General features: G+C 37.3%; 2 protein-coding genes across 2 annotated transcripts in view; one reads left to right on the plus strand and one right to left on the minus strand.

Annotated features, from left to right (window-relative positions):
* Positions 1-17,857: 17,857 nt before the first annotated feature.
* Positions 17,858-49,085, minus strand: LOC105443038 (calponin homology domain-containing protein DDB_G0272472-like). The gene is made up of 6 exons (XM_030993151.1): positions 49,043-49,085; positions 45,838-46,032; positions 44,630-45,771; positions 37,132-37,197; positions 19,360-19,476; positions 17,858-17,935 (listed from the first exon to the last, which is right to left on the minus strand). The coding sequence occupies exons 1-6, from the start codon at positions 49,083-49,085 to the stop codon at positions 17,858-17,860; spliced, it is 1,641 nt and encodes a 546-aa protein (XP_030849011.1).
* Positions 49,086-69,983: 20,898 nt separating this feature from the next.
* LOC105443037 (pneumococcal serine-rich repeat protein-like) overlaps positions 69,984-72,089 on the plus strand; it is a 3,603-nt gene continuing 1,497 nt past the window's right edge. Inside the window, exons 1-3 of the mRNA XM_030992616.1 lie at positions 69,984-70,209; positions 71,112-71,262; positions 71,583-71,704. Coding sequence (XP_030848476.1) covers positions 70,075-70,209; positions 71,112-71,262; positions 71,583-71,704 — 408 coding nt within the window. The 5' untranslated portion in view covers positions 69,984-70,074. The remainder of the gene's footprint in view (positions 70,210-71,111; positions 71,263-71,582; positions 71,705-72,089) is intronic.

The following is a 72,089-nucleotide window of genomic DNA, read 5'->3' on the forward strand; positions in this document are numbered from 1 at the left end:
ACTTAGGTTCGCTGATACAAGAACAAAAAAATCATCACTTATGTAAACCTCATAGGTTAAGTTTTGAAACACGACAATAAGGTGCAGTTTGCCTGTCATTCGCGTTCGTAATGCAATGACAATCTATATAATTATTTCCTTAGTTTTTCATCAACTGAACTCAAAATAAGATCGAAGATGGGGGCCGGACATTCCGAGTTCGATGAAATTGAAGATATGATTAGACAGGTGCTTCACGATCGGAGTGCAGCACGGGAATTAAGTGTTGAGTTGGAGTCACAACTTAAGAAGGACGAACGCGAATATCAAGGAAATCTTGAACAGCTATCGTCCAAAGTAGAAGAACAAGTACAGAAGTTAAAGCAGTTAACAGAAGAAGTAGAAGCTGCCAAGAAAAAAGCAAAAGAGGCTGCTGCGATACTTCATATTGAGTTAAATCAAACTTTATCGGCTTTACGAGAACAAATACAACTATATCACGGAGGTAATAGTGGAAATGAATGTCCACCACATTTCAATGTAGGATTATTTGGTAACACGGGAGTCGGGAAAACATCTCTGTTAAATTCCATGAAGTTTGCAGTGAGAGGAAAACTTGACGAAATAATGAAAGAACAGGTTGCCCCGGCGGATTACCATGGAGGTCATACTACACTACGGCTGCCTGTCGGAATTACTCAATTTGTTACCTTCATTGACAACCGTGGTATTGGGCCTGAGGATCTTGAAACAGAGGGTGCTATTGAGGAATTAATGCGACAGTTAGGTAAATACATTTCATTTTGTTATCAACACATAATGAAACTATTTTATCAATTTCTGAGAGACAATGTGAGAGACATGACAAAGGCACAGAAAACAATAATTTTCCAGAGTTGTGTATCCTGAAGTTCTGAATGATGCGAGGTTCCGTCAACAGAACAAATATATTTGACGAGTTTGTAGGCTGGTAGTGTATACCCTATATATATAAGTGTGTACGTTTTGGAATAATAATAACCAAAGTAACAATGGGGTGTCTTGCCCTTCTAATATATCTTTTTAAACTACATGTTTATATACAGAAGGAAAAGCGTCCTTTACCAAACCTGTTGACTGGCGTACACCAAATCAACAGGCTGCTAATAAGCCAGCAAATACCAGCAAAAGAATCTTCTGCTCCATCCTAGTGATAGAGTAAGTACGCATCACTGAATATTTTGAGCTAACATGAGACTTGTTTTGTTGGCCTATCTTAATGTAAAATGACTCTCATTTATTCCGAAAATTACCAATAACCGTCATTGAAGAAATTACTTTTTCAAGACAATAATAAGTTTGCTTAATTGATTGATTCGTGTAGATAATTGCAAAACATGAAGTAGTCATAATAAATTAATACCCGGATAAGACGGAAGATAGGGAAACAAAATCAAACGTGATTGACATATATATAATAAGTAAGATATATACAAATAAATATATTTAATTGATAAAACGCTCTTAGTCGGGTGAATTTATGGGGGAAAATACCACAACACCAACAAATTTGCGGTTTAAATTTGACCTAAAACACAACAAGCTAAAAGTGTCAGAAAATCGGACCCCGGAAAGTAGTTAGTTTTAAAACGGCGTCCATATGGTATTTCGCCTAAGATTAGCAACCAGTATAATAATGATGATGATGACGACGATGATGATGATAACAATGATGGGTTCTTGTTTATAATGTAATGTGCGGTTATTATTTTGCCCCTACCTTTTTTATTTCAGCAATCCCTAAATGTGTGATGATTTTTATTTACCTCGTTCCATTGTTGACATTAGAACATGCATCAAAATGTCACATCCCAAAAATTATGTGCTTATGGTGGAATTCATTACATGATGGAAATGAATCCCCATTAGTTTAAATGCAGTGGAAGACAAAGCATCAATCGTTAAAACACTGTGTACTGATATTTGTGTAAATGTAGGCAATTATGAGTTTCACAATAATGTTTATGTCACTCAATAAAATAGAGTGTATTTTTTCTTTTTCTTTGATAACTTCGTCAAATAGCAATGAAAGATGTTTCTCAAATAAAGTTCAATTATACGCGTGACTTCTTGCCCCTACACACAAACCAATAAACTTTTTTTTAATTCTATATATGATTATTACCTACATTTGAATACTTTTATTCATATACGTGTAAATTCTAAGCAAATTTAAAGAAAAATTAACACTATAGTAATTGCATATAACACACATATCCAAAACACTTTGAATATTTGTTTATGGGAATTATAAAATTAATTTTAAATATTAATGTATTATAAACGAAATGCTGAATCGCACCAAAATAAAATTGAATTCGCAAATGGCAGTATTACGTGATCACGCGATCTTGTCAAGCTAAATGAAATTAACGCTTGACGAAAAGCGCGAAGTTTAATGAAAAACACTCTACCTTGACTGTTTTAAATGCGATATTGATTTATTTTTTCGAGATTGTAAATTTGATAGAGATGTTTGTGTTTCATCATGCTTTTTTTTGTATTAGACTTATGCAAAATCGAAAAACTCGACTTTTATAACAAAAAAAAAGGGACTCAGAGGAAATTAATGGCATTATTATTACGTTTTGTCTGTTTCAGTGCGAGGACTGTGGAGACCATCGGACCTCATGGAGAGAGTTTCTTGCAATGTCTGCTAAGGTGGCATGGTATGATTTATTATTATATTTAATTACCTTTTAATTTCTGTATGATTCAACTACTGCATATTTTATAGTCTGCTGTTATGTCATATTTATAATCCCAGCAATCTCTTTATCTGTTTTTTTCAAAAAGGTCGTCATCAATATTCCCTGTCTTACGAAGTTAGAATTTAAACGTTATGTTGTCCTATTTTGGTACGACCAAAGTGGTTCACGAAATTGCTACATAGGGTTGGTGTGCGGAAGGGGGCATAACCGTAACATGAATTTGCGGGGCACATCCCTGTATTTCGTTCTAAAATATCATTTTGGTATTAATCTTTGGTAAATTATCCTGCACATTCAACTGATACTAAATTGGTCTGCACCTTTTTCATAATAACCTCGTCGATGATGTAAAAAATATTTTTTTATGGGATGTATTTACGATATATTTTCAATGCACGAATAATCTATTTGGGTGTTAAAAGAGTTGTTATGAAGCTTATCAAGACCAACATTTTGTAATTTTCCAAAGCCATTGCGTTGCACTAAGCAGTCCTTCAGTCGTGTGGCATACGGGCGACTGTGCAGAGGGGTAAAGAAAGCAAAGAATGTGTTACAAAGTAGTCTGTTTGTGAATGAGTGGATAACAAAGGAGACAAAAGCGTAAGGGAGTTCATTAGCGCAATAGTGAGAATTAGGAAAGAGGAAACCATTTCCGTTTTACCTCTGTGTTTTTTTTCATTGCATAATTGTTTTGTTGGTTTAATTTGCTTGCTTGTTTGTGTTACTTTTTTGACCTGAAACGAATGGTGAAAGATAGCTTGTCGAGAGAGTTGGAGATTTATTCAGATTTATGTTCGATGGATATTTTGAATTAAATTGAATTGATAATGGATTTATTGAGAATAAAAGAAAAACAATGCATCGCGGCCTACAAGGCCGAATCGGGCATTGTTTTACAAATGTAAAATACAAAATATAAAAACATTCATATTAAATGACAAACAATTAATGAACTTAACTTGAATGAGTAAATTGTTAAAAATAATATTTAACTTTAAAATTCTTATTTGTTATTAGTATGTGATCTCCCTAACTCATTTGTATATACAAAGGAGATAAAGAAAAGTGAAGAAGAACATGATGGTGGTGTAGAGTAAAGAAAGCATAAAAAAGAGGATGGTAATATTAAGAAGAGGATGAAGAGGGAGAAGAAGAGAACAAGTAGAAGAGAAGGAGGAAGAAGAAGAATAAGTTTCAAGTGGGGATAGTAAGATGATAGACAGAGGGTAGTGCGAATAGTAACACTATCATAATGTATCGATATCAAGATTCAAGCATTACACATTATCAAACTACCAATGATAGAGGCGAAGTTATGCAGAAAATAAATACTTATATGAAAAATTGTACGAATTAATAATTTACTCTAGGTAATAGCTACTCAAGGAAAAGGTTATAATGTTTCAACCAGACTATAAAAAAGGAGAACAATTAGAGGAAGCAAAAGCAGAAGGAGAAAGAGGGAAAAAAGGATTGAGAAGGAAGGATAAGCGTGAGATGAAGAGAGGAGGTGAAAAAAGTAGAAGTGGTAGAGGAAGAGGAGACAACTGTGACATTGGCCATGGAAGATAATTTCAGCATTTAAACAATTACAAACTACAGATTTTTAACTTCGGTACAGCAAATGTAGTGATTCTATTACACAGATACAAAGATTAGACCCCTGTATAAATATAAAATTGGTATATGTGTATACATATTTAAAAATATCTGCATAAAAAAATTGATTTCATACATTATGTGTATCGGTAATTGAAACAATAGTTTGCCTTCAAGTATTGCACTACGGGATTACATCACAACTATTATATTGGTAGTATTACAAAATAATTAAAAGATTCTTGTTAGCTAGAATTGTAAGTGCCTATAAGTGATGGTATGGGGCTGTTTTTCACTCTGTTTGTTCGGGTAATTTCTTAGTATGTCTAATGACTCTTTTCTGAGTAATCTGGGGTAAGATGTTCTTTAATTGGTTCCTGGAAATACTTTTTTCCAATGAAAGATGTGCACAGCGAATGTCTCCTTTGCTCAAGTGTTTCCATATCAAAGCAGTTAAGAACGTTCTGATAAGTTTAATACCGAGCACCGGCGATGATGCGGAGGGCTCGCTTTTGGATTTTTTTCTAAGCTTTCGCGTTGTTTCTTGGTGGTGCCGCTATTCGAAACCGGTGTTAGAATCCAAAAGCCTACTGTGTAGTAGGTCTAATTTAGGACATATTGTAATGTTATCATGTTATTGTATATATATATATAAACTACTTATTCTTCATTCACACTTTCATTGCTCTTAACTAGGCATGGGAAATCTTGGTTTGTGAATTACAAATTTCGTGTATTTTCGTTTCTTTTAGGGCGTTACCCCATTACTGTCATCACACATGTAGACGTTGCTACTCCCAAAGAATTAGAAGACATACGCCATGCAATTAAATCTACAGGTATAACAGAATTGTATGAAGTGGCGAATATCACCGACGAACGACCAGAACTGGAAGTAGAGTACCAAAGCTCTCTTTTAAGGCTACTTGAAAGATGTATCACCAATTGCCATCACACGCTAGAGTACCGCAATAAACTAGAGAAGTGACAGTTATCAAAATATTTACAACTTCGAATTGTGAAAACCGCTGATTTGACTCTGATATAGTATATCAGTAAAATACTCTTTAGATGCTAAGTTTTCCCACCATAGGCATAAATAGTTTTTGAGATAATTTCCGAAGAAATGATTTGCATCATACAGTTTTACGTGATAGGTATGCTTTAGATTTGTACAGCGATAATAAATACTTTGCATGCATGAATACTTATTATAAATAATATATACCACCGTTTACTACTCAAAAGACTAACATGCTTAACTTTTTTTTCCAAATAGAATGTGGGGGAAAAAGAAATTATGATCTTTGATACCCAAAGGTACCCTATGCCTTTCATTTATCAAAATTGTTGGAATTGATTATTGTAGCTTTGTATTGTCAGAAATAAAAATTGTTTACTTCTTCTAGTTTCAAGGCGGATAAATAATTCATTTACTGAAACAAAAGTACAATTTTTTAAAGATATTATTGAAGTATTATTATAATACCTTTTTTTATACCAGTCTTCATAAAATAACATTTTCTTTTCAAAAACAGTATCCTGATTATACAATAACATATTTTCGTCGACATGTTTCTGTGTCTGACATTCAGCTGATGTGTATTTTTTATGAGGTACCATGCATGTAATATTTCTATGTACAAATGAGGGACATTTCTAAGTTTTCAGACATTTAAAGTATAGTCAGTATAATTGAAATTTAGCAGTAGATGCAGCCCTCCCAAACAGTCAAACTAATGTTTACACATATCTTTCCAATTTAATTTTGCATTATCTAAACACATCCCAATCCACTTCAGCCTAAAAATAAACATTTGCCTTTTAAAATCGATAATTCTTACTTCTCTTTCACAATAATCCTGAGTAACAATACATCGTTTTACCTTTTCAATTATTTTTTTTCCAAAGAAATTTAAATATCAAGCTATTAAGTTTTATCAACAAAATAGAAGGTATTGAATCAACAATCATTAAATGTATAACTTGACTAATTGCAAGTGATTTAATAATAGTCAGTCTTCCAAACAAAGTCAGGTTTCTTTTTCTCCAGTTATCTAACAGTTTTTGTATTTTTTCGAATTTGTTTTGCAATCGATCTTTAAAGCACACTGCAGATCAGGTGCGATATGATGGCCTAAGTATTTTACTGGCTCATCTGTCCAATGTAAGCCAGAACAAGATAACTACCATCGTTGACAGGCTGTTCCAATCCAGATCAAGACAGTCTTTTCTCTATTTAACTTCGGTCCTGCAACATCGCCCAAAACCTCTAATTCGATTAATATATTTTCGAAATAATTAATATCAGATACATAAAATAAGGTGTCATCTGCATATTGCAGGAGTTTCAGATCAATACCTTTATCATCAATATCTAGACCTTTAATTTCCTTATTTTTTCTCACTTGATTTGCCTTTAATTATGCGGCCATTACAAACAATAAGGCCGAGAGGGGACACCCTTGGCGTATTTCTCTCAGATCACTAAAAGTATCAGATAACCAATCATTTACAATTACAGAACTTGCAATATTTGTGTTTAAAATTGTCACCCACTTCTGGAAAACAGGCCCAAAATCAAATTGAATCAGACATTTTTTTTTCATATCAAAGGCTTTAGAAAAATCAACCATCATAAGAACACCGTTTTTACCGCTCCTTGTCATGTATACGATAATATCTTCAGTAAGTCTTACATTGGAAGCCGCCAGACGACCTCTTATGTAACCCGATTGGTTTTCATGAATAAATTTACCAATTACTTTTTGAAAACGTTTAGCAAGCACTGTTGCAATGATTTTATAATCACAATTCAGCAATGTGATCAGTCTCCAATTCTTCAGCTCTCGGCGATCCCCTTTCTTGTATATCAAAGTAATTATTCCTTTCCTCTTGTTAATGAGCGGCAACTAAAATATCACAGATCTCATTCCAGAACACCTGATAGAATTCTGCGGTTATTCCGTCAGAGCCTGGAGTTTTGTTTTTCTTCATTGCGAATACAGCTTGTTTACATTCTCTGTGTGTAAATAAACATTTTCATATTTTATTTTCATCGTCAGAGAGAGATGAAATATTTGGAGAAAAAATATAATCTTCTGCAGTTTTAACATTGATATCTTCTTTACTATACAACTTACTGTTCAAACAAAAACCTTGGATCACGAACAAAGTAAGAGATGCAATGAAACAAACAATTGTTGCATTGTTGGGGTCAAAGGAGAGAAGTTTGATTCCAGTCCTTCTCTGTCACATCCCTGGCCAGTGTATGTATTATGAACTATGTGCAATTATCTCTTAATTTGGGTTTGCCCAAACTGTGGGTTGAGATTCTCCCTGCCCCTGTCTCGGTCCTTCCCTTCCAACTCTCCCTCTCCTTCTATCTCTCTCTTTTTCTTTTCTCTTTTTGTTCTCTCTTTCTCTATCTCTTTTTATTTCTCTCTCATGTATCTTCCTCTTCATATCTCTCTATCTGTGTCTCTCGTTGTTTATCATTGTCTCTCTCTCTCTCTTTATATATATATATATATCTTTGTCCCTCTTTCTCTCTCTCTCTACGTCTCTGTGTCCGACCTGGGATGAGTTTATGGGGGAGGGGGTGCAGGGAACGGGGTACTGTGTACTAACGTTGTTTTGGAAATCTTGGGACCATTTTACAAAGCATATTTTGTGCATTGTGTCGATGTCATGTTATGTTTTTCCAATTTCTCACCGATTTTGAATGTAATTAAATCCTATGTCATGCTTGTGGTGTCTTCTTATACATTATTGTAATGTAAATGCAATATATAAAAACCCTCGATGAATGTTCATGTTAATATTGGACGAAATAAAATTGAATTGAATTGAAATAAATTAGATTATAAATGTGTGCGATTATTTGTATGACATGTTTAAAAGAAATTTGACATCTGGATTTAGAAAAAAAAATATGCACCATAGTGCCTACATGGTGAAACTGTAAGTCACTCGTCTGTTGCTCCCACCGCGTCACGTCGATGTTGCATTCATCATGATTATTTTTTTCATTTGTACCAATGGGAAAATCCACCTTGAAAATAAAATGATTTTAATAACAACAAAGATTTGAGAGAAACTTGTCAGTGAAAGTTTAAAAGCATCCGGTAACTTTGTTTTAGATCCTAAAAAAATATTTGATTTAGCTCATGCTGCAATGATAATTATAAACCTTCAGTTCAGTCAGGAACCCCATTACTTTTACAAGCCGATTGCCTGTCTGATTATTAAGATATTTATGATTAAAAATCGAAATCACATTTTGCGTTTGCCAAACGGTTTTCATAACACTTCAGTCTATTGGGGAAAACGAATTTGGTAAAACCGGTCACTCGAAGGTTTTTAATTTTTAAAAGGCAATTCTTGATTTTTTTTGGGTAAAAATAGTAGGATATGCATTTTTTGAAAGTGCGATCAATTAAACACAATGTGGCATCTCTTAAATGCATCCATTTGAAGTACAACCGGGGAGGGGGTTACCATATGCTGCCTAACAGTGTCTGAAAGGTGAATACTTGACCTCCCAAGCAGCCTTAGGGTTAAGAAATGCTTTGTCTATTCCCAATTGTTTTTGCTGTTGCTCATGCTTACATGCAACCTTGCCTAACCATTGACCCCCCCCCCCCTAAAAAAAGGAACACAAATAAGTTATGATGGACAATTATCAGTGACGAGATTCTTTATTCCCGCGTCACACTGTCCCAAAGTTGACATAAGATGGACACACGATGAAAGAAATGTTCAAATTCGGCTCTTATCGTAAAGACATCGGGCCATTTTGGGCCATTCGTGAGGGCATGTTAAGCCATCGTATGACCGCCGTTGGATTTCCTGGCCTCCAGCAGCAACTTCGTAAGTAATAGCAACATCTTTGGAAAAATGCCCCGAAGACCTTGCGAAGGTTCATTTTCGTGTTGAATTCGTGGGTTTATGTTGCCCTTCGTAAAACAATCATGAAGGCATCTTGTCAAATCGTTTCGTCTTCGTAACTACTTCGTGTGATCATCGATGCCATCGGGCATTTATCGTCTCACGAAGACAATATGAAGGAAACATAAAGCTGCCCGATTGTCTTCGGAAGGAAACACGACTACGTGAAGCCATCGCAATCCCATCGTATTATAGGACGATAACATGGAGAAGGGACCATGGTGCCGTCGAAGACAGCAGAATTTAAGTAGCTGAAGCGTTTCCCATGTGTCATTGTAGCGCGGAAATATAAAGAGCCAGCCTCAGAGCACGAGGCCACGCCTTCCAGGTTTGGTGGGAGGAGGCAAGGGAGCACAGTGCCCCTACTTTTTCAAGTATCCTAAAAGTGCCCCTTTTTACATTTCAACATTTTATTTTGAAAATTGCCCCTATTACACTTCACCTAAGAAATATTGCCCCTTCTTTGACACGTGCTCATTATCCTTCGACAAGCTCCCATTTACCTTTGCAATAAGTGTGTATTTTCCATTATTAAAAGTGCCTTTTGTAATCTCTAGTAACTGCCCCTTTTCACTTTTGATAAGTGCCCCCTTTCAGCCCTGATGAATTCCCTTTTAACAATGGTACGTGTCCGATTTCATTTCTTATAAGGGACCTATCCACTTTTCACAAATGCCCTCTTTTCCCCTCTTATGAATGCCCCTATCAAAATGTGATGGGTGCCCCATTTCCGTCAATAAATGCCCATTTACCATTTTATCAGTGTTTTTTTTATTCATCCCTGGGGAGTCCCTCTTTTTAGGTATAAGAAGTGGCCCATTTTCACATTTGAAAATTACCCTTTGTACTTGACACGTGCTCCTTTTCTTTTATAATAGGTGTCTTGTCCCTTCCGATAAGTATCCCCTTTTCCTCTCATCATTAAACGTGCCCTTAAATCTTAAGCGGGAATTTTCATCAAAGCTCTCTCGCTACACTCAATTGCATTTATAGATGATATATAATTATATGATCAAGAGTTGTATCAGTCTTTCATTATGGGAATGTGCTAATAACCCCATCAGGATTGGGTTTTGTCCTCTCTATAACATGTAATTTTTCGCACTGCGATATCACAAATCTTAAAAGTTTTTGCTCGCACATGAATATATTCAGACCATCACACCCAACTACAAAGTAATGATGCTTAAGCAATTCATTGTATGATCTATAAAGATGAACAAATATTAAAGGCATCACGGATAGTGTAATCACAATGTACGGGTATGTACCAATGTCTAACAAATTGTATGTGTTCGGTTTGAGATTTCCCTTTGGAGGTGCCCTTTTTTCTCTCTAGAAAGTGGCCTTTTTTGTTGGTCCCACCCCCTCCCCACTTTGGAAATTACTCCGACGACCCTGCTCAGAGAATCAATAATATCCGATCAGCAATTGCAATTTCCTACGGTCGGCCGGACGAGGGTGGTCACGTGACCTAGCTCGAACTCTCAATACGACTTCGTGTTGCCATCGTGTAGCCTTCGTGTGGCCTGCGGGTAAACTTTTTTTCATAACATATCACATCTTCATGTTGCCTTCGTATGTGATTTGGGTGCCATCGTGTGACCTTCTGTAGGCATCTTAGTTCATTCGGCTGTTGATTGGATATTGACCAAGTTCGGGGCCATCTTCATGCGAAATTCAAAATTCCATATTCGTCTGTCCATCTGGTGTCAACTTCAGGACAGTGTGCCGCAGGCATTACATAGATCACTTAAAGTCGACTAATTGACATCTAAAGATGAACACTGTCATTTTCTCTGCCTATTTAAACCTATTTAAACAAGAACAACTAGAAAGGATTATTTCACCATTCATAAAGAACTGTTTTTACCTTGATCTCAAAATAGTACTCATAAGTTGCCTATCAAGACTACAATCATTTTATATAACTCTTGCTTGAAATATATGCTATATATTTTATATTGTATTATAAAAAGATGACGTAGATCCTAATCAAATGATTGGTTGAAAGCGTGCACGTGACCATGCATTAATTTTGCCTAACGCAAACTTTGGATAAACTACCGGTCATTATCCAATGGTAATGGCCGGTCATTGGCGATCACGTTCTGCGATCGTAACCATTGAGATTTCATCGTTTTACTTTTACTCGCGAAAATGGCTGCCGATGAATTTAAAACGCCTACGTTTGAAATGCATACGACTGAAGAAATAAGGGTGAATGATGCATGAGGTTGATTTATCAAATAACAAGGATCCACACGTCATAATTTTATAAAACAAATGGTACACAACATTTGTTCGGGCATTAGTAGAATTACACACACTCGGTACCTTTGAAATAGCAAGGAGGGTTTCTCAGTGGACAAGCGTGCGTGAAGGATATTCATATGACGCACACACAACGGAAACATTAATAATGCTATGTCTTTGATTTATGAAAGATAACATTAATGTATGGTATCTTTATTCAATCAATATAATTAGGGTGATCACACTGCCTGTGCACACAGTCTGCCCCGCGAACACACACACACACCAAACAGCAGTCAGTTAGTAGAAATAGCAATTTTGTAAATTTCTTTTAAAAAAAACTAAACAATATTTTTAAAAATGTTATTTCACATATATTTCAAGCATATCTTTAATTCAAATTCTGTGTAGTTTCATTTGTATAGGCATGTGGGAAATATGTTAAATGATTTAATTAGAATATTGTTTTTTCAGCCATTGTGTGACATGGCCCGCTGATCGCCCATTGACTCGAGCTGCTATTCTGCGTGGTGAAAATGCACCTCAATGTATAAAACTCCCCTACAAAAAAATGCAATATCCTGATGTGTTTCACTCATTGAATCAATTTGTTGCTTACACTCAAGGTAGCATCAACTGTACTGGGGTCACCAAAATTTGTTTCACTCTGAAAGTCAGTCCCTGTGGAATGTTATGGCCTGTTGAAAGGCTTCTCTGAAAATCGTCATAAATCCTCAAATCTGACATTTTTTTAAAAGAAAAATATACTGTGATGTAGCTGAAGTCCTGCAAATTCTTATCATTTGATCGGTTTTTCTGAATAATTTGTGAAACACATGAAGAAATGACGGTGATCTAAGTAATTTCCCTTGGCCAAATTGTATTGGCATTGCAACAATATTTTGAATTTAATCTCAATATTTGGTGTAAATATGATCTATAAATACATGATTAAAAAAATGCCAACAAAATGAACAGTTTAACTTTCATATATATATATAAAATCAGCTGAAATGCTCTAATTTGCATATTTGATGAATATTCATGATTTTTTTTCCTTAAAATAACATATATTTCCATACATGTCTGATATGCATAGGTTTCACTTATGTATCATGTTCGGTTTTGATTTGATTACATATGCGCATATTAATTAGGCGGACTTAGTTATTTTCACAACTTGTTCATATCCGCAAATTCGCAAAAATGGCAAAAATTACTTGTTTTCTTGGTTTCTGTTTTTAAAACGGTAATAGATATATGAATTTTCTTGTTTGTATTTTTTTTACCACAAAGATGATATTTTAGTGTCTGATAATTTAATTTATTATTTGTGTCCGAGAAAGTGATGAATTAAGCTGTCAACTTTGACGAATTTTGCCAATTTTGCCAATTTGACCATTTCTGGCAGGTTTTTCGGTAATTTTGCGATTTAAAAAAAAAGGTATAAAATCACAACGCATTGACCGATTTAAGTCTGTTTTATGTTTTTTGAAGCTTTCATCAAGCTTGATCATTTGCCATCATCAAATAACATGTGTTTGTTGTACTAATTTCTGGTGCGATATATCTAATATAATAAAGTGCGTCTCCGAAAAAACGAAGCCGAGATTTATCGATGTTTATCATACCTTTCTTAATCACAATTATAAATAATAAATGACACATATTTGTAAAGCAAAGACTCTCCTGTCTGATGCAACTATTATGATCAGACGCGTACCCAGCGGGGGGGGGGGGGGGGGGTTGAACCCCCTCAATTCATGTTCATGTGTATGATTTTTGCTGAACCCCCCCCCCCCCCCCAATTAAAAAAGAAATGCTCCCCCCTCGCTTATTCAGCGGCTGGCTGAGTCTTTGCAAACTTTTAGGCCCGATTTAGAAATGTTAACCCCCCCCCTTTAATCAAATTATGGAAATGCACGCATTACTTTAAACAAATAGAACTTTTTTTATTCCTGGCTATTTTTTTTCTGAATGAGGTGTCATATGAATGACCATGAATTGAACTTTCTAGAAATGTCATTTTCTCTTTGAAATCGCCCGCCAAATGATTTTTGGTTTCCTTTCTTCAAATTGTTTTAATCACTCATGCGTGAAATATGCATCATAAGAGTTGCATCAAATGAAAGAAGAGGATCTAAGCTTTACAAATATGTGTCATTTATTAATCCTAATTGTGATTAAGTTATGATAACACATCGATAATTGTCAGTTTCGTCTTTTCTGGGACGCACTGTATAACAAATCAATAAAAAGGCATTCAGAAAATTTTCAGATGCTGTCACTGTTCTGGGAATTAAAATTGGTTTTATCGATTGATGTTGAATTCAATACAGGTCATAGCAAAAACTAAAATATGTATCCTCATATTGTTTTTTTAAATTTTTTTTATTCAACGAAACTCAAAGTCATTCATTAAAATTTTAACAATAATAGTTCAATAAGTGTAGTGTTTAATATTAAGGTTTAAGCGCTTTACATTGTAATTACACATACATATCTGGGTTTTTCTGACCACTTTAAACCCTTTAAAAACACTCTAGTAAATCATTTTCGAACGGATTCCAATCAATTTCGTCATTTCGCATCCGATTTTGTCAAAGTCAATGAAGTTCATCCTCCTCGGCTGCCAACGTACAGTTGCATGATCAAAATCATTATTTTGCAATGGATTTCGTCAAAGCATCATTCTCATTCGTCACTCGTTCGCTATAATGTATTGTCTCTTCCACAAATATGGAATCTACATGTAGAAATCTATTAAAATGAAAGTGCACAAAGATGAATTCGAATGATAAAAGTGTTATAATGGACAGGAAATGCTGTATTACGATAATACTTTTGCAAAAAAGACGAGGTTCCTGCCCGACACGTTCTAATGGGGTCCCTCACGTTTCTCACGTTCTGATCAAGGTCATACACGCTTTTCACGTTCTGTCAAGGCTTTCTACGGATGAAACGTGGACGCCGGGCAGCTTTGGAGCACTGTTGTGCCCACCGTATAAAAAGAAGGCCTCCCAAGCAATAAGGCACAGCGTAGGATGATGCTGGAGGAAGTCAATGATGAGCTCCTTCTCATCCTCCGTAAAGGTGGTGACGACCCTGGGGGCTGCCCTCCTCCTAGCTGGTGCGTCTTCCTGAGCCTCCCCAGCCTCTCCAGCCTCAGGTTCAGGTTCAGGTTCAGGTTCCAGTTAAGGGACCGGGTCAGCAGCAGCAGCATGCTCCTCTTCATTTGGCAGAGGTGAACGGCGAGGATTTTCAGGCTGTTCCTGCTCCTCTACTACTGTTGATGGTGGTAGTGCAGGAGGGAGGGCCTTCGAACGTCTTCTTCGGTGGCATAGGTTGGTCTTCTCTCTTCGTATTGTAGATGCAGTAATGTGTCGTCGATTGCTCAGACTCGAATGAAGCTCCTGCCGCGCCCGTCTTTTTATATACTACCTACCGATCGTGTGCGCCGTGTCAGAACGCAACGCGCCGCGCCCGTAGACCGTCAGACGCCGGGATGCGCCGTGATTAAACGCGACAAAATGGCTACCATACATCCTGGCCTGCCGTGAAAACCGGGGCAAACCTTGTAAAAACGTGGCAAAACGGGACAAATGGGCAGCAACCGTGTCAAACGTGCACTAAACGTGGCAGAACGTAACAGAACTTGAAAAGACCGTAAGATGCATGGGAATGTGCGGGCTTCCCGTCCCACTCCGGACCACCTCCAAGTTTTGTTACGGCCTATTAAGGACTGTCACGATGTGTTACGTTCCCCCCTTTTTACTACGGCCTACTATGTTTCTCTTCCACACCGTGACTGCCGTGGCAATTTTTTTTGACAGTTTAAAAATCTGACACGGTATCCACGGCAATTACGGCCTGTCACGTTCACCCGTACGGTCCCCCGCGTTGTGTCACGTCAATCCCGTTTCGTACACGGTGGTCCGAAACGGGGTTGCCGTGGCCGCCGGGAACATAGTGTAAACGTAGCATGAACTGTCAACAAATTTGCCACGGCAGTCACGGTGCGGATGAGTTACCTAGTAGGCCGTAGTAAAACGGGGTGAACGTAACAAAACGTCACAGTCCGTAATAGGCCATAACGAAACTTGGAGGTGGTCCGTAGTGGCATTTTACGGTCTTCTCAAGTTTCTTCACGTTCTGCCACGTTTAATCACGGCGCATCTTGGCGCATCCCGGCGTCTGACGGTTTACAGACGCGCCGCACGCGTTCTGACACGGCGCACGCGGTCGGCAGGCAGTATATAAAAGACGGGCGCGGCAGGAGCTTCATTCGAGTCTGAGCAATCGACGACACATTGGTGCATCTATAATACGAAGAAAGAAGGTCAAGCTATGCCAACGAAGAAGCCAATACGTTCGAAGGCCATCCGTCCAGCACCAGCACCATCACTAGTAATTGAGGAGCAGGAACAGCCTGAAGATCCTCGCTGTTCACCCCCGTCAAATGAAGAGGAGCATGCTGCTGATCGTGACCCGGTCCCTGAACTGGAACCTTAACCTGAGGCTGAGGAGGCTGGGGAGGCTGGGGAAGACGCACCAGCTAGGAGGAGGGCAGCCCCCAGGGTCTTCACCACTTCCACGGAGGATATACCAAAATGTATGATTTATTATTTATGTTGGAAAATAAGTTGCATATTCTGCAATGGAAGCTATTTTAGGTTTCAGTGAGAGTTATTAGGACTTCATTTGATTAAAAGCAGGTTTAATTTATGTATTCAGCCCTAATTTAAGATAAATGCCATCATTTATGTATTATGAAATAATGCATGGGAAGACAAATAAATATGTAGATCACTGAGAAAATCGAAGGTTCATTTATTGATAAACTACAGTACTTTTATATGATTTACACAACAGACAAGAGATGTATTACTGTTCCTTTTGTTTTATATCGGTTTGTTTTTAATATCGTTCTGTGAATAAAGCGGTATCTCAACAAAAGCATTTTCAGACTCTGGTCATGTCATGTCTTCTTCCAAAGAAAAAGGAGAAACTTAACTTCAAGGTGAGCATACATAAAAATACACAACTTATACAAAATGTTTAATATAAATAAAAACATATCAAAATATCAAATGCATACAAATTATATATAAATAAATAATAAATATATATAAAACAAATTACATAGAACATAAGGATAAAGAGAAGAAGACGAAAAGGAAGAAATAGAGAAGAATATAGAATAAGAGGTGTAAAAGAGTATGTAGCCCCGGGATAAAGAAAAAACCGAGCCCCTCCCCTCAACTCACCACCAAGGCTTCACTCTCCTTCAAAGAAGTACGAAGAGACAGAGAGCATGAGGAGTTAAAGTCCCTGTTAAGGTACTCCGGTTGCTGCTAATTCGCGTCTAGAGTGTCTCTATTCCTTCCTTCTGGTGGTGCGTACACGTCCTGCCATTTGACCTCATCTCTCCAGTTGCCTGGGACCAGAATATGTTCCTCATCCTAATGGTTTACCTCGTTCACTGGAACCCTTCTTATCAGGAGGTTGTGAAGCACGGCATCAGCCTCAATGAGGTCTCGCACTGTAATACATCTGAAATTTAACTGTCATTTAACTGTCATTAGTGCTTGTTCCAAAGTCCCAAGGAAGCATCTGATTCGCTTGGCCAGGATCTTGAACACATTCTCCACCACACGTCCTACACGACAGATCCGGTAATTGAAGATGTGTTTTTCTCATGGCATCGCTCTTCTCTCATACGGCTTCATCAGGTAGCTTCTTAAGGCAAATGCGTCGTCTCCCAGGATGAAGTAAGTGAAGTCCTGGTTCTGGCCATCGTTAGACAGAGGGCATGGTGGTGGCAACCCTATCCACCCTTTTTCGAGAAGTTCACTGAGCTCTGAGTCATTATAGATTTGGGCATCAGACATGTGTCCTACTCCACGAAGTTCAATCCATATAAAACGATACTGGGCATCCACCAAGGCGAGGAGAGGGATACTGGAAAAAATGTAGTTGTGGTACAAGGACCCTGTGTTGGGTGGATTGCTGATGGCAATATGCTTCCCGTCCAGAGCTCCCAATGCATGAGGCACAGTCCACTTGTCTTCAAACTCCTGGGCAAGGGCTCTCCACTCATTGGGCGTTACAGAAACAGCGAAAATTCGTCCTTGTAGGCTTCCACGATGGCCTTGCACACTTCTGCACCATATGGCAGATGGCTGCTTTGCTGCACCGGAACGCATAGGTGAGTGACGAGTAATTGTCCCCAGTGGCCAGATGTCTCAGAGTCACTGACAGCTTTAGTCCAGTTTGTAGTGCAGAGCGGAACTTGTGTCTTGTCTCTCGATGGCTCGTTTTACTCATTCCAGGTTCTCATCGAAGAGCTCTGGGGGCATCCTCAGATAGTTCTGGAAGGCGTCGGTATCTTCGGTGAGGAGCTATCTGGTGAGAAAGGTTGAGTAGTGGCCCAGTTGCTGTCATGATTTCGGTTTAATAAATATTGGAGTGGACTGAAACCAAAACAAATATATACACTGTTGGTCATAATGGTGGAATATTTATTTTTACTCCAGTTTAGGGAAGGATTTTAAAAAAATTATTTATTTCTAATAGATCTAGATAATGGCATACATTCTCAGATTTTATTGAATATTAATTTGAGAGTGTTTGTTCTGCGTGATTGCTTAATCATATGTGTGCTACTATGCTAATCAGCTAAGGGACCTACGTCCTTAAGTCATAATTGACAGTAATGAGGATTAATGCCTCACAAAAGGGCACTAATAAAGCTGATCGACACGATTTTTATCCTGGGTCCTCACAGTAACGAGGCCATTGCTTAGCCCCTGAATCGTGACTGTACGCAGTGTTTGCTAGGGTACGCGGCCCCTTCCACAAATCCCCCAAAACGAAGAAAATGCAATAAATTGTCAAAAATTCATTGCATTTCCCCCCGGCCCCCAACAGGAAAAATTCCTCTGTATGGCCACGCATTATGGTTCAAGGCATGGCCACACAGAGAAATTTTTCCTGTTGGGGGCCGGGGGAAAATGCAATGAATTTTTGACAATTTATTGCATTTTCTTCGTTTTGGGGGATTTGTGGGGGAGGCCGCGTACCCTAGCAAACACTGCGTACAGTCATGATTCAGGGGCTAAGCAATGGCCTCGTTACTGTGAGGCCCCAGGATAAAAATCGTGTCGATCAGCTATTTTAGTGCCCTTTTGTGAGGCATTAATCCTCATTACTGTCAATTATAATTTAAAGAAGTAGGTTCCCTAGCTGATTAGCATAGTAGCACACATTTGATTTAGCAGTCACGCAAAACAAACACTCGCAAATTAATATTCAATAAAATCTGAGAATGTATGCCATTATCTAGATCTAATAGAAATAAATATTTTTTTAAAATCCTTCCCTAAACTGGGGTAAAAATAAATATTCCAGCATTATGACCAACAGTGTATATATTATTCTATCATCCGATAGCCTCTTGCGCACCCACATGGATCTTGGTCTTCTCTTCCGCCTTCTTCGACCTCTGCAAATGCCGCTGACGCAACGACTGGGTGTATGGACCCAGCAAATATGCAAACATGCAAAAACAAAATCTTCTTCATCGTTGGCATTCATGATGTTGTCTCGTCAAAATATCATTCTTTCTTAGAATATTTACGCCTGCTTGGGAGGCCTTCTTTTTATACCGTGGTCACAATCGTGCTCCAGAGCTGCACGGGGTCCACGTTTCAACCGTAGACAGCCTTGACAGAACGTGACAAGCGTGTCAGAACTTGATCAGAACGTGAGAAACGTGAGGGACCCCCATCAGAACGTGACGGGCCGGGAGTGAACGTTCTGGCACCCGTGGTAGAACGCGGGCCGAACCGTAGTGTGCCTTAGAGCCTCCGGGACTCAGCATCCCCTTCCCTCCACACCCGTCACGGATACCGTGGTAGACCGTGATAAAACTTGGCAAGAACTAAGAAAAGTTGAATCCAGAGATAAAATTGGTCTAAATCCCACGGCGCACTACGTTTAGGGCTAACAGGGTTGCCGTGGCCGGCGGGAATATAGTGTAAACGTAGCAGTAGCAACAAACAGAGTTGACAAAGACTTAACTCCGTTTCGTTCACGATCAACCATGCATCAAGTCTTTCGTCTTCTTTGTGCATGGCTGATCGTCAACGAAATGAATTTAAGTCTTTTTGTCAACTCCGTTTGTTGATACGGCAGGCAGCCAGTGAAAGTGAAATCGTTTTATCAAATTATGGAAATGCAAGCGTTTCTTAAAACAAATATAACCTTGTTATTCCTGGCTCATTTTTCCTGATTGAGGTGTCATATGAAAGAGAAGAAAAAGAACGTTTTAGAAAAGTGATTTTCGCTTTGAAATTAAGATACCGCTCTAAAATTACTTAGTGGTATTCTCTCTTTAAATTGTTTGTAATCACTCATGCGTGAAATAGGCATCATATGAGTTGCATCAACCGAAGGAAAAGGATCTAAGCTTTACAAATATGTGTCATTTATTAATTCTAATAGTGATTAAGTTATGATAAAACATCGATAATTCTCGTTTTTTTTCCTGGGACGCACTGTATAGACTAGCAAATATCATAGAAGAGGTTTCGTGGTCGAGTGGATACGTCACTGGATTGCGGATCACAAGGTTCGCAGTTTAAGTCCCGCTGCGGCACTAGTGTCATTTGGCAAGATATTGATCTACATTTGTCACACTCAACCGAGGTGATGTAAATGGGTACATGGCAGGAATTCATTCCTTGAAATGCTGAAACTTTCACTAACTATTGTTTCTATATTTCTTCTCAGGGTAGACTTTCCTTTTTTTAAGAGCAGGGGCTATATTTTCCGGGGGAAAGGTAATTATTTAAGGGTAGGGTATCCTTGTTCCTTGGTTGAGGATTAACTTGTGGATGGTTGTCCTTAGGGTGTTATCGTCCACTGGGCTAATTGTCTACATGGGTAATTGTCCTCGGGTGGTAATTGTCATAAATCCAATTTATAGACGTGTTGTGGTCAAGTGGATATGTCATCCGACTGCAGATCACAAGGCATGAAGTTCAAATCCCATCCTGGAACATTAGTGTGATTTTTGGCAGGACGTTAATTTACTTTTCCACTCTCCATTCAGGTGTTGAATGGGTAGCATCTGTAAAACGGTGACTTGATGGAATGCTCCCCAGGGAGTAAAAAATGTACAAGCCTGAACTCGATGACCGGGGTAATAATGTATCTGTAAAACGCAAAGAGAAATCGTCGATGTATTAAGAGCTATATAAAAGCGGAATGTTATTTGTATTACGATGATTGTATGGCATGTTTCTTTTGTGCACCTTCCGATTTCTGATGTCGCAACTTCAAAATACTTAAACTTTTAATGCATATTCGTTTCAATTTCGTTAATATAACCGACAGATAAAATGTGCGCAGTTGATTCATTGTACGCAACGAGCAGTCTACCTACTGCACATAATCGAATTGGCTGGTTGTGCAATTCCATTTCATTTCATTTCATTTCATTTCAATTATTGGTTCAACCATTTTTTAAAACAAAATTCAGAAATACAAGCAATTTTCGAAGGACATATACAAAACTGTTCTAGGACAATTACCCCCTGGGCAATCACCCCCGGAAAGTTACCCCCTGGAAAACTACCCCCGAGGACAATTACCCCCCGCATAATTACCCCCCTGAGAATTACCCCCCGAGGACAATAACACCCTAAGGACAATTACCCCCCGGAAAATAACCCCCCGGAGAATTACCCCCGAGGACAATTACCCCCCAAGGACAATTACCCCCGGATAATTACCCCCCGGATAATTACCCCCCGAGGACAATTACCCCCAAGGACAATTACCCCCCGGAAAATTCCCCCCCCCGGAGAATTACCCCCCGAGGACAACTACCCCCGAGGACAATTACCCCCCCCCCAAGGACAATTACCCCCGGAAAACTACCCCATGAGGAATTACCCCACGAGGACAATTACCCGCCCCCGAGGACAATTCCCCCCCCCCCCCGGGGACAATCAGGATTCAATAGCAAAAGACGATCTGACACGTTGAGAGATGCTGTGAAGGCTACGAGCCCATAAAATCCCGTGCATGAACCCACATTCGTTCAAATACTTGTGCGTGATCTTCCTCATTACTACACATTTTTCTTTAGCTATAATGTATGCAACAACACTGTGGTTACTGTTTTCTACGAAGGATTTCTCTTGTGCAGCGTTATTTCAACTTTTTGTTCGACACGATGCCCTCTTAAGAAATGAAAAGTTTCGCCCAATCTTAAATTCTTCACAAACTATTTATTTTGCATCACTCTGGCACTCGTCAAGTGCTATGTACACACGTATGGGCACATTTGTTTCTTGATTTAGTGAACGAGCAAGAAAAACAAGGACAAGACATTTTCAAAATGGTAAAACATAATATTGTAATCAACACACTAGCACAGATTTAAGGTATGCGGGCGCCTCACCGCCGAATGTACACGAATATAAAGTGAAATATTCGGTCATGACCTTGTTACACGAATATGAGGATATTCGGGCCTCTCGTTGCCTTGATTCATCATGTTTATAATTGTGATGAGTGTGGTAACAATGTAATGTCGAAATAAAAGATATATATTCGCAAAATATTGTCAGCGAGCGAGGAAGAAAAACATTTTATTATTTGTTTACATTTTATTTTCTCATGAAAATAAATACTCTACCCGTTTCTGATATTTGTTTTTTCAAAAAAATCAACGTTTGCCAAAAAAAATTGACATGTAACTAACATTCTCTTGCGGCACCCCAGTTGAAAAAACGCTGCTCTGGAATTACAAAATCATTGAGATGAATGTACCCAAGTGCGGATACTTATTTTCTTTTAATATGGCACCGTACATACCATATATTTAACTTGAAGGCAATTTTTATTTTAAAATAAATTACAGTACAAGAAAACATATTTTAGTTCACCATGACAACAGAAATATATATATATATATATATTACATTACATTTATAAACATGAAGAGAACCTTAATTTTGGAATAGATCATGGATGAGGTCCCATTATACATACAAAGACAAATATACGATCAGCTGATTAGAAAAGTTACAGAGGATGCATAAATAATGATATCTTACATCCTAATTTCTTTGTTGGGCTATTTTTGGGGAGAATAGCTATATTAACGCGGACTCATCTGCGCGCAATTTATTGTTAAATTTCTAAGAAATGTAAATTCTTCTGGCAATTAAATTCGATTTGATACATGCGTCTTCTGGCAATTGGATTTGATTCAATACACGTGGCATATTAAGTCAAACTTCACAAAGGTGGAATGGATACAGAGCGAGAGGGGTGGGTGAAATCTCCTCCTAGGAGGATACATGTACGTCAAGCAAAAAGATTTGGCAGATGGGTACGAGGGCTTTGAATGTGAGCTACGAATATAAATATAATTTATACACAACCCCTGTACGAAACAAATCTATTACGTCACAAATAACTAAGAAAATGAAAGTTCATGACATTTTCTCTAAATAGCAATTTGAAGAGGAGCTCGCATTATACGTCACAGTGTTACAAATTCCCTGGGTGTGATTGTCCTCGGGCCGCTTTAATGGTGTTTCGAGGGGGAGGGGGGTAATTGTCCTCGGGGGGTAGTTGTCCTCGGGTGGTAATTGTCCTCGGGGGTAGTTGTCCGCGGGGGTAATTGTCCTCGGGGGGTAATTGTCCTCGGGGGTAGTTGTCCTCGGGGGGTAATTCTCCGGGGGGTAATTTTCCGGGGGTAATTGTCCTTGGGGGGTAATTGTCCTCGGGGGGTACTTTTCCGGGGGGTAATTGTCCTTGGGGGTAATTGTCCTCGGGGGTAATTCTCCGGGGGGTAAATTTCCGGGGGGGGGGGGGTGATTGCCCAGGGGGTAATTGTCCTGATACGATACAAAACATGTTGGACATGTTGATGTTGGACATACAAAGTAAAAATGGTTAGGGAACCCGAGAGAAGCTTTTTTAGTAAATGGGGTTTCCTGTACAATGAACAAGTACATTTGTATAACAAAAACCTGATAATAAACTAAGACCAACTATACCATAGCACCCGTAAGCATTCACCGGCTTTTGCGTTAGGCAAAACAATAGTCAGGTCAAAATACGGTGAAAAACACCCCAACCTAACAAAATTGCAACAAAAGGTTTTTCAACGGTTTCTAGTAATATTAAACGTCAGGAAAAACATACTAAAAGTGACAAAGACAAAGTAACAACATAATAATAATATCTAGACACACATTCATAATACCTACCATACAATTAAAAAAATTTAAAACCTCGTGCTGTTCATGCCATCTTATTGCGAATACACATGCAGCTCTTCACATTCCTTCATTTTGATGAGGAATGTACTTGAGTAAGGACAAATCATCTTCTGCTTCACTATCAAGTGACTCGTTACATGGATTGCGGCATACTCCAAGTTGACAAGGTCCACACACAAACTGTTACATGTAGTCCGTAACATCTGCAGGTATAGCGGGTGTGCTACAATCAGTACATACACTGTCGCTCATAACGGTGGAATATTTTTTTTAAATCCCAATTTATGGAATTATTTTAAAAATAATTTAAAAATAATAGATCTAGATAATAGTATACATTCTCCGATTTTATTGAATAATAATTTACCAATGTGTGTTTTGCGTGACTGCTAAAGCATGTGTATGCTACTATGCTTATCAACTAGGGGACCTTATGCCCTTAAGTCATAAATGACAGTAATGAGGATTAATGCCCCACAAAAGGGCACTAATATAACACATCGACACGGTTTTGATCCTGGGGTCTCACAGTTACGAGGCCATTGCTTTGTCACTGAACCATGACTGTACGCAGCGGGGGCTAGGGTAGGGGGCAGTTTCCATAAATTAAAAAAAAAGAAGAAAATGCAATAAATTTGCAATAATTTATTGCATTTTACCCTGGTTCCCAACATAAAAAAATCTTCTGTGTGCCCATGCTTTGAGCCATAATGCATGGCCGTCCATAGGATTTTTTTATGTTGGGGACCGGGGTAAAATGAAATAAATTATTGAAAATTTATTGCATTTTCTGTTTTTTTTATTTATTTATGGAAACTGCCCCCTACCCTAGCCCCCGCTGTGTACAGTCATGGTTCAGTGACAAAACAATGGCCTCGTAACTGTGAGGCCCCTGGATCAACACCGTGTCGATGTGCTATATTAGTGCCATTTTGTGGGGCATTAATCCTCATTACTGTCATTTACGACTTGAGGGCATAGGTCCCCTAGTTGATAAGCATATTAGCATACTCATGCTTTAGCAGTCCCGCAAAACACACATTGGCAAATTATTATTCAATAAAATCTGAGAATGTATACTATTATCTAGATCTATTATTTTTAAATAATTTTTAAAATAATTCCATAAATTGAGGTAAAACTAAAATATTCCACCTTTATGAGCGACAGTGTAAGTCTTAGATTACTAGGTGCTGCCTCCGTATTTGACTTCATTGGAAACAGATGATTGTCTTCTAATTTCCAGCCCCAGTCTGTGACGTCCATGTTTTCTCACTCTCCATCCATGCTATGACTTGGAAGCCCGGGGGGGTGGGGTACTCACACATTAAGACATACTTGAGCGGTAAGACATTAAAACATACTCGAGACTTGAGCGGTACACGAACAAGTTGTATCGTAATGATGCAAATTAGTCATTACAGCGGCCACAAAACATGACAGACATTGCTTTGATACCAAGTTCCTCTAAGTTAATTTGACTGACTTGGTAGAAGGAAAGCACTTTCACAGGAATCAAAAGTGAGGTTGCATTTCACAAGCTTCTGGAAGACTGCTTTATTTCCTATTCCGAATATCCGGGAAGTCGAATCGCAATCGGTATAGGCATCAAGAAAAAAAGCAGTTGTGAACACAGATCGCGTACCCAGGTCCAATTTCAATTGCTCACTGTTCTACACATTCGGAGCCTTGGCTGCATAAGTGTGGAAGTATAGTTCCCTGCTATCTGTTCTAAGGATTTTGCGAAGTCCAGTTCCTTTCATCAGGGCATCGATTGGTTCCAGCAAAATCTTGACGGTCTGGAAGCAACCTAATTGCAAGTCAATCCATGTCAGTGGGCTATTCTGGTGTACATCGATGATTATCGCTCAGCGGCCTTCCAATATGCTGTTTTTATAGTCTCGTTCAAAGGGAAAGACAAAGCTACGACTCTGGGAGAGATTTCGAAAGAAAAAAGTGTACCTGAACAAACAATGAATGCTGCTTTGCTTTTCTGTTTCAACGGCTCCTGATAGTTTAAAAACAAGGGAACTTCAAGAAGCAAAATTGATGAGCTATGAGCTCAGCCCGTTCCTACCTACATCCTTCCTACCGATCATGCAAGTAAAGTGTCGAGTGAAGTATGCCCTTGGTGGTGGTTCCTTGGTGCATCGGATACCATGGAAGACAGAGGACAGCTATGGCAGAATAGCATGATCATGTGCTGATTTCACAACACACACTGTATGGCTCTGCATATGTAGTTGTTGACGGCTATGGTGGAGGGCCGTCAATTCATAATAATACACACCATAACATTTTTTGTCAAGATAATGTAATAAGCAGGGACTCATAAATCTCAATAGTGAGGAACTGATATAGAGTAATTGCACCGTCATCAACGTATCCGGGGATCAGATGTACAATTAAGCTGCAGTGATTTCTTCTCGTCGTCAATCTAGTACTCTGATTTGAGAAGGTACTGACATATTGGTATTACTCTTGCATTACGCGAATGTAGATAGCATGGTACTATACTTCCGGTCTGAAAATGCAGCCACGTCTCCGTATGTGACATTGAGCAGTTGAAAGTGGACCTGGATAAAGATCTATGTTCACAGCTACTCTTTCGAAGCTTGTGAAATGCAGCCCCACTTATGAATCCAGCATAGGCGCCCGAAGTGGGAGACAGGGGGGGGGGGGGGGGGGGGCAAAAAACGCATCCCCCCCCCCCTCCCCCCCCCCAAAAAAAAAAAAAAAAATGCGGTAAAGGAGTAAAGACGGTTTGTATTTTCAACCCGAAAGAATATAACTATATCTAAAACCAGAATTAAATCACATATCAAATCCAATTCAAAGAAAAGGAAAGTTAACAGGAATTCAATTTCCTAAACATTCCGCATGCCACCTTTATTTAACAATGGAGGTTTGTATAATAACGATACGCGCATATCGTGCTAATATTGTGAGATGATGGGAAAGTGAGTGTGTTTTTTTGTTATAGGGGTAAGAGAACATGAGCCCCTGAACGCTGGCGTACTGATGGGGGGTATTTCTTATTCGATATCAGGGATTTACACACGTCGAAATGACATGATTTTCCGGTATTTTTTCTCAATTTTGTTGTAAGTCATATACCTTTTTATGCGTTTGTTGGAAAAATAGAAATTCTCAAATTTACAGTCGGGCGGTAAATATTCTTATTTACAAGCCTTCATGTCAGGGCCTGCACAAAAGGCTGGGCTCGGGGGCTCGAGCCCCCTCACATTTTGAAAAAGTATGTAACAGAGAAAAAGAAAGAAAGAGAGATAGAAAAGATAAGTGACCTGCCAATGTCACAAATGAGGTATCAAAAAACGCTCATCTGACCATAATTAAATGCTTAAAACCCCGGGGCTTACCAGAGCTCCGCCCCCAGACCCCACCAAGGGCCCTAAGACGGTCCCCTGGTTGGGCATATTACCGTTATTAAATACCTAAAACCCTTGAGCTTCAGGGGGCTCTGCCCCCGGACCCACATCAATTGCCTTAAATAAGGCCCCCGGATGCTCATCTAAACGTAATTAACACCTAAAACTCTTGACACTCCGCCAATAAGGGACCTAACAGTTTCACAAATAAGGTTTCTAAATCTGCTTTTTTGACCGTAAGTTAATGGCTAAAAACCCTGAGCTTCGGGGGCTCAGCCCCTTGACCCCCTGCCGGGGCTTCCAAACTTTTTTTTTGCTTATTAAGCCATTGTCCCTGTAATGTTTGCCCCCCCCCCCCCCAAATAAAATTAAAAAAATAAAAATCCCAAACTGCTTCCGGCACGCCTGGAATCCGGTTCTAGTACTTTCCTTCTTCCAAGCCAGCCATTGGAACTAAAAGAGGAAATTGGTATTGAAGCAATGTCTTTCATGTTTGGTTGCTGCTGTAATGACTTAGTTCCATCATTACGAGACTCCCTCCTACGCCAGCCTCAACCAAATTTCGCTACCTCAGAACATACTACCAAGACATGGCTTGGATGGATACAATTATAAGACATGGACGTCACAGACTGCATGGCACTGGAAATTAGAGAACAATCACCTTGTTCCAGTAATGTTGAATACGGAGGCTGCACCTATCTTCTTAAGTTGATTCATTGCACATGCTGTACTCCTTGTAGCAAACCTCGCTGTACCTCAATATGGGGGGGGGGGGGGTGTAAGCGGAAACTTTTTTTTTTTTTTTTGATAGTCCAAAAAATAATCGCAACGACTCAGCCAACCTAAAAGTCGCTCAGTGGGGGGGGGGGGGGGGGGGGGGGGGGAAGGGGGAGGAGGGGGGGGGGGGGGTGTAAGCGGAAACTTTTTTTTTTTTTTTGATAGTCCAAAAAATAATCGCAAAGACTCAGCCAACCGAAAAGTCGCTCAGTGGGGAGAGGGGGGGGGGGGGGGGGGGGGGGAGGGGGGGGGGGGGGGGGGGGGGGGGGGGGGGAGGGGGGGGGGGGGTAAGCAGACACTTTTTTTTTTTTTGGTCTCGAAATTTGAAAATTTGACATTTTTTTTCGTTGGGGGGGGGGGGGGGGGGGTAAGGTCACTTTACGTTAGCCGTGGGCATAATTTTATTTATTTTTATTTTTTATTAAAAAAAACAACAAAACAAAACAAAACAGGGGTTTTAGTTTTTTAAGGGGTTTTACACACATAACAATACCAAAGGGGGGATTTAAACCCCCAATCCCCCCCTCCTGCGTACGACACTGTACTGAACTGTACTACTATGTCTGTCTTTGTGTGTTGTGTGTGTGTGTGTGTTAAGAAGGGTGCACTGTATAATGTGTACGTGTATTATTTATTATGTGCATTTTGTTGGTGTCACGTGACACTGTCATGTGAGTCTATAAATGTGGTCGCCCCCTTGATAGCAGACGACGTTGCAAATGTTTATTTACAGACTCTTTGCAGGTTCGTTCACTTTGCTGTAGGCTACTTAGAGGTCCGATTTTAGTAATCTATACAAATTAAAGCTTTTAGTGACACTAGTACAATATTGTGAAGAAAACCAATAGCTTTGGTTTCCTTTACCTTAGACCTATTTGGTCTGATTGACAAAGTTCGTCTACTAGCTGTAATTAAAAAAATAAAAACATTAAGTGAATACTGTAGGCGTACCTGTTAATCATTACGTCATAGGAGCGGAGAAGGCTTCTATATAATCAATTTCGTTAGTTTGCATCTAATGTTGTGTTATGAATATGCTGTAAATATTGCTATACATCAGCAGCGGATCCAGGATTTGATTTTTTTTGGGGGGGGGGGGCGTGGAGGGCACAGCAAGCAAATTTGAAAAATAGAGAAGCAGTCGGATTCTTAAAATGCGCCCCTGGATTTGCCACTGATACATTGCATATTATTACTGTACCTTATTAATTGGTAAATAAATACTTCATATCATATAGACTTTTAATAGATTAAATGTTTATGTTTATTACCTTCGTTTTGAGCCGGAATCCTGGAGAAAACCCTTAATCAAGTTTATTTTAATTGGTTAAATTGATTATATTAAAAGGTCTTTGGAAGCACAGAGGATGAACATTATTCGAATAGAGGGGAATAGCTCTGGCATAATCCCACACCCCTTCCTGGCACTAGACTGCTCAGTACAAATAAGCTGTAAAATGTGAATGTTTTGGTGGTCCTGTTTAAACCGATTGTTTATTTTCATTTTTTTAAAATTATAAATATGATGTTTACAATATTATCACCATCCATCGATGTCAGCACCATCATCATATCCCCACCACCATCATTACACTCATCATTTTCACCACCATCACCATTATTATCAATCCGTCTTACAAACACTACCAGCCGCGACTTCCAAAGTGGGGGAGGGGGCATTAACAAGAAAGGGCACCTTCTAAGGAAAATCCTCACAGCGAAAATATACATTTTTTTTTACATTGGTATATATATATATATATATTTACCCCTATTACATTATCAGGGATGATTTTAATATTTGTTTCTCTTTTTACATCATATCGCTTAGGCATCATACTTTGAAGTTAGGTATGATGGTCTGAATATTCATTTGCGAGCGAGGAAAATCTCTAAGATTAGTGAGGTCGCAGTGCGAAAAATTACATCTTATAAAGAGGAAAAACCCGATGCTGATAGGGCTTTAAGCGAAATCTAATAACGGAAGACTAAAAAGACCTTTAATAAGTTACATAATTATCACATCTAGGCTATAATTACGAGCGAGTTTAGCGAGCGAGCTTTGGGGGGCAAAAGCTCTTAGCCGCTTGAAATTAGGGGCACGTTTACTGATGAGAGGAAAAGGGGGCACTTATCAAAATGGTTAAAAATAATAATAATAATAATAATAATAATAATAATAATAATATCTAATTTTTATATGGCGCTTATTACAAATGTCTCTAAGAGGTGAACATGGGCACTTCTCACACCTAAAAAAGAGGCACGCACCAGAGATGACTAAAAGGGATTTTATAAGAATGGGAAATGGGCATTTGCCGACGGAAAAGAGGCACCCATATTTTGATAGGGGCACTTATAAGAAGTGAAACTGGGCAGTTATGGAGAAAAAAAGGGAAATGTTCCTTATTAGAAAGGAAAAAGGAGCACATATCATGTTTAAAAGGATAATTATCAGAGGTGAAAAGGGACACTTATGAGAATAAAAAAGGGGCACTAATGATAAAGGGAATGTGCATTTGTTGAAAGAAAAGGGGCACCGATCATATTTTAATAGAGGAATGTATCGAAGGTGAAAGGGGGCTTTTATGGAAAGGGGAAGTGGCTCTTACTAAAAAGAAAATGAGGCACATGCTAAAATAAACGGGGCACTAATGAAAGATGAAGAAGGGGTAATTATGAGAAGGGAAAGGGGCTCCGTTTTAAATGGGGTCATTTATCATAAGGAAAAGGGGCACTTATTAAAAGAAAGGGGGCACATGTGAAAATATAAGGTGCGCCTACCCGAGTTAAAAAGCGTAGTTTTTAAAAGGGAAAGGGGCACTGTTTACAAAGGGGAACATGTCAAAGCAAAAGGGGAACATCTCAGATGTAAATAGGGCAATTATCAGAGGTGAAGGGGGCGCTTATCAAAAGTCAGAAAAGGCGCTTCTTGTTCCTGAGAAGGACAACTTACTAGAGATTAAAAAAGGCACTTATGAGAATGGAAAATAGACACTTATTGCAAAGGGAAATGTGAACTTGTAAAAGATAAAGGGGCACCTGTCAAAGTAAAAGGGGCACTTATCCTATGTAAAACGGGGCACTTTTGGGGTTCTTGAAGAAGTGTTGGGGCACTGTGCCCCCTGCCCCGCCCCGGAAGAGCCGCCTCTGCACTACTGTCATCAACACTAGGTCGTACATGTATACCATAATCATGGTCACCCTACCCTATCATTGCCCATCATCTCGAGTGTAAATCAATGCAATAAAGTGCTATGTAGGGGAACAATTGTACATTACAGTGGTGTTATTTTTATTTTGAGCGAACCAAATCTTGGCTCACAATCTTTATACACAATATATAAAACAAAACTCCAACAACAGCAGCAGGACTCCATAAAATTCCAATTAGCTTCAATTCTTCAACACTTTTCTCTCACTATCAATGATATTTTAAAATACTTACCAAGCGATCGATGACACTTTCGTCATCCAATTTCATAATTGTTCAAACTTCTTTTTCTCATTTAATTATTAGAAATCCTTAAGAATTGTGTTCATTTCTGTAAAGGAGGTTTTCCTTTCAGAGCTTTAGTTAATACACTCTATCATCAATTGTCAGTTTAGTTATGACTTAAACTTCCATCGTTTTTTTTTTGCCAATGCTTATACCTTTTAATTTTGACCAGAACCATTATTAGTAGGCTGATATCATTTTATTCGGCTAAAAAAAGTGTATACAAAAGAATTACAAAAAAGAACAAATCATAAAAAGCAAAGGATGACAAATCATTTTAAAAACATTATCTTGATTCTCATGAACATTTAAAAGGAGCCAGGAATGATTATGAAAACCAATTCCCATATGAAATAATTATATATCACTGACATAATTCAACCCTCTTGATTGTGTATACGTAGCCTTAATATACTCTTGACGATGTATTGAAAGCTCATGTTTATTAATTAAAGTCCCGCTTATAACGACATGAAATTAGTACTTTCGTTTTAATTTGTCAAATTACGATCCTTGTCAGACCAAATAGGCCTAAATTAAATGAAACCAAAGCTATTTTTTGTGTCTACAATATTTTACTAGTGTCCCTAAGAGCATTAATTAGATTATATAGATCGCTAAAATCAGACCTCTGAGTAGCCCACTACGAAGTGAACAACATTTACACAGTCACATGACAGTGTCACGTGACACTAACATAAAGCACGTAGAACACACGTACACATTTAACAGTATACCCATTCCTCACATTCACACACACAACACACACAACACACACAGACAGACAGAGTAGTACAGTTCAGTGAGAGCATTGAGTGGGATCGAATACAGATGACAGTTCGTACGGTTTCGAGAGTGGTTTCTGACGAAGTCGCTCTGCGGAATAAAATTAGACGATGTGACGCGTTAGTGGTAAAGAAAAAATAATCGCTTCCTGGACCATCACAAACCATTTTAACTTGTCTCAATGGATTCTCTGACCCCCTAAACCATGGTATACACACCAAAATTGTGTCTCTATGATGGAAAATAAGCCATTTTTAGGTTTCGGCGGCCATCTTGGAAAATAATAGCTTTCTGAACCTTTGATTTTGGTCTACTTTTAGTATGTTACTCCCGAGGTCGAATATTACTAGAAACCGTTGAAAAACCTTTTGTTGCACTTTTGTTGGGGCCAAACCATATATTGACCTGACTAAATTGGGCTCAGCAGATTAAGCCGATTTGAGCTGGCCGAGGCAGCGCCTCAATGCATCCAATGAACACTGACCGGTGCTATGTAATACAAAATAATGTGAAAAAAAACAAAAACAAGCATAAACATACACCCATACCTTTTTTTAAAAGCAATTTTTTTTTTTATTTCTTTAAATGTTTAATACAAACCATAACATACAATTAAATAAAATAAACGAGTTCAATATTGATGCTTTTACATAAACATAATTAAACAAAAACTTATTTGCAGTATACATAACTTAGCAACAAAGTAAACGTATAAGTAACTAAACATAATATATATGTCAATTGTAAATGTTATTCAATACATACAAAAACAAACATAAACAAATCTGGAGGTAATTTTTACTGAAACATCCCCGCCCACCCACACATATACTCATCCACCCCACCCCCCACACACACACACACACTACTCACTCAGTGGATGTCTGCTAACATTCTCAACTCAAGAAAAATATACTAAATAAGTAAATTATACAGGCCGCAAAATAGAATTACACTTTTAACAGGCTCACGGTGGAGAAGAAAACAAATCTTAATTAATCTTAAGCTGCTCACACTTTAAGAAATGTGACCCCAACTTTCCCATTCTAATTGCTATTTTCTTTTCCTCATCCCTATTCTTAAAAATGCTTTTTTTCATCTTTTCTAAAGTTGGTACTCAACCCCCCCCCCCGATCTTGACATTAATGCAACATACTTCACCATGAAAATGATAGTAATATAACCCTCCAAATATCTTAAATTATTTGTCTCTTGCCATGCTTGCGACATTTCCATCTAGTATGGTGGAATATCTAAAGCGAAAAATCACACACAAAATAAATCTACCACCCACAAACTGTAAGCAATGATCCAAAAACATTTTCCATCCCAAATTTTTATCTCCATATAAAAGACGTTTTATCCACATTATGCGCTGTATTTTAACAGACATTTCAAAATTAATCATTTTTAATCCTCCAAAGTCATAATCTTAATACATTATTGCCCGTTCAATTCCTTCTTTCCCCCTCCTTATGAATTCAAATGAAATTGTTGCAACTTATCTGTATACCCAATGAGGGACAATAACGAGAGATGAAATATAATTTAATTTTGAAAGCGCATTAGCTTTTAACAAATGTGTTTTACCCATACTAGTTAAATCTCTTTATTTCCACCATACAAGCACATTTTGTGAAATCACGTTATCCATCATATCTTCATGATGCATAAGCAAAAGTCATTCATATTCATATCACATATACTTCAGGTCAAGGGTCAACAAGTCATGTCATCAAAGGTCACATAAAGGTCATGACGCGCACGTACGCGCGCCTCAAAATTTTAAAATGCTCAAAATCACTTAACTATTAAACGAGAGTACGAATCAGGTCATTTTAAGCATTTCAAAATTTTCCGTCCGTACAGGTCGCCGCGCGCGTTGCGCGCGCTCACAACGCGTGGAAAAGCTCATATTCATTTTTTTTTACATGATTTAGATTCCTCTTACCGTAAATGACAATTTACATTACTTTCAGTCACCCTTGACCTTTCATAAGGCCGTGAGCGCGCGTCAAACTTCAAAATCCGCGCGTGCTGCTATGGGAAATATAATGCAAATTTGATCAAAAAAATTCCATTTTAAAAATCGAAATAGCTCTTCAGATAGTCAATTGACCCCCAACTTTTATATCATGATTGGAAAAAGCATGAGTTGGAGATATGATTTCATGTCTCATTTGACCCTCAATTAACTCTTGACGTCATCATAATGGCCTCCGAACTCAAAATTTCAATTTGCATATTATGACGTCAGCAGATTTTTGCAAAATTGATTGTATCTCTGTAAATATTGATCAATTTTCTTTTAAATTTTGATATGTTCTACCTGAGAATATTCTCTACGAATGTAGTTACCACAATATTTCATTTTGACAAAGGCATCATGGCATATTTTTGCAATTAATGGAGGCATGTCAATTTTTCACATTTTGCGTGTATTCTCTATGGGACATGACTTTTTCTCAAAACTGGATCTACATTCTCGTCTTTCGCGAGCAATATCTCCGTCGTTTTATCTTTGTTTACGCTGAGCTTTGAGTATGTTGTAGCTGAGACAATAAGCTATCACCAGTGTGGCCTTTTTCTCTCGATCAGATGCCGGGATCATGCTCATATTTCACTTACAAAGTGGGATTTGAGAATTCAATTTTCAGTTTACGTGTAATCTCTATGGGAAATGTTTTGGTATATCGGTAACGCACTTGACTTCCGACCTCGAGGTCCCTGGTTCGAGTCCGGGCGTCTCCAACAATTTTTTTTCTTCACTTTTTTTTCTTTTTGTCCTTTCACTCTACCATCTCCTTTGAATATTAAAACACGTACAATCGCAAATAATGTAATAAACAACCATATTTACTTTAATATTACCCTATTATCACTCGATCCATTACTTTTGGCGTGTAATCCTTATGGGAAATGACTTTTTCTCAAATCTGGATTCTACATTCTTGTCTTTTGCGAGCAATATCGCCGTCATTTCGGCTTGATTTTTGTTGATTTTTGAGTATGTTGTAGCTGAGACTATATACTATCTAAATAATCTCTCATTTTTTTCAGTCTGATGTCATCGTGGTCTGTCGATGATAATCATCAACATCATCATGATCATCATCATCATCATCGTCATCCCCATTACTATCAAGATCATCATCATCATGATCATCATGATGATCATCATTGTTTACATGTCTATATAACTCCTCCCTTTCTCAATATAATAAATATTATAATCTATCATAAGACTTGAAGACAGACCACCTAATTCGTCCCCATGACGAATTAAATTTCTAGTTAGGTGGTCTGTCAACGACAGATCACCTATTGTTTTCGTCAGAATTTTCTTTCTTTATTTATTTATTTATTATTATTATTATTATTATTCTTTATTTTTATTTATTTCTTCACACTTTTTTGTTCACAGGATAACTCAAGATCGGTTCAATCAATTTCCTTCAATTTTGGCACAGTCATAGGCCATAGTCATGAGACGTGACAGTAACATTTTCAAGGTCATCAAATTTTCATGACGTCATCCAGGCGCCATTTTGTGTTTTTTTTTGGTACTTTTTACTCATGATCATATCTTCATAACGGAAAGGCATTTCTCACTCATATTCATCATGATTAAGGTCAATATCCGTCCGGTCCATTTCAGGTCAAAAAACGCGCGCGCATGCGTACGTCCGCGCGTCAGCGCGCGCGCAAAAAAAATAAAAATGCTCCAAATCGTCTTAAATTAATTTTGCATACGTTTCAGGCCATTTCAAGCATTTTGCAAAAAAAACGCGCACACGCGGATGGGCGCGCGTTTTCGCGCGTACTGATATTTTGCAACATAGAATCGCTGAATTTTTTCTGTCATCATGTTTGACACATTTTTCCAAGCATTTTGATACCTTGTTCACCTTTTTCTGACCAGTAATAACGGAATGAGCGTCCGTTTAAGATAATGTCCGTGCGTGCGAGCTCTCGTAATGAATAGCATACATGGGCAAAAACATGCCTATACAAAATCCATTGTAGCGCTTTAGGATGCAAGTTGAACCCAATTTTTTTCTCCATATTTTGATAGAGTGTGAATTGGAAATATGATTTCATGTCTCATTTGACCCTCAATTAACTCATGACGTCATCATAATGGCCTCCCAACTCAAAATTTCAATTTGCATATTATGACGTCAGCAGATTTCTGGAAAATAGACTGTATCTCTGTCAATATTGATCAATTTTCTTTCAAAATTTGATATGATCTAGCTGAGACAATTCTCTACAAATGCAGTTACCACGATATTTCATTTTGACAAAGGCATCATGGCGTATTTTTGCGATTAAAGGAGGCATGTCAATTTTTCACATTTTGCGTGTATTCTCTATGGGACATGACTTTTTCTCAAAACTGGATTCTACATCCTGTCTTTTGCGAGCAATATCTCCGTCATTTTAGCTTTGTTTACGCTGAACTTTGAGTATGTTGTAGCTGAGACAATAAGCTATCACAAGTGTGCTCTTTATTTTTCGATCAGATGCCGGGATCATGCTCATATTTCAATTACAAAGTGGGATTTGTGCATTCCATTTTCTGTTTACGTGTAATCTCTATGGGAAATGTTTTGGTATATCGGTAACGCACTTGACTTCCGACCTCGAGGTCCCTGGTTCGAGTCCGGGCGTCTCCAACAATTTTTTTTCTTCACTTTTTTTTCTTTTGACCATTCACTCTACCATCTCCTTTGAATATTAAAACACGTACAATCGCAAATAATGTAATAAACAACCATATTTACTTTATTATTACCCTATTATCACTAGATCCATTACTTTTTGCGTGTAATCCTTATGGGAGATGACTTTTTCTCAAATCTGGATTCTACATTCTTGTCTTTTGCGAGCAATATCGCCGTTATTTCGGCTTGATTTCTGTTGATTTTTAAGTATGTTGTAGCTGAGACTATATACTATCTAAATGTTCTCTCATTTTTTTCAGTCTGATGTCATCGTGGTCTGTTGATGATAATCATCAACATCATCATGATCATCATCATCATCATCGTCATCCCCATTACTATCAAGATCATCATCATCATGATCATCATGATGATCATCATTGTTTACATGTCTATATAACTCCTCCCTTTCTCAATATAATAAATATTATAATCTATCATAAGACTTGAAGACAGACCACCTAATTCGTCCCCATGACGAATTAAATTTCTAGTTATTTATTTATTTTTCTTATTTTGACCCACTTTTTTGTTAGCAAGATAACTTTGTAATGGTTCAATAAAATGCTTTGATATTTGGCACACATATGTATAGGCATATGGACAAAACATGGTAAGGTTTTCAACCTTGACCTTGACTGATGACGTCATCTAGGCGCCATTTTGTGAAATTTTCTGAAAATCAACTCATGATCATATCTTCATAACCAAAAGGTTATCTCATTCATATTTATCATGATCAAGGTCAATATCAGTCCGGTTAATTTCAGGTCAAAAAACGCGCGCGTGCGCGTACGTCCGCGCGTCAGTGCGCGCGCAAAAATTTTAAATGCTCAAAATCGTCTCAAATTTTTTTTGCATACGTTTCAGGTCATTTTAAGCATTTTATAAAAAAAAATCGCGCACACGCACATGCGCGTGCGTTTTCGCGCGTAACATCATTACACAACATATAATCGCCATTTTTTTTTCTTTCATGATATTTCTCATATTTTTTTGAGGAATTTGATACCATGTTTATCTCTTTATGACCATTAATAACAAGATGAGCGTCAATTCAAGATAAATGTCCGTGCGCGCGAGCTCTTTTATTACATAGCATATATGGGCAAAAACATGCCTATACGAAATCCGTTATAGCTCTTTGGAATGAACCGTGACCTTCAATGTTTTTTCATATTTAGATAAAGTATGAGTCGGAAATATGATTCCATGTCTCATTTGGCCATTAAGTGTATCGTGACATCATCATAATGGCCTTGGAACTCAAAATACGAATTTGCATATAATGACGTCAGCATATTTATGTAACATTGATTGTATCTCTGTAAATATTGATCGATTTTCTTCCAAATTTCGATATGATGTAGCTGAGACAATTCTCTACAAGCTCAGTAAACACCATTTTTCATTTTGATGATGTCATCAGAGTGAAAATTTCGATTAAAGGCCTCATGTCAGAAATTTCACAATTTGCGTGTTATGACTATAGAAGGTGAATTTCGTTGACGTAATGAATCTACATGATATTGTTATTAATAATTTTAAAGCAGTTTCTCGCTTATTTTTGCTCTATTTTGTTTTCAAATTTTAGTTTACCAGCCCACCTATACTTGTTCCAAACAAGTATTATATGTCTAGTTCAATTTCATTCCTTTTAGGACTTTCAAACATTCATCTTTAGTTAATTTACCTTTACATATTTCCCTATTGTCTTCATTTAACTTTGAAATATCATTACAAAAGAAAGGGTCGTTCAGATTTATATTAGCCCTTAATTAATATAAATCTTTATAAAATAGTTTAATGTCCTCCTTATCTCTAGTAGTCTCCCCATTTTCTTTATAAACCTCCCTAATTGCACTTTTCTTTTATTCAATTTTAACAACTGTTCGAAATATTGCGTATTGTTTCCTCAATCTTAAAACCAAGCTGCTCTTGATCTTATTTTAATGCCCTGTCGAGAAAAATCATACAATTTATTTAATTTATCTCTTTTCTCCTCAATACAATCAACAATATATTTAGTGGGTCACACTAACAGTTCGCCTTCTAAATCCTTAATTTGTCTCTCAAACAGTTCTATTTCAACCCTCCTTACTTTGCCTTTTTCCGCGAGTATGTTATAATGAAGTCTCTCATTTTCGTCTTTAAAAAATCCCACAATACTCATTTATTCAAATTCTGTAACAACCATTCAGCTTTTAATTCCTGTATTTCCTTATTTATATTAGCCCTTAATGAATATAAATCGTTATAAAATAGTTTAATTTCCTCCTTGTCTCTAGTAGTCTCCCCATTTTTTTTTAAACCTCCCTAATTACACTTTTCTTTTATTCAATTTTAACAACTGTTCGAAATATTGCGTATTGTTTCCTCAATCTTAAAACCAAGCTGCTCTTGATCTTATTTTAATGCCCTGTCGAGAAAAATCATACAATTTATTTAATTAATCTCTTTTCTCCTCAATACAATCAACAATATATTTAGTGGGTCCCACTAACAGTTCGCCTTCTAAATCCTTAATTTGTCTCTCGAACAGTTCTATTTCAACCCTCCTTACTTTGCCTTTTTCCGCGAGTATGTTATAATGAAGTCTCTCATTTTCGTCTTTAAAAAATCCCACAATACTCATTTATTCAAATTCTGAAATGACCATTCAGCTTTTAATTCCTGTATTTCCTTATTTATCTCTTCAACAAAATCTTTATCCATACATAAACTACTATTAAATTTCCAATATGATATCCCCAAAACAAACTTATCAACCAAATAATTAAATTATAGCCTAACGCCACAATGATCTGGCGCAATAGATGTCAAAATCTCACACGTATCCATCAAATTGTCAACACTACAAGGTATAAACCAATAATCTAAACGACTTTGCACAACCGGCCACTTTTGTCGAAAAGTAAATTTCTTCACATTCGGATATCTTTTTCTCCATATATATTTTAAATCGTATTCATTTAAAAATTCCTTAATCAAATCCATAACCCGAGATTTCGTAGGTGTTTTTGACCCCACATAATCTAATTGTCCATCCAATATACTATTGAAATCACCTCCTATTAAAACTAAATAGTCCCGATCACACTGATCAAAAATACTTTCATCTAACTTCTTCAAAAATTCAATTAGTAAAGTTTCTTATCCCTCGTTGTAAAATAAACATTACCCATTAGCATTTTAACCCTTTGAATTTCACCTTTAAAAATAATGTATCTCCCCTCTTCATCTACTTCAATCTTGTTTTCTTCAAAATCTAAATGATTAGAAAATAAAATAAGAACCCCTCTACTATAGTTTGACCCATGACTAAAAAACATTGGCCCTCCCCAATCTTGTTTCCACCGCTCTCCTATCTCTACTGTACTACATGTTTCTTATAAGAAAATTATAATATTCTTTTTACTTTTGCACCATTCAAAAATATTCACTCTTTTTAACCTATCTCTTATTCGTCTAACATTTAACAATTTCACTGCCATGTTATTTTATGGGTAATTGTATCCATCACCTTACATCCATAAACTCTAAAGAAGCTTCCACATAATCTGTTTCCCCCGTGAACAAATGTATAGAAAAAACTATCTGCAGCCAAACATACATCATACTTATCGTCGAATTATATTAACAAAATGTAGGCAGATTCAACCCCGTACCACACAAACCACCGCATTTATACACACAAGCATATTCACTACACACACAACACCCCCACACAAAAAACCCAAATCTGCTCTTTAGTATACATATACGTTTACATCCGAGAGCAAGAGACTCCCCATTTCCCTGTCAATTAACTAGATCAATGACAGAACTCCTAATCTCAATTATAAACATTTCTTCTCTCACAAGTCGATGATAAATACGTTGCCTTGTTAAATAACCACAATTTATTTAAAGAAATATATTACAAAGAGTTTTTATTCCTTAAAAAATGCCTTGAGACCCCGAATACTGCCAACCCCTCACTAAATAATACTCCGCCACCAGGCCTCACATGCAAAAGCTTTAGTTGGGGGAGCAAAACGGTCAATACTCGACAAACATTGATCTCGTGAGAGAAAAGGCTGTCTTCACTTCATAAATAAATGTATAAAAGTATGACAGACCATGATGTAGTTTACTGAGATAGAATTTGTATACAAGTATTAACTATATGCATATGCCTCTGAAAAGAGCCTTGTCGCTCCATATCTGATCTGATTTGCATTTGATTCTGCAAAATCCAATTTACCTGAAATATATGGATTTACATCGGTCAAAGAAAAGACCACGTGGGAGAAAAGTCTCTTCTCTCTTCAAGGCGTGCCTTGACATTGTAATAAAGAGTTGCTATCATTGACCAAGTTCTATAATTTGCATAATATGCCTCACCAATGAATGAATAGACCGACACACGCACCTGATCCCAATTTGTATGCACTCCCTAAACAACTCCTAAAGGGCGTTTCCGACAACTCGAAAGAACACCAAACGTCAGCCCGACATAATGGCCCGAATTCACAAAGGAGGTTTGTCGACAAACCTTGTTTATGTACGTCGTATGACGCGTTTTTACGCGTTTTTTAAAAACCTGGTTTGTAAAGAACAAAAGGAGGTTTGTCGTGAATACGGGCCAATGATAGGCAATAATGCATACCGGATCCCCACACGTTCCTCCCTCTCAAAACATCACACCACCACCTGGCTTAAAAAAAGTTTTAAATATGTATCAGTCATTTACTAAGATATTTGAATTTACATAGATTGCGTTATCGAAATAAAGCTCATCGTAATATAAAAAAGCCGTCGTTACCCAGATACTATGGCATCGTATAAAGGCGTTGCAATAGACATCGTGAAAGAAAGCGGACTTTCAAAAGAGTATCCAATCATCTACCAAACTATTTGAATTTACATAGACTGTGTTTTAAAAAAAATGAAATAGTCGATATATTGTATAAGCACCTCGTGAAGGAAATGTCTCTTCTCACTTAAGGCGTGATTAGAATTGTAATACAATCCTGTTGCCATTTTATTCCATTATAATACCAAGTTATATACTTTGCTTATCATGAGTTACAAATGATGAACGGACAGACCCTCTCACCAATCATAATTGCATACCCTAAAAGAAAGGGCGAATTAAAACCATTACCGCCATTCCGAGAACCTTTTTAATTCAGACGTGGCATTGCATTTGAATGTATGATGCTATGTTTACAAAAGGTTTAAGGGAAGTACCTTGCAATAAAGCTCATTGTAATACCAAGAGCCGTCGTTACCCAGATATTATGTTTTGCATAAAAAGGCGTTACAACAAAGTACTTGAATTTACATAGACTTGCGTTATAAAATAATGAAATAGTCAATAAAATACTGTTTAAGCATGCTTTGAAGAAAACGTTTCTTCTCACTTCAGGCATGCAGGCCTAGGGTCGTAATACAAATCTTGCTACCATTAAAAAAAATACCAAGTTATATAATTTGCATATCATGCATCGCAAAATGATGAACAAATGATGAAGGACTACTGCCTATTCGAAATAACAACAGGGAATGTATCCGGACCGGTCCCCAAGCATTTTAGCCCCCTCAATAAACAACGCCACCTGGCACCATTGAAATATTTTGGAAACCTCACTCCTACACATACTTATACCCTCTATTCCACAAGTGGCAAAGCTTATAAAAAAAAAAAGGAACGGAAACCAACAGCCCTTGGCACGACAATCTTATTAAAATATTGTTATTGCTTTGTTTAGGACAATTAATGCACAACCTCTGGCAAAAAAAGAACATTAGTCTGAAAAATCCACATTTTCTCTCAATGTTGTCACTTCATCTCCAATATTCATCATGTAAGGCATTATGGAGACGAAGTTGCCCACAAATCAAACCTCGCCTTCCACATACCCAACAGCGATGAGAAACCCGAGGCTTCACTTTATATTTCATATACACTACGATTATGTCATAAATTATCAGACAAAATGTGTGTGATATTAACTCTTGGTAAACGTCAATAATCTTCTCAATTTTTGTATCATTTCTTTAAAACTAAATAAACAAACAGAATATGTATTTATGTATAAACATTTTGTTCTTCTTAAAAAAAATCAAAAAAAATCACTGTCATAAACGTGACAGGCAAGTTTATTAAACCCAAACATTTCACATTGGCTAATGTATAGTACAAAAAATACTTTATAACTAGTACACACACACACACACACGCACACGCACACAAGGAATAAGGAGAGATGATGAATTGTAGAGAAATGTTGCACAACTTATTATAAAGATTACTTAATACCTTCTGATGGAACAATGCAAAGCAACGTTGCGCCTGAATGAGAGTATTGGATATTTTACAAATAGGTTAGATAATTTTTACAGTACTTTTTTTTTCCACCATAAGGGGAGAAATAAAATTTCAACTTGGTGGTTTAATGTATTAAAGAAGGCTTTCAAAGCATAAACCCCCTTTTACAATCAAGATACCTCATACAGTGAAACACATCATAAATCATTAAATGCCCTTTGTATTCATCTTTGAAATGACATTGACATGTTGCGCGAATTCAGAAAACGTTTTGAATTGCAAGAGGGATGCATACTTGCCCTTTAGATGAATAAATTTGGAAAACAAAATTATCTTTAATAACTTTATGTTCGGAATGTTCGATGGAATGCATGTGTTTCACAATATATAGTTTTTTTGTATTGCTTTCTCAAAATTATTCGTCGTAAAAATACTATGTCCCTTTTGCACCCAACATTACATTCTATAGAACTGTGCAGGAATCATGAATATGTCATGTTTGTCCTATCTGTGATATTTAACGTTGGCAGTGTCCTAATATTCACATTATGCAAGGAAACCTGTTTACTTTCTAGAGTTTACTGTCAGACACCATTAAGTGACTGACTGACATCTTTCTTTTCTATGGTAATAACATACTTGAACTGTAACAGGTAAAAAACAGGTACATGAGCGTTTGTCTACATCAATAACCCACTACTTGTAATGGCCAAAATTAAACTGATTGAATCTTTGTGCAGCACAAAACGTACATGTAAAAAGGGTCTACAAATCAGATTATTACTTAAGTGATTTGAAATTTTCGTTTTGAGGAAAGTTCTAAATTAGTAATTCCTTTCAAATGCCATTGGAATTAACCTTTCATTTGTTTGGCCTGCAAATGGGACATAGCAAATTTAAACGAAATTTTGTTTAATGGGGAATGCTGCCGAGATAAACTGTGTCAAAATACAATATGTATGTTATAATTTCGAAAATGAACAAAATATCGAGTAATAAGCATATCTAGGATGTAATGATTAGAATATACTTTTTTTGGTGGACAGTTGCTAAAATCGATTTTGATTTATCATTATCGATTTACCAATACCAATGACCCCCCCAAAAATGTTATTTTTGGGGGGTCATTTTCTAAACAATATATGTGACCTTATTCGAACCTTTAATTTAAGATCGTTTATTTTCAATCTCGCTTTAGGCCACTCTTGATTCTTCACTTTTCAAGAAAATCTTTAATTTCTCTTTCTCTAGTCCTGCTCTCATCGCTTCTTCTATTTCACGCCGCATTTTAACCTTTTCACTTTCTGCCTCCTTAACTTCTTTTTCCTCCGCCTTCCTCTTTTCTTCTTCTTTTGTAATCTTAATATGGTCCTGCATCTTCTCTTTAGCCATTTCAGCGTTATGTTCTACTCCTTTGACTATCCTTGCTTCTTTATTTTTTCGGATCAAGTTCGCTTTCTCCTTTTCTAATTCTGCTTTCATTTCCTCTTCTATTTCCCGCCTCATTCTAGCTTTTTCTATTTCTCTGTCAGCTCTCTCTTTCTCTGCTTTCATCGCCATTCTTGCTTTTTCTATTTCCCGCCTCAATGTAGCCTTTTCTTCTTCCCACTTTTCTTTTTCGCTTTCTGCCTTCATTTCCATGTTTGCTTCTTCTATTTCCCGCCTCATTCTAGCCTTTTCAACTTCTATTTCTTCTTCTTTTGCAATCTTAATATGGTCCTGCATTTTTTTTTTTGCCATTTCAGCGTTTTGTTCTACTCCTTTGACAATCCTTGCTTCTTTATTTATTCGGATCAAGTCCGCTTTCTCCTTCTCTAATTCTGCTTTCATTTCCTCTTCTATTTCCCGCCTCATTCTAGCCTTTTCTACTTCTCTGTCAGCTCTCTCTTTCTCTGCTTTCATCGCCATTCTTGCTTTTTCTATTTCCCGCCTCAATGTAGCCTTTTCTTCTTCCCATTTTTCTTTTTCGCTTTCTGCCTCCATTTCCATGTTTGCTTTTTCTATTTCCCGCCTTATTCTAGCCATTTCAAATTCTCTCTTGACTCTCTCCTTCTCTGATATCACCGCTTTTCTCGCTTTTTCTAATTCCCGCCTCATTCTAGCTTTTTCTTCTTCCCATTTTTCTCTGTTGCTTTCTGCCACCATTTCCATTCTTGCTTCTTCTATTTCCCGCCTCATTTTATCCTTTTCCTGCTCTCTCTCAAATCTCTTCTTTTCTCTTGTTACCGCCATTCTTGCTTCTTCCACTTCTCGCATAATTTTTGCTTTTTCTTCTTCCCATTTTTCTTTTTCGCTTTCTGCCTTCATTTCTTTGTTTGCTTCTTCCTCGTCTCGCATCTTTTTAGCCTTTTCCGCTTCTTTTTCCAATCTCTCTTTCTCTACTTTCAGTGACCTCTTTTCCTCCTCTTCTAGTTTTGACTTTCTCTCATTTTCTTCTGTAATTGCTCTTTCTTCTCTTTCTTCTATCTCAATCTCCTCTCTCAACTTGAATATCCGATCACCCTGCTTGATACAAAGCCTCATCAGCGTGAGGAGAGCTAGTTGGTGGTCATGACTTAACTCGGTGTTTTTGTCGGTGATGTTAGCAACTTCAAAGGTATCTATGATTCCCGCCGCTCTAGTGACGACATACATGTTGTCCAGCTGTTCAGGCGTCGCCTCGTCAACATGAGTTAGTACTCCGATGGGGAATCGTCCTTCAGTTTAATGAAGACATAACAAAAAAAGTAAACAAGACAAAAGGCAATTCGACTTGTTTGTATGTGTTAATACATCAAGCCTTGATGGCCCGGTCACACCAAACATATACCAGTAACGTTTGCCAACATATGTGAATTTCGCCAACACGCTATCGCACGTTTACATATTAAGTTAGCGGTAGGTTTGGTATAAGTTGTATACGTTAAAAGCACAATGGTATAAGCTGGCGTACGTTGTTGTACGCAGAGGCCGAAATAAATTGTTGTGCATGCTCGAAATTGTCAAACGTCGACATACATTGGCATGAAGGTATACTGTACATCTAACTTATTGATAACATCCGTTGGGCATAGGTCGGGAGCGCTGGATATGCGCTGGTCATACGCTGTAATTCGCTGTCATATGCTGTCATAAGTTAGTGAAGGTTTATAATATGTTATGCATACACCCAAATTACCCGTGGTGCAGAATTTTCGATGTTTTTTTTTTTTTTTTTTTTGGGGGGGGGGGGGGGGGGGGGCGTATGCCGACATTTTCACATTGTTTCATGATTTTTCATACGCTAGCTATAAGTTTCTTTAAAACTTCATAGTGTGACCGGGTCATAACGTGCGTGCAACATTCGCCAAACCGAAACGTGCGGAGAACTTCTGCCGTTGACTACCGTTAATCAAGTCCATTCATTTACGAACGGTTGTCCAAAATAAGATGTAGATGGCGTTAACCAGTATTTCGTCAGGATACACCACCTAATGCCCGCGTCACACTGTCTCGAAGTTGACACAAGATGGACACACGATGAAGGAAAATTCCAAATTCGGCTCTGATCGTAAACACATCGGGCCATAACGGGCCGTTCGTGAGGGCATCTGAGGCAATTGTATGAACCCCGGTGGATTTTTCAGGCTCCGGCAGCAACTTCGTGAGCGGTGACAAAATCTTTGGCGTGCCAAAAATTTGCCCGAAGACCTTGCAAAGGTTCATTTTCGTGTTGTATCCGTGTGTCCATGTTGCCCTTTGTAAGGTCATCGTGAGGGCATTTTGTCAAATCGTGTCATCTTCGTAATTACTTCGTTTAATCATCGGTGCCATCGAGCACTTATCCCCTCACGAAGACACTACGAAGGAAACAAGAAGCTGCCCGAATGTCTTCGGAAGGCAACACGACTACGTGAAACCCTCGCAATGCCATCGTGTAGCCATCGTATTATAGTACGATGACTTCCAGATGGGACCACGGTGTCGGCGAAGACAGCCAAATTTAAGTAGCTCAAACGTTTCCCATGTGTCATGGTAAGGTGGACATATGTTGCAATAAGCTATGTATTTTTCGTATCTATACTGATTTTTTTTTTCAGATTCAATATATCATGTTATAATAATAATAATAGAGTATATTTGTGTTGCGCATAATAAATTGTAAATTTCTCTATGCGCTTTACAGTTTTGTACAATCATAACAATTTGAATGTATAAACAACACTAATACAACAATAAATAACAAAATAGATAAGCAAATGACAAAAAATATTCATGAAAAAGTAAACCAATTAATGCACCTATAATTACACCTATTAAATCAATTAACATTACATATAACAAATTCAACAAACGGACAGACACTCATCATGTCGAATCTGCCTCCCAACCAGTAACGGACAAATCAACTCTAGGAGACCCTTGAAAACAAATAGGTTTTCAGGGCTCTTCCAAAGCCGTCAATGCTTCCAACAACTCGAAGCTGGTCAGAAAGCTGATTCCACAAGACAGGCGCTGCCGTTGAAAAGGCACGAGAACCATATGTTTCGGTTGATGTGGTAGGGACAGTCAGGAGATTCTTTGTTGAGGAGCGAAGATTTCTACGGGGTATGTAAGAGCAAATGATATCATGAAGATAAGTCGGGGATTTAAGAATTATTACCTTGTAACACAACATAAGAACTTTATACACAATTCTTTCTTTTACAGGTAACTAATGAAGGCGAGTTGACATGGGTGTTACTAGATCTCTCCCCCTTGCTCGTTCAACAAGTCTTGCAACACTATTTTGGACAATTTGCAATTTTCTTATATCTTTCTCAGCTAAACCAAACAATAGAGCATTACAGCAATCAATCCTAGAGGAAACAAATGCATGAATTAATATCACAGTTGTTTTCTCTTTTCGGGGGCGATAAATGCCACTTTACACCTCTGACAATTTCCTTTTAAACAATGATACGGGCTCCTTGTCCTATCTAACTGGGGCCTATCCCCTTTTCATTAATGCCCATGTTCAACTCTTGTGAACGCCTCTATCAAAATCTGAAGGGGTGCCCCAATTCCGTCGACAAATGCCCATTTACCATTCTCATAAGTGCCTTTTTTAATCCCTGGTGAGTGCTTCTTTTCAGGTATAAGAAATAAAAGTGTTTTATCCTTTTCGATATTAAGTGTCCCTATTCTTCTCTTTTTAAACGTGTCCCAAATTTAAAGTGATTATTAGGGCATTTTCTCCCAAAGCTCGCTCGCTACACTCACTCGAATTGATTTCATAGATGATATAACTATGTTACTTATCAAAGGTCTTTTCAGTCTTTCGTTATGAGAATGTGAGTATAACCCCGTCAGGATTGGATTTCGAACAAGTATGTTTTTGCACTGCGACCTCACAAATCTTAACATTTTTCCTTAATGCTTTAATAATATCTTGTATGATGGACAAAGAAAAATAAATATTGAAAGCATCCCTGTTAATGTTACCACAATGTAGAGGTGCCCTTTTTAGTTGGTTCGGTCCCCCAATTTGGAAGTCGGTCCGACGCCTCTGCTATGCGCATCATTAATCTCCGATCAGCAATTGAATTTCCCACCGTCGGACGAAGGTTTTATGCCATTGGGAGGTCACGTGACGTCTTCGTGACCTAGTTGGAACGCATCGTACTCTCAATACGACGTCGCGTAGCCATTGTGTGGCCTTCGTGAGTGGTTCGGGTGCCATCGTGTGACCTTATGGAGGCATCATACTCGTTTCGGCTGTTGGTTGGCTGTTGACCAAGTTCGGGGCCATCTTCGTGCGAAGTTCAAATTTCCTTCATCGTGTGTCCAACTTATGTCAACTTCGGGACAGTGTGACGCGGGCATGAAAGAAATGATCATTTTATAATTTTGGTAACAATAGTCTATCTCATCCAAGGAATATCCACTAAGTGATGATAATATACACGACTAGGCATATTTATTCTGCCCAACAATTATATTTAGACATATAAACATAAAAAACTCAAAGTACAAATGGATCCAAATCACTTGATCGAATTCTCGTGTATCTTGTTGAATTATTCTAGAAGGTTGTAATTATGTACCTATGTGACTACCTTTAATAAGTATGTGAATAAAGGTGTTTTTTTTTCCGTGGAGTCCCCAAAGCTTCAAACAAGTTTTCTATTGAATCCTATAATTTAGTGTTAACATCAGAAACAGTTTAGCACTTACCTTGCCATGTGAACAGCTCTTTCACAAGCTTTGGTAGTAAAGAAAAGACTGCTCGGGGGTTATGGGCACTGCAATAGGAGAGTGATTAGTTAAATATTGCTTGCTCCGCTGTACAATATAATGCGAAATTGAACCGAAAAATCAGTAGGAAATATTGGTTTCCTATTCCGTATACCGTGCAAAAAAAGAAAAACAATTGTGTATGGACTTTCCATAATCATAAAACGTGTATGTATCCACTGATGACAACGCTAACGGCATTTAAAACTATTTCGTCCTTGCATTGTACATGAGAGTGGAATTAAGCCCGTTCACAATGGTGTAGGTGAATTTCATGATTGCACTTTTCACCGATCAGGGGGATAATAAGAACCCACAATTAATTCAGAATTCAGAAAGGTTGAAATATAATTGTCCGAGAGAAATATCTATTCTATCAGTGGCGGAGCTACTGCTCGAAAATGCCCTTAAAAGATTATGTTATTATGTGAATGCATCTCTTACAACAGTTTATGATAAAGAAAATCACGATTTGATTTTATATTGAATATAAAACCTGTCAGTAAACAGAAACTGACCCTTTATGAGCATGATCATACAAATTGAAGACAGACCACCTAATTCGTCCCCATGACGATTTGAATTTTTAGTTATTCTTTATTAGGTGGTCTGTCTTTGACAGACTACCTATTGTTTTTGTCAGAATTTTCTTTCTTTATTATTTATTTATTCTTTATTTTTATTTATTTTTCTTTTTGACCTTTCACTCTACCATTTCCTTTGAATATTAAAACACGTAAAATCTCAAATAATGTAATAAACAACCACATTTACCTTATTATTACCATATTATCACTTGATCATTACTTTTTGCGTGTAGTCCCAATGGGAGATGACTTTTTCTCAAATCTGGATTCTACATTCCTGTCTTTTGCGAGCAATATCGCCGTTATTTCCGCTTGTTTTTTGTTGATTTTAGAGTAGTTGAGCTGAGACTAGAAGCTATCTAAATGTCCCCTCATTTTTTTCGATTAGATGTCATCATGGTCTGTTGATGATGATCATCAACATCATCATAGTCATCATCGTCTTCATCGTCGTCACCATTACTATCAAGATCATCATGATGATCACCATCACGATGATCATCATTGTTTACATGTCTATATAACTTCTCCCTTTCTCAATATAGTAAATATTATAATCTATCATAAGACTTGAAGACAGACCACCTTAATCGTCCTCGTGACGAATTAAATTCTAGTTTTTATTGGGTGGTTCGTCGTAGACAAATCACCTATTGATTTCGTCAGAATATGTTTTTCTTTCTTTATTTATTTATTAGGTGGTCTGTCGTAGACAGATCACCTATTGTTTTCATCAGAATTTTCTTTCTTTATTTATTTATTTCTTCACTTTTTTGTGGACAGGATAACTCAATATCAGTTTTGTCAATTTCGTTCAATTTTGGCACAGTCATAGGTCATTGTCATGAGACGTGACAGGAACATTTTCAAGGTCATCAAATTATCGGGACGTCATCCAGGCGTCATTTTTTGAAATCACATTATCTATCATATTTTCATGATGCGTACTTAAAGTTCATTCATATTCATATCACATATACTCCAGGTCAAGAGTCAACAGGTCGTGTCATCAAAGGACAAACAAAGGTCATGACGCGCGCAAACGCGTGTGTCAAAATTTAAAATTGCTCATATCACTTAACTATTAAACGAGAGTACGAATCAGGTCATTTTGAGGCATTTCAAAATTGTCCGTCCGTACGTGTACTCGCGCGCGTTGTGCGCGCTCACAGCGCGCGGAAATAGTCAAATTAAAATTTTGTACATGATTTCGATTTCTCTTACCGTAATTGACAATTTACATGACTTTCAGTCACTCTTGACTTTTCATAAAGCCGTGAGCGCGCGTCAAAGTTCAAAATCCCCGCGTGCTGCTATGGGCAATATAATGCAAATTTGATCCAAAAAATACCATTTTAAAAATCGAAATAGCTCTTCAGATAGTCTATCGACCCCCATTTTGTATATCATGGTTAGAAATAGCATGAGTTGGAGATATGATTTCATACCACCTTGACTCGTACAAAGTGAAACAAATTCATCATATCGGCATCTAAACTAAAAAAAAAATATTTTGTTGATGACATCATTTTTGTCTTGGTTTAATTGAGATTATCTCGCTTATCGGTCATCGATTTTCTTCCAGATTTTGATATGTTGAAGTTGAGATAATTTTCTACTAAAAATATTGCATTTAATTTTCATTTAGATGACGTCATTTGATTAAAGCGACAATTAATAATTTGCCATATTTGCGTGTTTGTCTATAGGAGGTCACTTTTTTCAAAACATGAATCTGCAAGACAATGTGTTTTGACCAGTATCTCGGTTGTTATTTAACATTTTTCTCCTAGCGTTTAGTATGTTGTAGCTGGCTCTATGATATCTAAATCATCCCTCATGTTTCCGATAAGATGTCAGAATCACGCTCATGATCATCACCATTATCATAATGATGATAATCATCCTCATCAACATCATCATCATCATCATCATGACCATTATCAACATGATCATCTCCATCATCATGATTATCATTATCGTCATCATGACAATCATGATCATGATTAAGTAGTTCATTTCTCAATAATTTGTGTCATATTCATTAGGCCTATTTATGTTGATATTTAATTGCATTACATTTGATCATGAGCATTTTACATCATCATGATAATTTCTTAATATTTCGTTCATCAATTCAGCTCATCAGTTTAGATTAGTTAATCAGTTTATCTGTTTAAATAGCTCATCAATTCAGTTCATTTCACATCAGTTCAATCTATCAGTTCATCAGTTCATCAGTACTTCATTCATCAATCCATATCGTATTACATCATTTTACATTAACATCAATTTATTGGGTAATTGAATTGAAGATGAGCATGATCATACAAATTGAAGACAGACCACGTAATTCGTCCCCATGACGATTTGAATTTTTAGTTATTCTTTATTAGGTGATCTGTCTTTAAGACGTCATCCAGGCGCCATTTTGTGTTATTTGTTGTACTTTTTACTCATGATCATATCTTCATAACGGAAAGGCATTTCTCATTCATATTTATCATGATAAAGTTCAATATCCGTCCGGTCAATTTCAGGTTAGAAAACGCGCGCGCGTGCGTACGTCTGCGCGTGAGCGCGCGCACAAAAAAATGCTCAAAATCGTCTCAAATTCATTTTGCATACGTTTCAGGCCATTTAAAGCATTTTGCAAAAAACGCGCACACGCGCATGGGGGCGCGTTTTCGCGCGTCCTTGCATTTGGCAACATGAAATCGCCAAGTTTTCTCTGTCATCGTATTTGGCACATTTTTCTAAGCATTTTGATACCTTGTTAAACTTTTTCTGACCTTTAATAACGGAATGAGCGTCTGTTTAAGATACATGTCCGTGCGTGCGAGCCCTTGTAATACATAACATATATGGGCAAGAACATGCCTATACAAAATCCACTGTATCTCTTTAGAATGCAAGGTGACCTCCATTTTTTATTTTATTTTTTTTGGATAGCGTATGAATCGAAAAAATGATTTCATGTCTCATTTGACCCCCAATTAACTCATGACGTCATCATAATGGCCTCCGAACTCAAAATTTCAATTTACATATTATGACGTCAGCATATTCTTGGAAAATTGATTGTATCTCTGTAAATGTTGACTGATTTTCTTTCAAATTTTGATATGTTCTAGCTGAGACAATTTTCTACAAATGCAATGACCACAATATTTCATTTTGACAAAGGTATCATGTCTTTTTTTTGCGATTAAAGGTGGCATGTCAATTTTTCACATTTAGCGTGTATTCTCTAAGGGACATGACTTTTTCTCAAAACTGGATTCTACATCCTGTCTTTTGCGAGCAATATCTCCGTCGTTTTAGCTTTGTTTTCACTGAGCTTTGAGTATGTCGTAGCTGAGACATTGAGCTATCACAAGTGTTCCCTTTATTTCTCGATCAGATGCCGGGATCATGCTCATATCTCAGTTGCAAAGTGGGATTTGATAATTCCATTTTCCGTTTACGTGTAATCTCTATCGGAAATGTTTTGGTATATCGGTAACGCCCTTGACTTCCGGTACCTCGAGGTCCCTGGTTCGAGTCTGGGCGTCTCCAACAATTTTTTTTCTTCACTTTTTTTTCTTTTTGACCTTTCACTCTACCATCTCCTTTGAATATTAAAACACATATAATCGCAAATAATGTAATAAACAACTATATTTACTTTATTATTACCCTATTATCACTTGATCTATAACTTTTTGCGTGTAATCCTTATGGGAGATGACTTTTTCTCAACCGGATTCTACGTTCATGTCTTTTGCGAGCAATATCGCCATTATTTCAGCTCGATTTTTGTCGATTTTTTAGTATGTTGTAGCTGAGACTATACGCTATCTAAATGTTTCCTCATTTTTTTCAATCAGATGTCATCATGGTCTGTTGATGATGATCATCAACATCACCATGATCATCATCATCGTCATCACCATTACTATCAAGATCATCATCGTCATGATCATCATCATGATCATCATTGTTTACATGTCTATATAACTTCTACCTTTTTCAATACAGTAAATATTATAATATATCATAAGACTTGAAGACAGACCACCTTAATCGTCCTCGTGACGAATTAAATTCTAGTTTTGATTTATTTCTCCCCCTTTTTTGTTCCGTGGATTTCTCAAGATCAGTTCAGTCAATTTCTTTCAATTTTGACACAGTCATAGGTCATTGTCATGAGACGTGACAGGAACATTTTCAAGTTCATCAATTTTTCATGACGTCATCCAGGCGCCATTTTGTGAAATCACATTATCCATCATAGTCCGTGGGCCAGAGGGGGCTACCGCGCACCCCCCCCCCCCTATGATCCTACTTCTTGGGTGTCATTTTGTTCATTGGGATCCATAATATCAGAAAAAAAGATGTTCCCAAGAAAAAAAACTCATTTGGACACTGTTTTTTGCTCCTTATTTGAAGATATGTAAAAATGTCAGTTTTTCGTGTTTTGCACACTTTCTTAGGGTTTGTGAATTATGTGATTACATTTTACCCTGTTTCTCAGTAGATATAACTCTAATCTCCACCAAATTTATAAAAGATCTTCGTGAACAATACAACACTAGGTAGACAAAATTATTTTATTTTATTGTCTTCAGTTGTTAATGACGTCATAAATTTGCATATACTTTGATATGCAAATTTCTGCCTCAAAACCTGCTAAAATCACCTGAAAGTTGTATTTTGTCTGCTATTATCATGAAATAAGTTTTCAAACCCCCTAATTTGGTGTAAAATTATTTATTGACATGTTATCTGATGTTTCCTGCAAAAAAAATTCAGTCAACTCTTGTTGACATTGTTTTTTACCATTATTTGTTATGTAAACATATCAGTTTTCCGTGTATTGTACATTTTCTTAGGGTTTGTGAATTCTGTGCTTACATTTTACCCTGTTTCTCAGCAGATATAAGTCAAACCTCTACCAAATTTATAAACGATCTTTGTAAACTATACAATAATAGGTAGACGAAATTATTTTTTTAATTTTTTTTTATTGTCTTCAGCTTTTAATGACGTCATAAATTTGCATATATTTTGATATGCAAATTTCTGCCTCAAAACCTGTCAAAATCACCTGAAAGATGTATTTTGTCTGCTATTATCATGAAATAAGTTTTCAAACCCCCTAATTTGGTGTAAAATTATTAATTGATATGTTATCTGATGTTTCCTGCAAAAAAAAATCAGTCAACTCTTGTTGACATTGTTTTTTCCCATTATTTGTTATGTAAACATATCAGTTTTCCGTGTATTGTACATTTTCTTAGGGTTTGTGAATTATGTGCTTACATGTTACCCTGTTTCTCAGCAGATATATGTCTAACCTCCATCAAACTAATAAACAATCTTTGTAAATCATACAACAACAGGACGACAAAATTATTTTAATTTATTTATTGTCTTCAATTATTAATGGCGTCATAAATTTGCATATTTTTAATATGCAAATTTCTGTCTCAAAACCTGTCAAAATCACCTAAAAGTTGCTATTATCATGAAATAAGTTTTCAAATCCCCTAATTTGGTGTAATATTATTCATTGATATTTTATCTGATGTTTCCCGCAAATTTTGTTCAATATCGGTCAACTCGTATCCCCACCCCCCCCCCCCCCCCCACTCTCCCCGCATATTACGATTAATACATTCTGTATATATATAATATACATTCAATTAAAGTTCCTGTTTAAAAAAACAAAAGCTCAACAAGCAGTATTTCAATTACTAGTGGGGCTAGCCTGTTAACATCAAACTAAATCAAATACAGTAATTTACCACATACATCATTGTTTCCTGTTATAGTATCAGCCTGAAGAGGGGGGATCAGACAAAGCAAACTTATTCAGCAGTTGGTCATTAATCCCATTATATGCTATAATATAGTTTTGTTGTTTATACACATGAATGAACAAACGGGGTACAATTTCACGAATTTCAACTGACTTGACACAATGAGCAATGGAAGAGCATGCATCTTCATTCTTGAAGACATTTCAGATGTGCACGGTTATCATCGGGAGTGCTACCAACTTTTTACCAAGAATCTCAATCAACTGTCAGAGATCTTATCTGATGCCACAGAACCTCCAACATCCCGTCCACCCAGATCGTCAATTGATGAAGTCATCCTCAATCGTGATTGTATCTCTTGTAAAAAGGAAGACCCAAAATCAATCAAAGTGAAAAGCTCTTGGACAACAGAAAATACACCAATGTTAGATTTTGGTGGGTGGCAAAATGTTGTAGATGTTGCAAAGAGAGGGGGTGATGAAGACCTACTTTTGAGAATCCTGGAATTTGATCTGTTTGCTGCAGAAGCAAGAAATCACAAGAACTGTCGGTAGAAATATGTGGTGAACTAAAAGCCAGATTAATGGAGAAGTGGCAAATACGATGAAGTAGCTAAACAGCGAACAACGGAAATAGCCCACAGTTGACCAGATTCCCACTGAGCTAGAGAAGTTCTGAACCATTTGTTGAGTGGAAATCCATCTCGACCGTCACAAAGAGTTACTAAACTTGTCATATCTCATATGTCATAAGATATATCTAGAGCAGCCACAAATGGAAAGTGGAAAATGTCCAAGCATATACTGGTATGGATGACTCTGAGACATCTCTTACGCAGTGCTCAATTGATCACATTCCTAAATCGGCTTGTTCATTCAGAAAGCTATTCATTTTCACTTGAGCTTGAATCTGCCATAGCACAAGCGCTACAGTAGACTTTCGGTATTCTATCTAGACAGGTAGTCCGCCATCAAGTGGAGCCATCAGTCTTCCATTCAGACGTTGACGATTTCAACCAATACATTTCAATCTTAGGTGGTTCTGGCTCTGTCCACACAGCCCATGGGATTATGCTGCTGGAGATTTCTAACAATGCGACAGTTCAATCTTCAAATAGCACAGTACCCTCAGTAGCACGTACATGAACCAAAGAAAGTTCATTGGCTAATGAAAATGAAGGTCCTCTTCCACCTTGCTATGTCAACAGATATAAAGCATTCAAAGAATGTGCCAGAAATGATATTGCGTGGATGCTTGTCCGAAAAAGTAGTGGAGAGACAGGTCAAGAGCTTCCAGATTGGGGCTGGATTTGTTTCAGTAACGTGGGAGGTGCCCTCAAATGTGACGACCATAGATTACTATCCTGTAAGAAAATATCCCATAACAGAATTCGATACAATCCAAGAGTGTCTAAGAGCTGCAGAAGAAGCAAGCCACAAGGTTGGCCATGTCATAACAACATTTGACTTGGGTGTGTGCCTGTAGGCATATCCTCTCATTTGGAGTCATCCATAAACTTACACGAAACACATTGTGTTGATTGGCACTTTCCATTTGATTTGTTCATACCCCAAAATGCTGGGAAAGAAAATGGAAGGATCCGGACTTGAAGATATCCTCTTGGAAGCTGGTCTTATGTCTTCTGGGTCTATGAAAGACGTCATAACAGGAAAGAACTGCGACAGGAGTCTGCACTGTCACAATACAATGGTGGAGTGCTTAGAAAGGCTCCTTTTTTATGAGTTCCTGTCAATGACTGGAAAAGATGATGCACTTGTTGGTATAGCTGAGGAATCAAAGAATATCTTCCAAGAGCTAATTCGATCACCAACAAAGGAGAGGCTTGCTGAGGTTGTGGCTAATGCAGATCTGAAGGCGTTGATAGAGTAATATGAGAGCTTCAAAGCTGATGTTCGAAGAGGATCTCTTTGGAAGACGGCACAAATTTTGATGTCGTATGTTGATTGCGTTTGGATTTATCTTTCATTGATCAGGTCTGTGAACGAAAATAACAGTACTGTCCATTGTACTTGCACTGCATGTTCCTTATGCCTGACCTGGTCACAATTACTCCCAATATGTGACTTACCTTGATGTATTCTTGGTAAACATTGGAGATTCACATCATGGTGCCATGACATTGCTCGAAAGAGTTGCAATAAGTGTTGCCAGGTCGCTCATTCCAGGGAACCGATGTGCTGTCGACAAGACAATCGAGGAGATAATCTTGAAGCATGGCAAATCTCGCAGTGGGGTTGGTAGTGGTGTCGGTCTCTCTGGCATAATTAAGAACTACAGTGTATATCAGAGGTGGGCTCAAATATATGCAGATATGACGTGTGATGCTCACCGTGGAAATAAACACAGAGATCAACAACCAACTCAGATAAGGAAACGTGAGGGATGTGTATTAAAAAAAGGCCAAAGATGATTTAAAAAGCTTCCTCAATCAAGTTGATGTTGATGACAAGAATGGATTGTATGTTTTCTCTTCCGGTGCCCTTGTTCCAGCTGAGGTTGAGAAAGATGCCATGCATGCAATTACCACAGGGAAAGACCAGAAAGAGATGTTCATCAAAGAGCGATTAGAGAAAAAGCCAACTTGATCTACGGGAATTCTTTGATCCCTGTTCTCTACTCAATTGGAACGTTGGAACAACTTCTTTGCTAAGACAGATACATTTCAGGGCCTACACTATCTCCGGAAGGATGTAGAAAACTCACAACCTCCAACCACTGGCAATTAGTTGGTAGTGGAAAATGGTTTTCTACTACCTAAAAGAGATGCCTGCATACTACCACGATATTTGCATCAAAATTCACAATGGAGTGTTGTCCAAATACGATGTCATTTTCAGCACAGACATGTACAAGCCAGACTCTGGGAAGTCAAGTGAACGGACACGGCGTGGGTGTGCAGAGAAGATGATGATTAAAGGAGGCAAGACCAAAAGACCATCTGACTGGATGCAGTTCCTAACGAATGATGAGAATAAGAAACAACTTATTCAAGTTCTTCTGGATGTCTGGAGTAAGCACACCATGGCTAAGAGCCGGGCTAAGAGGCTTTATGGGAAAAGATGATATTCATCAAAGAAGAAGCCTAACTGCTCACTTCTCGGAATGGGAGAGAGACACTGTATTCTGAGATTCCATCTCTCAACTCAACCCAAGAAGAAACAGATTCACGCGTGAACCTTTACTGCCAATACGGTAAAGGAGCAAGGTTGTGATCATGTGCAGATCAAAAGCCCAATCAGCGATATATTTTTATATTGCTTCATTATGCTCATCTCACTCCAGACATTACATTACTCTTCCATACAGGGAGAGGCAACAAGCAGCGGCTCAAAGATGTCACTAATTTTGCCCAGCACTCCTTGGACTTACATGCTTTCTCAGGCTGTGACTCCAAAAGCGCATATTTAAAGGAACCGGCAAAGTCAAGCTAATCAAACTGTTGCAGCAACGCAACAATTTTGTTAAACCTCTGGCAGGACTTTGTGATTCGTGGACTGTACCAAAGAGTTGATTTCCAACCTGGAATAAATGTACATTATATGTACATAATGTACTAATTGTAATAAGCGGGGGGGGGGGGGGGCGCATACGAGTTGACTGATACACATTTTTTTGCGGGAAAAATCGGATAACATATCAGTGAATAATATTACACCAAATTAGGGGGCTAGAAAACTTATTTCATGATAATAGCAGACAAAAAAACAACGTTTAGGTGATTTTTGACAGGTTTTGAGACGGAAATTTGCATATTAAATATATGCAAATTCATGACGTCATTAATAATTGAAGACAATAAAATGAATTTAAATAGTTTTGTCTACATATTGTTGCATTATTTACATTGACAGAAACATTTTCAAGGTCATCAAATCTTCATGACGGCATCCAGGCGCCATTTTGTGAAATCATATTATCCATTATATCTTCATGACGCGTCATCAAAGGTCATTCATATTCATATCACATATACTTCAGGTCAAGGGTCAACAAGTCATGTCATCAAAGGAAAGAACTGTAAATGAAACATTGATGGAAATAGGAGGGGGAGGAGAAACAACGGATGAGGAGGGCGAGTGTTGGCAGACCTTCATATCTCATAGAGGAAGAACGAGTAGGAATACTGAGAGAGAGAGAGACGATAAAGAGACCAAGAACAAGCAGCACCTTTGTAGAATCTCCTAATGAAAAGGGAAAACACTGAGTACCAAAGAAATAGATCTATTTGTAATACTTGAAGGAGTAAACAACAATATAGCACAAATTACCCCAACAAAAATGGCGAAATTTAAACATGAAGAAATAGGACAAGTCCAAGTAGAAAGAAATAGGAAAAGTTTGAAAATTATATGTAAAGATGCCAAAGAAGTAGCGAAACTGAAAAACGTTAAAGATTTTTCAGGAAAGACAGTTAAGGTTACGCCATATAACCCAAACGAATACAATAAAAAAAAGCAGTTATAAGAGTAAATCATAAAGTTTAGGAAGAAGAGTTGTTGGAATGGTTAAAGAGATGGTTCATTGAAATGTGGAAAATGGGCAAATTACACCTCTACAGATTGCTGAGAACATTAACAAAATGAGCAAAGTACTTTTGAAGCCCTCACTACTGTGAGGAATAAATTAAATTGAATTTTGTTACCCTTTCCTGAACCCACTCACTAAGTGAATTGACAGCGTTATTTTACATGCGAATCAATGACGTCACAATATGAACAACCTACATCACTCATTCGTGACAATGTTGCATACCCATTGTAATTTTCAGATATGGGTTAACGTTGTTTTTATATTTACCGCCAGTGGTGATATTTCCTCTTTTTTGGGCATGTTGAATGAGAAACACTGAATAAATGATACTTTCTACAAATGTTTGTTTGATTTTTATATTTGTTCCGTCACATTTGAGCATAAAAATCGGGAAAATAATCCCATATTCTGAGGGCACTTCAGCGTGTATGTGTCTGATCTAGGAAGGCAAAGGACATTTTGCATGCTGACCTAACGACTCTTTTGGAGTAAAATAGGCGACAAATTTACATAGAATTGCCCAGATATTCATTACAAAAATGTGTGATTAGGCTGATTAATTTACATTTTTGATAAATTAAGTCGTATACATGTAGGACCTGATAAACCGAGAGAAACAGATCAGTCCGGTTCGCGATTCACGGCTAGCTCGACGGCCGGGCTACGGGCTAGGCTGGCTAGCAAGCTGCGCTAAATGTGATGCACGCATATAGATGTCAGTGTGTTGCACACATAGTACATGCACAGAGTACGCACGCACAGCTACCAGCTACGGGAAACTTGAACGCTACATCAACAATATATTCACTCGCTTTTTGGAAGTTATATACCATTTATCTAGACTAACGTCAGATTAAGAACCAAAACCATGCCATGGAGAAGCCTTCTGGAGTATACTCAAGTATGTTTTCGTCCATATCCATATTTCCAGGGGATTTTGATGAAGGTAAACAGCATTAGGTATAAATGGGTACGGTACTCGAGAGTTAATGCAATACATGTGAATCGCACGCAAACTGCATCTCGCATGGTCGTCAATCATTTTAGCTGAGCGGCCCGCTGTTCATATTGTGACGTCACTTCAAAAATCAGCTGACTTACGATGGTTTTGGGGCGTTGAGTGGGTTGATTTTTCGTCAAGTTCAATCAACTTTTATAAATTTCGCTCAAATGTACAAGTTACACAAATGTAATGAATTTACTTAGTGTATTTTTTTCAATTGCAATGATACCAAACTCAGCCAAGTTTGAAATCAATAAACCAGAAGGATAAATTAATCCATGCAAATAGATTCAAAAAGAGAATCAACGGGGAAATGAAAGACACTAGGTCAGTGTACGCTGAATTGCTATAAATACGTAATTAGAAAACACGACACTGGACTATGTGTAGAATGCCAGACAATAGAAACAATTGAGCACTTTTAATTATCATGCCCAAAATATGAAAGACAAAGAAAGAGAATGTTTAGAGCACTAAAGACCGAAAATCCAAATCTAGGTCATTTACTAGGAAACGAGGAATATATAGGAAAGGTGGTCGCTTTTTTAAAAAGGCAGTGTATAAAGGTATAACGAACTGTTATGATCAGCTATAGAAATAGAGTCTTGATTACGTTTCACTATATTATATATTAGTAACAGTGGTACTATCCTCGGTATAAATTGCTTCATTATATAAATTCTATAAATTGCTTCATTATACGGAGAGAGGCTTTAAATCAACGTCCTTACGTAATGAACTGATCGCAACTAATATTCAACCACTTCATCCTTTCCTTCCTACTTAATTCTTAAAAATAACAAGCTGCATAACAATACACAAAATAACTACTAAAAATTTTCTGACATTGTTAATTGCACAAACACAACGCCACTAGGCTATCGTCGATCCAACAGAGCAAGAGTACTAAGAGAGGACCAGTTACTACGCCCTCTCTTATTGCCTGACGAAAATCATCCAATGACGATGGAAACGCCATTAATCTCAACAACAACAGCAGACAGATACAAGTACAATGTATGGTAATATGTAACGTCCGGAACATGGTAGGGATTTTCAGGGATTCCTGACAATTCAAAATTTCTCTGAAGAAAAAGAAAGGATACCTCATGTTACTGGCGAATTACTCAACTACACATTTCTTTCTATCAGTGATCACAGCATTTTGAAGCCCGTCTCGTATTTTTAAAATATTATACCAGAAAGGTTATCAAAAAAGCCTACCTAACGAATTTCAGCTGGTCTGAAGTTTCAGTGTTAGAAACTCATTTGTCCGAAATATGTGGATGGAATCTACGTTTGGTTCAACATGATTTTGAAGGATGAGATATAATTGTTTTGTTTACAGCTTTTGTTTGCAGCTCAGTTCAGTTTGTTTTATTATCATATCGCAGCCTCAGCTGCATTACATGACAATTTACAATCAGATTAAAAAATGACATCACATTCTATTCTAAAAAACATATTTCATAATACAATGCATTTATATAAAAAAGGTATATACAAAATAAATACTTTATATGTAATATAATTAATATTAGTTAATCTAAGAAACATAAGTACTTAGTTTTCTTAACCTGTTTCCAGAAGAAAAAAAAATCCTATGATAGCTCCTCTGTAGATAGTTGAAGGAGTATTTGTGTAAGTTTTGAACAGTAAGAACAAATATAATTCATGAGTTTTATTAAAAGAAATAAAGAAAGTGTGGATGGAATACTTTAAACTTTAATCAAGAGCCACCTATTTTTATACTAATATTTACATACTTATCTTTTCATATTTCATATCATAATTTAAGGCTACAGATATTAATCTGGTTGTATTGGCGAATTTGGGATTATGGATAACTTTGTCATTACACATGAAGTTTTCATCAACAAGTTTGTCTTCTAATTTAAAAACACTTTAAAAAAGTGAATGCGTCAATTTCATGAAAATAATGTGAAAGTCGAAAACCAAATAATATACTTACTCAAACACAAGAATGGTGCAATGAATCCTGTTTTTCGCCCTCGCTTTCCGGCCCTTCGCCCCATCCGAATTTCGCCAGTCTACCTTCTCTGCAAAGCCAGCTCTCCCTTCTGTCAGAGAAAAAGACCAATCAATAAAATGAAATTACAAATAGTTCAATTTCTCATAATGGCAATGGTACCCCGAAATGCAACGAGATTTGTATTGTTTATATAATAGCTCTATACAGAGCGAATTTATTTTCCATTTCTTTTTCACATAATATAAACAATAACAAAACAATAATAAACGTAATGGTATAACAGAAATAAGCATTGAAATATCTTTGACATTGTTTTTTAGTCATTGTAATGCAAAATGATTTAATTACAAGAAATGAAAACACGAACCTACTTGAAATCAAAGCTTGTTAGATGTAGGTTCGCACAATAATAATTATTCTTTATACATTTATAACTTAATTTTGAAGAAAAATTACGGAATAAAACAAAAACATGACAGACAATAGAAAAATAAACAATTAACGAGACAAAAACAAATCAGAAACATTGAAAGAATGACAAGAGGATAATGATAAATGAAGAATATAAGAATGAGAGAGTACAAAACAGAAAAAGGTGGAGACATGCAGGAAGATAATAAGAAGACAGAGAGAAGGGGTTGAAGGAGACAAAGAAAGAGACAGAGAGGGAGAGGGGAACTACTTATTCTGATTCAAAAAGTGCTTGAAGGCATTTTTGAAACCACTCAACGAGGGCTTTTCTTGTAATGTGCCAGGAAGGGCATTCCAATATTTTGGGCCAGTGAAAGTGAAAATCCTGCTGGAAAATTGCGTTCTTGATTTATTGGCAAAATCGCCAAAATTCTTCAACAATTTCGCAATGATATCTTGTGCGTAATGGCATTTAGTTTTCCAAAACTCCGTGTGTATTTCACAATATATGCTATAAGTTATTTATACTTAGTAACTTTAAATTTAACAAGAGCATGAAGATATAGCAGTGGGATGCATTAGTAAATATTGGCAACCATATACATTTAGCCTCAACTTTTCATAAGAAGTTATCAAATTAACTTTTAAATCTAGTTACAAAAGGTTCTTGAGACCTAAAAGTTATGTCAACTTAGTTTATTTTCTATTTCTGTTTGTATTTACAGGCAACATGACCATATAATACATATATGTAGAGAAACCTGACACAAAATGACACGTTAAATGTTCAGTGTTGTTAAAATCAAGTTTACATCCCTGTTTGTGATCCAACTTACCCAACTGACTAATGATTTCTTCTCCAGCGCTTAGGTTCTCCAGAGCTTCCGCTCCGAAACCTCTGTTGTCGATGAAAATAAGATGCCTGGTTACTTGTACCTCGAGCCGCCTCACTGTGTGACCACCATGAAACTGGTCAGTCGAAGTTTGTTCTCTCGATAGCTCATCCAACTCCCCTTTGAATGCGAACTTCAATGAATTGAGTAAAGAAGATTTTCCTATTCCCGTGTTACCGAACAAACCTATATTGTACGTGTCAGGAAAACTGATGTTATCTGGAGGAAATTCAAACGAGTCCCCTGGTTTCAGGTATCTTAGTTCTTCGCGCATGTTTTTAATCCGTTGCTTTTTATCCATTGTCGTCCCTTTTCTTCCTCTTACTCGCCCTTCTTCCTTTCTTCTTTTACTTCTTCGACGTGTTGCATTTTCTTTCGCTCCTCTTCAGTAAGGATCCGCTCCGGCTCGGCTTTATGTAGGGTTGCTTCGGCATCTATGAATTGTAGGCCTGCTCTTTCTTGTTCAGCTCTCTTTGTTCAGCTTTCGTTATGTTTTAATCCTTTTTCTTTATCATTCTGAAGGCGGGCCTCCTGTATCTTTGTCATTATATTGTACGCTTTTTTTCGCATCACACATTTGTTTCTTCTTTCTAGTGCTTTGCTTCTAAACTCCGCATGTGTTCGTTTTTTGTTTGGCCTCAAGACGAACTTGCTCAGGATTTATTTCATATTCTGCTTTGTTTTCCTTTCTGTTCTTGTCGTCGCGAATGGTGACGTATTTCATCGTCTTTTTTACTTTTTTTTTCGATTTCCATTTGCAATGATTCAGGTCATTAGTTTGACGATGCTGTTCCTTTATTACTTTTGCTGTAGCCGCGTACGTTCCTTTTTCCCCTCTCAAGGAATTATTCCATTCTACTTCCTTATCACAAAAATGTTTTTTTTCTTCAAGATTTCTCTTTCTTCGTGTGCTGTTCTCCTATCAGAGGATACATTCGACAATTTCTTCTTCAAATAATCAAGTTCACTCTTTTTGTTACCAATCGCGAATAACTGGAGTAGAAAATATTCTTCAGGCAACTGGTAAGCAAAGGTTGAATGAGCATTCGACGAGGCTGAGCCAATATACATATGGATTTTATTTCGCTGTTCTCGATTCCTATTGGCGAAGTATGTTTACTCAGACCCGAAGCTATACACGATTCTTGCTACCAATCTGTCGTGACATCTCATAGTAGCGACAGAAGTTCATCGTCACAACCTCGAATAACGGTTATCTGAGCTTCATTAAAAACAGGCATGGCTTCCCGAAAGAGTTTCATCAATTTAGGAGTTTTGTGTCTCGAACCAGATGAAACCATTGAAGGAAATTTGATTCCTTTGTTAAATACTCGTAATACAAATTCAGAATTCATCAAATTATTACCTGAAGACCTTCGTACATACAACCCACCAAGTAATTTAGATGCGGGGATTCTTTTACACCCGTACACCTAAGGCAGGCTCTCTCTTACAGATGTCACTGATGCGAGATATACGACTCTGCTGCCTACCCTCAATGCACGCTATGGTGAGTTTTTCTGATTTCCCCCAAAATCACAATTGCATTGAACATAGATATTTAAATAAATATCATCTTTCTGATTATGGTTTTGAATAATGAGGAGTCTGTTATTATATTGAGCGGTATAATGTATTCAACATGGAAAACGAAGAAATAAAGTGTAACATGGGTCATAAAAAATAAAAATAAACGAAAACAATAACTAGACTGAATTAATATTGAAAACAAAAACAAATAACATATTTGATTTACAAATATTTTGGCCAGGTTTTTCAGTTTTCATAATGATAAAATGACTTCAACGGAAAATCGGTCATTCATGGCAGCGCTGTTGATCATTTTACAGCTGAATACCTGTTGTTTACCCTCACACATGTCGCATGCCTGATCTTTTTGTGAAGGTCTTTCTGTTTAAGCCAGCAAGTAGGGCTCAATCTGGCAATTGTGTATGGTGGCCCAGAAGGGACATCGCGAATCATAATTTTTTTCCTTTGAAATTCGCGACAAAATATGCGACACGGCGAATATTAGGTTGAGAATTTGGTCTTGAATTTGTATTTTCCTTGCTTAAGCGGTAATACAAGGCTAAATATGTTTTTCACAAACCCATGCGGAGATTTAGGTAACCCATTCAAAGTCCATCAAAGTGTGGAATCACCAATTTAGTAAATGTAAAAATCGGGTCGTGCACATACAACCGCTATACTACACTCTTAATTTTAGCGAGTAAATTGTGCCGAGTAAAACAAGATAAGTAACAAATGAGCAATTCAGTACTGGGCCCCGTCTTACAAAGCTTGATATTGATATCAATATCAAGTATCAATATCAGCTTTGATTGATATCATCTTGCAATTAATCGCAGGATTCCGTCTTACTAATAATTGTAATATCAATATCAACTTGCGATCGATTTTAATAATTGTATAACACTGATCGAGCCTAAATCACGTGATCTGCGATAAATTTGTCGTCTGCGCTAGCTTTTATAGCGCGCCCAGCCTGCAACATAAATCTGTTCCGTTCTTGTTGTGATCTGTGCTGAAGTAAGCACCTCCTTTAATTTGACAATATTTCGATTTTTATTGTATGTAATTAAAAGTGGATATTTTCAGTGAAAATGTAATGTTCGCATACTATTGACTGAATTTGAAATTATAAAGCGAACTGTTTTTGTAATGTTTCTTAACTTGAAAATACGTAAAATTTGTACTGGCGATCGCAGAAGTGTATGCGGTAAGAACTGTGTCATGTCCCCAGAGCTGCGGGGGTGATGCCAGTCTCTCGATCGCTCGCAGAGATATTGTGCGGTGACTTGACGGTGTATTTTTGTCTTGTCTTTCCGCGGCGCGGCGAGCTAAAAAAAGTTTTAAAAAACTAGGTCTACAAATGTGGCACGTGATAAACTATTCCCACATATGACGAACCTTACTTGTAAATTACTTTTGGTGTTTGCTGCAGGATATTTGATTTTGAATTTGATGCGGCACGTCATTGACTTAACTTTTTTCTTTGATTTTAATCATTCAAATTTCAATGTCATGATTGTCGCCTTTGTCGGTGAATAAAATAAAACTAACCAAACACTTTCGAAATAGGTCCTAGTCATTTCTTAAATAAATTTAGAACTAGACTGTCTAGGTCTAACTTAGATCTAGAACTAGAAGTCTAACAAAGTTAGATCTAGAGTCTATCCTATAGATCTACATGTAGGTCTAGCTCTAACGTTAGATCTAGACTACTCTAACTTGTTACTCCAGCGATTTTCAAACCATTTAATTTATTCAAGCTACGGTCACAAAGGTTCGTACGAATCTCCCTGTTTTTCCATTGTCTTCTTGAATTTCCATTGTTTGAAAATCGTTTGTACAGCGTTCGTAGCAGTTTGTAATGTCATTTGTGACCGTAGACAGAAATAACCGTTTGATATTAGATCTAGACTAGACCTGGGTCATTTCTTTAATAAAACTGACATTTGTTGACATTCGTTTGTAATGTCATTTGTGACCGTAGACAGAAATAACCGTTTGATATTAGTCTATGGGTCATTTCTTTAATAAAACTGACATTTGTTGACATTCCATCAGAGGAGCCAGATCGGCAGATGCAATCTCAGCGGAACAACCGTCGATATCAGAGACTGAACTTGTCTGAAGCTTTCGGTCTATTGAGACCGAGGCTTTACTGAGCTTTGACTAGAGTCTAGGCCTAGTCTCATCATAGTTATACTAGGTCTAGATCTAGGCCTAGAATAGATTCTACTAGAAGTCTAGACCATAGCCTAGATCTATATTATATTATCAGGGTGTCTAACTTTTTAGAGCCTTAGAGGTTCTAAATGATTTTTCAATTTTCAATTTAGAAGTCTAGGATCGTTTTTCACCATTTTTGTTGGATATTTGAATAAAAAATGTAATCAGAATAGATCTAGATCATTTTGTTTAGAATGGACAAAAAAGGGGTTCACGCCAAGTTATCATTTTTTGCTAAACAGCTGCATTCTAAATTTCTAATGCATTAGGCGATAATATGCAAATGGTGGGGGAAGGGTATTTTCAAACTTAAATCGCATGTGATCCCTTGGGGCTAGCGGGAAAAAAAAAGAACATCAACATATTCCTTACGCCTTGAACTAATTATCCCTCGGGGGGGGGGGGGGGTCGATTCTCAAAAGCGGGAAATCTACCGAGTCGCCATGGAAACATTTAAATTGCTGTTTCGACAAGATATTTTTAGAAATCTGAAATGACACCCCTTTGGAAATATGGGGATTAACCTGTCCTTTCATATGACACCTCATTTATTTAGTATCACCTTCAGGATCACAACAGATAAAGGTTTGAATCTAAATTTATTTTTAAAAACGTTGACCAATTTTGCAATGCACATAGACTGCATAGGGATGTGTTCAATGTCTATGGGAAGGGTTTCAGCACACAAAGCCTGGTGCGCGATCAGACACCTTAATATTATTTTGACATAGGGTCGGGTCTAGTCTAGTCTAGATCTAGAACTTTAACTTACATTTAGCGCATGCGCAAATCATTCAACCGATCTTGGCAAATAGCAGCCTTGGTCAATCACACCCCTCTCCCCTCCCGTAATCATTCTGTGTGAAAATTTAACTTCCAGTTTGATATGAGTTTGAGCATAACTATGTTTGCTATCAAATCTTAAGAATGGTTGTATCTGGTATTTTCATGCTGTTTTCTTTTCACGTCTCCCCTTTTCAGTCTAGCAGTGGTATGTCGGAACAGCCTCAAACAGCAAAAATGATTAGTAATAGTAGATTGTGTTTACATTATTTAAACATTGATTTTGACAATTTTAAAAATAACACTCTGGGAAGCAAAAAGCGAACCTTGGGTCTCTTCTCCTGGTATAACTACATTGATGATGTCTATTTAGATTTAATGAAGGCCTTTGATAAGGTACCGACAGCTTTTAGCCAAACTTTAGGGGATTCGCTGATGGAACAAAGTTTTTTTTCATGTGCCATTAATAGTACATTGAGTTCATAATTTTTATTCCTAAGAGTATTAAAGAATGGAACAATTTTATTATCAAAGAACAATGGTGTAAATATGTTTTATAGTCACATTATATCAATGTTCCTCTATGTATTCATAGGCAAATATGCAGTACAAAAGTGTTTCTAGTGTGACAAAAATTGTGTAGCATTATGTTTCATGTTGTTTCAATTAAATGATAATTAATAAAATTGCATGCATTTGTAGTATTCACTCACTGTTTAAATAATGTTATTTTCACTTACATCTTGTTTTCAGGGAAGGAAACCAAACTGGACCCACGAGGAGGTTGTGGTCATGTGCGACTTCGTGAAACAGCACAGAGAAAAGCTCTTTGGTCGAGCAGGACATTGCTCCGCGAAGGTACGTTAACTAAACACCTCAAAAGAAATTTTGGAAACTAAAGTATGATATATTATGTTTCTCTTAATCATGGCATAATCGTTCCCTATGTTTAGTAGATCTATACATGTACATGTAATTAGAAAGTGTTTTTTTAATATATTTTTTTTTAATGAGACCCTCATTGTGTTGATTTTTCAGTCATGGAATGTGCAGTAGATCAAAATAAGAGTCAAGGTCAAGTGAAGATCCACTGCTCTTTTTCAACTGTGCATTCAAAACACACTTTAGTTTCCAGGCTTTTTTTCAGTGGTTAATTTTATTGGGGGGGGGGGGGGAGGGGGGGGGGTGGGAAGGGTGGGTGTATATACTTTTTTAAAATTTATTTATTATGATATTTTTTGTTAAAATAGCATTAGAAAACCATGAAATTTAAACAACAAATGCCTGCTGTGATAAGAAAAAACTTGTGTAGACTTTGATTAGAATTTTCTTTTTTCCATCAGTTACTTCGTTTTTATTGGCTTCTTTACATGTACCGGTATTCTTTTTCTTTAAAGTTGATACTTATAGGAAATAAAATCAATTAAGTATAGATTATTTTATAATTGAATGAGTTATTAAAGCAATTTATGCAGCTAACATGCCATGAAAGTGTGCAATTTAGTGATTCTGATGACAATAGGGCAAATTTGTCCCAGAGAAGGGAGATGTTTTCACCCAAAGTTCGCTTTTACGGAAGTGTTATATTGATTGAATGTCATTCAAGGTCATTGTATGGCTTGTAAGCTTTCTGTAGATATGAATACCTTGCTATTTAGAGATCTCCTATGAATATAAACTTTAAAAAAAAAAGGAGAAGATTACTTCTTCATAACAAAGTACAGTGACAAATTTTGACTGCAAACGTTTGTACTGTTCAGGTCGAATCCAGGAAGGCAAAGTACTGGGGGAAGTGTGCGGAGGTGCTAAGGCTCCAGTGCGGGATGGAGAGGAGGGCATCCGATGTAAAGACGAAATGGGCCAACATAAAGGTCAGGGCCAACAAATACCAGAGCCGCAAAAATCGAACAGGTTCGTCTCTACATCCAGCTTCTTATTTTGGGTCTCAAATTCACATTGAGGATTTGATAAAAAATAATATTAAAGACAAAGTATTGAATTGGTATTTTATTTGTAGTATTGATGTTTATTATACATTTTTGTTGTTGTTGAGAAAGTAGAATCGTACATTTGAAAATGACCAAGACCGGTCAACGCCTTCATCACTTTAATTTCTCACATGCTATTTTTAGTTGTATAATCCACTTGTGAGTTACAATAAAGAAAATAAGGAAGGTATGGCCGAAATCATGAAACCAATGCCCGGCTACTATTTATTGTTCTTCACACAGGTGGAGGGCAGGCACCTACCAACAACCCAACTTTCGAGGTGATCCTTGCGGCACAAGCTCCGCAGGCAAGATTTGGAATCATGGGGGAAGAGATTGAAGCTGGATGCAGCCAATCATCAGCGGTAATTTTGCTCCTACAATTAATTCATCCTAGAATATAAACCTTTACACATTATGAATAGCATATTGCTGCAGGCTATTTTGTAAAACGACACGATCAAGCTCGGTCTAAAATGTCTGAAATTTATTATTTCATTATTTATATCATATATATGAGATATATAAATATGTGTACTAATTTGCATTTTGAATAGTTCTTCTTCTTGATCCTCCCCCAGATCCTGTTTGTTTTGCTTGTTTACGATTGCTTACTAGGGCCCTTATTATATTCCAAGTCATTTCGAATTTTGTATACACATTCTTTAGCATTCTTTCATGGTCACTGAACTCTTATGTTTTTCCAAATTAACGTTGTAGCTGTGGTAGCTAGAGTCGTAATAAACCCCC

Source organism: Strongylocentrotus purpuratus, unplaced genomic scaffold, assembly GCF_000002235.5.
Source record: "Strongylocentrotus purpuratus isolate Spur 01 unplaced genomic scaffold, Spur_5.0 spur5_scaffold_20, whole genome shotgun sequence".
NCBI lineage: Eukaryota > Metazoa > Echinodermata > Echinoidea > Camarodonta > Strongylocentrotidae > Strongylocentrotus > Strongylocentrotus purpuratus.

Excerpts from the sequence above, each read along its gene's own strand:
- LOC105443038 (XM_030993151.1), bottom strand. The coding sequence starts at position 49,085 with ATGGCCCCGAACTTGGTCAACAGCCAACCAACAGCCGAAACGA. Across the intron at positions 46,033-49,042 it reads CCAACCAACAGCCGAAACGA|GACGATTCCCCATCGGAGTA; the intron begins GTATGATGCCTC and ends ATTAAACTGAAG. Across the intron at positions 37,198-44,629 it reads AGGAGGCAGAAAGTGAAAAG|ACGGCGATATTGCTCGCAAA; the intron begins GTTAAAATGCGG and ends CAAGCCGAAATA.